The sequence below is a fragment of the Nycticebus coucang genome, chromosome Y (assembly GCF_027406575.1).
Source record: "Nycticebus coucang isolate mNycCou1 chromosome Y, mNycCou1.pri, whole genome shotgun sequence".
Classification (NCBI taxonomy): Eukaryota; Metazoa; Chordata; class Mammalia; order Primates; family Lorisidae; genus Nycticebus; species Nycticebus coucang.
This window is the reverse complement of record NC_069805.1, coordinates 1,117,370-1,189,458: the sequence shown is the minus strand read 5'-3', so window position 1 is coordinate 1,189,458 and position 72,089 is coordinate 1,117,370. Positions and strand designations below refer to the sequence as shown.

General features: G+C 39.0%; 1 protein-coding gene and 1 long non-coding RNA gene across 4 annotated transcripts; one reads left to right on the top strand and one right to left on the bottom strand.

The window, feature by feature from the left end:
• Positions 1–29,810: 29,810 nt before the first annotated feature.
• On the bottom strand, positions 29,811–61,295 carry LOC128579139 (eukaryotic translation initiation factor 1A, X-chromosomal-like). Of its 2 annotated transcripts, XM_053581387.1 has the most exons (8): positions 61,140–61,295; positions 56,228–56,311; positions 54,243–54,346; positions 51,474–51,524; positions 35,853–35,934; positions 34,287–34,378; positions 30,958–32,924; positions 29,811–30,915 (listed from the first exon to the last, which is right to left on the bottom strand). In XM_053581387.1, the coding sequence occupies exons 1-7, from the start codon at positions 61,153–61,155 to the stop codon at positions 32,919–32,921; spliced, it is 435 nt and encodes a 144-aa protein (XP_053437362.1). In that variant the 5' UTR covers positions 61,156–61,295; the 3' UTR covers positions 29,811–30,915; positions 30,958–32,918. The 2 variants fall into 2 exon arrangements, with proteins under 2 accessions (XP_053437362.1, XP_053437363.1); XM_053581388.1 differs by lacking the exon at positions 56,228–56,311.
• A 57-nt stretch (positions 61,296–61,352) lies between these two features.
• On the top strand, positions 61,353–69,015 carry LOC128579140 (uncharacterized). 2 transcript variants are annotated; one of them, XR_008378058.1, is made up of 4 exons: positions 61,353–61,442; positions 64,649–64,777; positions 65,666–68,671; positions 68,783–69,015. It is a non-coding gene; the product is annotated as an uncharacterized LOC128579140 (long non-coding RNA). The 2 variants fall into 2 exon arrangements; XR_008378057.1 differs by having other exon boundaries at positions 61,370–61,433.
• Positions 69,016–72,089: the final 3,074 nt, after the last annotated feature.

Sequence of the window (72,089 nt, the reverse complement as noted above, 5' to 3'; positions counted from 1 at the left end):
TCAAATTTCTGGGCATAGAGTTTCTGGTATAGTCAGAGATGATCTCTTGTATCTCTGTGGGATCAGGTGTTATTTCCCCTTTATCATTTCTGATTGAGGTTACTAGAGATTTTACTTTTCTATTTCTAGTTAGTCTGGCCAAAGGTTTATCTATTGTATTTATTTTTTTAAAAAAACAACTCCTTTTTTCATTAATTTTCTGAATGATTCTTTTGTTTTCAATTTCATTGACGTCTGGTTTAATTTTGGATATCTGTTTTCATCCACTGGATTTAGACTTATATTGTTCTTTTTCCAATTCCTTAAGATGGCTTGTAAGTTTGTTGATATGCTCTCTTTCTGTTTTTCTAATGTAGGTATCTAAAGCAATAAATTTTCCTCTCAAAACTGCTTTTACAGTATCCCATAGGTTTTGGTAACTTGTGTCTTCATTGTTCTTGTGCTCAAGGAAGTTAATGTTTTATTTCTTCCTGCACCCATCTGTCATTCAACAGAAGGTTGTTTAATTTCCATGCCTTTGTGTGGGGTCGAATGTTTTTGTTAGAGTTGAGCTCTACCTTTAGTGCCTTATGGTCTGAGAAGATACAAGGTAAAATTTCAATTCTTTGGATTCTGTTGATATTTGTTTTGTGTCCCAGGATATGATCAATTTTGGAGAATGTTCCATGGGGTGATGAGAAGAATGTATATTCTTTATCTTTGGGATGGAGTGTTCATATGTGTCTATCAAGCACTGTTGTTCTAGGGTCTTCTTTAAATCTCTTATGCCTTTGTTTAATTTCTGTTTAGAAGATCTGTCCAGCTCTACAAGAGGAGTGTTAAGTCCCCTGTTATGATGGTATCATCGGATATCATATTGCTCAGAGTGAGTACGGTCCTCAAGAGTCTAGGATCATTTAAATTGAGTGCATAAATATTTAGAATTGAAACATCTTCTTGGGAGGTGGAAACAAGATGGCTGACTGAAGCCAGCTTTTCACAGAGACTCCTGCCCAGAAAAAGAGTTAAAGAACAGAAATTTACCAAGTAACCTGGTGTATTTGAGCTACACCAAGACAGAAGGTTGAAGAATGCACATCAACCCTGCTGAGGTGAGCTGCAACCCCAAGGATAAAACAAAAGGTACAAAATCCATCACCAAGTGGGCAGGAGTCCCCTCCCCCATGAGAACAGCTCCGAGTGCCCAACAAACAAATGAGCAGAATTCAAAGGCCCTCCCACTACACTCCATGGGAGAGACCCTCAAAAACCTGGACCAACCTGCCACACTAGGGTGCAATGGCATTCTCCTGCCAGGCATAAAACTGTATATATCCTCTACCTGCAATTCTGAGCTCCCAGAACTACCCTCCACTCTCACTCTGAGGTCTGGAGGCCTGTCCCCCAGGAGTCCAGATTCTTGGGTGATTTCTTGAGGGCTGTGGACAGGGCCTAGACTGCTGCTGTTCAGGGCTGACTCTGGGGCATGGGAGCAAGGAGAGAACTGTGGGCTAAGAGGGAACCACAATGGAGCAGGAGTGCCCTGAGGTGCAGAGAGGTGCAGAGCAGCAGCTGTCTTTTAGCAATAATACAGCTCACTCCCAGATATTCTGAAGCAACACCCCCTGTCTCCCTGGGCAATCAGAGGAGGCCAGGCATCTACTCAGGTGGCAACCACCATGGGAACAGATCTGAGATGGAAACGCAGGCCCCATGAGAAAAGAGTTTGCCTGAGGCAGTACCAACCTGGGTGGAGCACAGGGACTAGAAACACACTTGCAGGATGGGAAGTTCCTAGTGCAGGGCTGAACCAGAGGACCACTTTACTGAGCTTAAGATGCACCCAGCCCTCAGGGGATCATCAGCCTATAGACAAAGGAAGACAGCAAGCTTGAACTGACAGGTAAACAAATACAAACCTGCAGGAGCAAGAAGACAGGGCCTGAGGCAAAGGCTCTGGGAACTCAAAACAGCTTCTCTTCTGCAGGTGAATTTAGCAGGGACAGAAACAAAGTCCCGCAAAATTGTTCTGTTCTGTTCTGTCAATAACATCAATCGGGGCAGGACTGGAACTGAATGAACACACCCTAGACTCCATCAAGCACCCAAGGTTGTCAGGCCTCAACTCTTCCTGCTATATAGAGGCAGAGTGTAGTGGCCTGGCTGAGCAGAAATAGATTTCCTTGTGATTCAGGCAAGTGCAAACCCCTGGAGTATCTGTTCACTACAGGCAACTGGGTCAGCCACCTACCACACTATCAGTGACTGGGTGTGACAGAGGTATAAGGTGGGGAAGAAGGCATCAACCTTCACAGACTGATCTATTTTCCTGGGTTGCTCCTCCTGACTCCATGCAGCACTGGAGCAAGCCATATTAGAATAGTCAACAGACCCCTGTGATCCAGTTGCCAGAGACCTTTTAAACTCTCCCACCTCAGACAGGTGCTGACTGAGAAAATTGATTTGGACCTTTTGAACTGAGCCAATTGCCCAAGGACTATTCAGGTGGTGCCCTGGGTGTGTGGTTGTAGGAAGGTTTGATTATCCTTTTCCAATTATTGCCTGTGAGGTGCAGGGTAACTTAATTGCTGGTATTTCTCCATAGCTGAGACTTCAACCCAGAGTAACTGTTTCACTAGGGTCAAAAAGAAACCAGCTGCAAAGAAGATAGAACCACTTACCCCACCACACGAAACAGGGCCCGAGTTTCTCAGGCCATAGCACTGTATAGGTCCTTGACAAATCTCCAGGGGGAAAATTCAAATGGTGTAAAACAGTCATGGGGAGGACTCAGCGGAAAAACTCTGGTAACATGAATAACCAGAATAGATCAACCCCTCCAAGGAAAGATATGACAGATGTAACTAAAAATTCCATTCAAAACAGCTGGCCAAGATGTAAGAAATCAAATTCAGAATTTGGATTGCAAACAAGATTAATGGAATGGAGAAAAATTTGGAATTAGAAATTCGAGCAGCAGTTCTAAAGTTGGGATTAGAAATTTGAGGAGAAACTCAAAAGTTGTCTCAAGAATTTAACGAATTTAAAGACAAAATAAACAAAGATATTGAAACACACAAACAAGAATTTGCAGCTCTCAAAGATCTGGAAAATACAGCAGAATCCCTCAGTAACAGTGGAGCAAACAGAAGAAAGGATTTCTGACATGAAGACAAAGCCTTTGAATGCTCCCAAACTCTCAAGGAGGAAGAGAAATGGAGAGCAAAAATGGACCATTCTCTCAGAGAGCTCTGGGATAATCTGAAGAAAAATAATATCTGCCTCATTGGAATCCCTGAAACTGATGAAGTGGCCTCGCTAGGCACAGAATCCCTTCTTCATGAAATTATGAAAGAGAATTTTCCAGATATGCCTAGAGATTCTGAAATTCAGATAGCAGACACCTTCAGAACCCCAGCACGACTCAACCACAATAAGACATCCCCCAGGCATATCATAATTAACTTCACTAAAGTTAATATGAAGGAGAAAATTCTCAAAGCAGCCAGATGTAAGAAATCCATTACCTACAAAGGAAAGAATATTAGAATGACTGCAGATTTCTCTGCTGAACCTTTTCAAGCCAGAAGAAATTGGTCATCGACTTTTAATTTCCTAAAGCAAAATAACTTTCAACCCCAGATCCTGTATCCAGCTAATCTGAGTTTCATTTATGATGGAGAAATTAAATACTTTAATGACATTCATATGTTGAAGAAATTTGCCGGAGGGGGGAGACAAGATGGCGGACTGAAGCCAGCTTTCAACAAATGCTCCCGTCCAGAAGGAGAGTTAAGGGACAGGAATTTAGTAAGTATCCTGGTGGACTTGAGCCTCACCAAGAGAGAAGGCTGAAGAACGCACATCAACACCGCTGAGGCAAGTTGTGATCACAAGGACGCAAACAAAAGGTACAAAATCCACCACCAAGCAGACGGGAGTCCCCCTCCCCCATGAGACCGGCTCTAGAGCCCCATAATTGAACAAGCGGGCAGAAATTGAACAAGCGGGCAGAAATTAGAGCCCTTTAATTTCCACGGTCTCTCCACGGGAGAGACCTTCTAAAAACTGGACCTACCTCCCCTACTGGGGTGCCGTGGCGTTCTCCTGCCGGACATAGGGCTGAATAAAACTTTGGGAATCCTCTGCCGGCAACCCTGAATCCCCGGCGCTCCCCTCCCGCCCACTGAGGTCTGGAGGCCTGTCCCCCAGGACTTCGGATCCTTGGGTGATTTCTCAAGGGGAGTGGACAGTCCCCTTGAGTGCGACTGGTCAGCATTGACTCTGAGGCGCGCCGAGTGAGGAGAGGGCACCGGGCTGAGGGGGAGTCACGCCTGGCAGCACTTCCCTGCGGTGCAGTGCACCAACCCTCCCCGGGCATATGGGGCCCAAGACTGAATCAGACTCTGGCCTCCCCGCTGAGAGCTGAGAGCCCCTACTCTCACTCGGGGTCTGAGGGCCTATCCCCCAGGAGTTCGGATCCTTGGGTGATTTCTCAAGGGGAGTGGACAGTCCCCGAGTTGCGACTGGTCAGCATTGACTCTGAGGAGCGCAAGTGAGGAGAGGGCACCGGGCTGAGTCACGACTCGCGGCACTTCCCTGCGGTGCAGTGCAGCAACCCTCCCCAGGCATACGGGGCCCAAGACTGAATCAGACTCTGGCCTCCCCACTGAGAGCTGAGAACCCCTACTCTCACTCGGGGTCTGAGGGCCTATCCCCCAGGAGTTCGGCTCCTTGGGTGATTTCTCGAGGGGAGAGCACAGTGCCTGATCTGCGTCAGGTCAGCGCTGACTCTGGGTCACGTGAGTGAGGAGAGGGCACTCTGCTGAGGGGAAATCAAGCCTTGGCGGCACTTCCCTGCGGTGCAGTGCAGGAGCCCTCCCCAGACCGTAGTATTGCGTGAAACTGAATGAAACTCTAGCTTCCCCCCGACCCACTCCCAATCGGGGTCTGGGGGCCCATCCCCCAAGAGTTCTGATTCTTGGGGGATCTCTTAAGGGGTGTGGACCCAGCACAAACTGCGGCCGCTCAGTGCTGACTCTGGGGCGTGGGACAGAGGAGAAAAGGGTCGCCTGAGTGCCCACACCAGAGCAGCAGTTCCCTGGAGGTAGATCAACAGCCGTTTTTTCTTTAACGGCAGAACGCTCACTTCTGGATATTCTGAGGCCACACCCCCTGTCTCCCTGGGCAACCAGAGGAGGCCACCGGTGACACGGCTCACAAACCAGGAAGCCTCCAGGGCGAGGCCGACCCAGAGAGGTGTTCAGACGCAATTCTCCAGCAGCAAAGACGTTTGAACTCAAAACAGCCCGTCTCCTGTAGGCGACGACAAGAACAGAGACAGAACCTCACAAAGTTGTCTGTTCTGTTCTGTTCTGTTAGCAGCATGCATCAGGGACGGGGCTAAGCCTGAGTGAACACCTCCTTCCCATCACCTGCATCAAACACTCAAAGATGTCAGGCCCCATCTCCTCCTGCTAGATAGCGGCAGTCTGCGGGGGCCTGGCAGACTTCCTTGTGATTCAGGCAGGTGCAAACCCCTGGAGTGTCTGTTCACTGCAGGCAACTGGGTTAGCCATCTGCAGAGATACCAGTGACTGGGTCCGACGGAGGGGCAAAGTGGGGAAGGAGACGTCAACCTTCCCAGACTGCTCTGTTTGCTGGGTGGCTCCTCCTGACTCCACGCTGCACTGGGGTGAGCCGTGTCAAAGGAGTCACCAGGCCCCTGTGATCCAGTTCCCAGAGACCTCTTGAACCCTTCCACCCGAGACAAGTGCCGATTGAGACAGTTGATTCGGACCTTTTGAACTGGGCTAATAGACTGAGGACTCTTCAGGCGGTGCCCTGGGTGTGCGATTGTAGGAAGGTTTGATTCTCCTTTTCCAATTGGGGCCAGAGGTGGGCAGGCGGGGTGACTTAATTGCTGATTTTTCCACACAGCTGAGACTTCAAGCCAGAGTAGAAGTTGCAATAGGATCAAACAGAAACCAGCTGAAAACAAGACAGAACCACATTGCTCCACCACACCAGACAGGGCCCCAGTTTCTCAGGCCACAACACTGTACGGGCCCTTGATAAAACCCCAGGGGAAAAACCAAAGGGAGTAAACCATGGGGCGGAATCAGCGGAAAAACTCTGGTAACATGAATAACCAGAATAGATCAACCCCCCCAAGAAAAGATACGGCAGATGTGATTGAAGATCCCATTCATAAACAACTGGCTGAGATGTCAGAAGTCGAATTCAGAATTTCGTTTGCAGACAAGATTAATAAAATGGAATTAGGAATTCGAGGAGAAATTCAAAAATTGTCTCAAGAATTTAAAGAATTTAAAGACAAAACCACCAAAGACTTAGACACACTGAAACAAGAACTTACAGCCCTCAAAGATATGAAAAATACAGTAGAATCCCTCAGTAACAGAATGGAGCAAGCAGAAGAAAGGATTTCTGACATTGAAGATAAAGTCTTCGAACGCTCCCAATCTCTCAAAGAGGAAGAGAAATGGAGAGCAAAAACGGATCACTCACTCAGAGAGCTCTCAGATAATTCGAAAAAAAACAACATAAGGGTTATAGGAATTTCGGAGACTGATGAAGTAGCTGCCAAGGGCACAGAGGCCCTTCTACATGAAATTATGAAAGAAAATTTTCCAGACATGCCTAGAGAATCTGAAATTCAGATAGCAGACAGCTTCAGAACCCCAGCACGATTCAACCCCAATAAGCCATCTCCCAGACATATCATAATTAGCTTACTAAAGTTAACATGAAAGAGAAGATTCTCAAAGCAGCCCGGCGAAAGAAAACTACAACGTACAAAGGTAAGAATATTAGAATAACTGCAGATCTCTCTGCTGAAACTTTTCAAGCAAGAAGAGGCTGGTCATCAACTTTTAATCTCCTAAAGCAAAAAAACGTTCAACCCAGGATCTTGTATCCAGCTAAACTGAGTTTCATCTATGATGGAGAAATTAAATACTTCAATGACATTCATATGTTGAAAAAATTTGCCATAAGTAAACCAGCTCTTCAGGATGTTCTCAGACCTATCCTCCACAATGACCAACCCAATCCTATACCACAAAAGTAAACTCACTCAGAATCTTCGGATCAAACTCCAACTTCCACACTGGCGAAAGGATTAAAAATGTCCACTGGACCTTTGAAAAACTCGATACCCAAAATTCCACCAGACTTATCAATACTCTCCATCAATGTGAATGGCTTAAACTGTGCTCTAAAGAGGCATAGGTTAGCTGACTGGATACAAAAACTCAAGCCAGATATTTGTTGCATACAAGAGTCACATCTCAACTTAAAAGACAAATACAGACTCAGGGTGAAAGGATGGTCATCCATATTTCAGGCAAATGGTAATCAGAAAAAAGCAGGTGTTGCAATTTTATTTGCAGATACAGTAGGCTTTAAACCATCAAAAGTAAGGAAGGACAAGAATGGTCACTTCATATTTGTTAAGGGTAATACTCAATATGACGAGATCTCAATTATTAATATCTATGCACCCAACCAGAATGCACCTCAATTTATAAGAGAAACTCTAACAGACATGAGTAACTTGATTTCCTCCAGCTCCATAATCGTTGGAGATTTCAACACTCCCTTGGCAGTGTTGGATCGATCCTCCAGAAAGAAGCTGAGCAAAGAAATCTTAGATTTAAACCTAACCATCCAATATTTAAATTTAGCAGACATCTACAGAACATTTCATCCCAACAAAACTGAATACACATACTTCTCATCAGCCCACGGAACTTACTCCAAAATTGATCACATTTTAGGTCACAAGTCTAACCTCAGTAAATTTAAAGGAATAGAAATTATTCCATGCATCTTCTCGGACCATCATGGAATAAAACTTGAATTGAGTAACAACAGCAATCTGCATACCCATACAAAAACATGGAAGTTAAATAACCTTATGCTGAATGATAGCTGGGTGAGAGATGAGATTAAGAAAGAAATCACCAATTTTTTGGAACAAAATGACAATGAAGACACAAACTATCAGAACCTCTGGGACACTGCAAAGGCAGTTCTAAGAGGGAAATTTATAGCACTGCAAGCCTTCCTCAAGAGAACGGAAAGAGAGGAAGTTAACAACTTAATGGGACATCTCACGCAACTGGAAAAGGAAGAACATTCCAACCCCAAACCCAGTAGAAGAAAAGAAATAACCAAAATTAGAGCAGAATTAAATGAAATTGAAAACAAAAGAATAATACAACAGATCAATAAATCAAAAAGCTGGTTTTTTGAAAAGGTCAATAAAATAGATAAACCTCTGGCCAACCTAATCAGGAAAAAAAGAGTAAAATCTCTAATATCATCAATCAGAAACAACAAAGACGAAATAACCACAGACTCATCAGAAATCCAAAAAATCCTTAATGAATATTACAAGAAACTTTATTCTCAGAAATATGAAAATCTGAAGGAAATAGACCAATACTTGGAAGCACGCCACCTTCCAAGACTTAACCAGAATCAAGTGGAAATGTTGAACAGACCCATATCAAGTTCAGAAATAGCATCAACTATACAAAACCTCCCTAAAAAGAAAAGCCCGGGACCAGATGGTTTCACGTCAGAATTCTACCAAACCTTTAAAGAGGAATTAGTACCTATATTACTCAACCTGTTCCAAAATGTAGAAAAAGAAGGAAGACTACCCAACACGTTCTATGAAGCAAACATCACCCTGATCCCCAAACCAGGAAAAGACCCAACAAGAAAAGAAAATTATAGACCAATATCACTAATGAATATAGATGCAAAAATATTCAACAAGATCCTAACAAACAGAATCCAACAACACATCAAACAAATTATACATCATGACCAAGTTGGTTTTATCCCAGGGTCTCAAGGCTGGTTCAATATACGTAAATCTATAAATGTAATTCAGCACATAAACAAATTAAAAAAAAAAGACCATATGATTCTCTCAATTGATGCAGAAAAAGCTTTTGATAATATCCAGCATCCCTTCATGATCAGAACACTCAAGAAAATTGGTCTAGAAGGGACTTTTCTTAAACTGATAGAGGCTATCTACAGCAAACCCACAGCCAATATCATATTGAATGGAGTTAAATTGGAATTATTTCCACTCAGATCAGGAACCAGACAAGGCTGCCCATTGTCTCCATTGCTTTTCAACATTGTAATGGAAGTTTTAGCCACCGCAATTAGGGAAGAAAAGGCGATCAAGGGTATCCATATAGGGTCAGAAGAGATCAAACTCTCGCTCTTCGCAGATGATATGATTGTGTATCTGGAAAACACTAGGGACTCTACTACAAAACTCCTAGAAGTGATCAAGGAATACAGCAGCGTCTCAGGTTACAAAATCAACATTCATAAATCGGTAGCCTTTATATACACCAACAACAGTCAAATTGAAAAAGCAGTTAAGGACTCTATCCCATTCACAGTAGTGCCAAAGAAGATGAAATATTTGGGAATTTACCTAACAAAAGACGTGAAAGATCTCTATAAAGAGAACTATGAAACTCTAAGAAAAGAAATAGCTGAAAATGTTAACAAATGGAAAAACATACCATGCTCATGGCTAGGAAGAATCAACATTATCAAAATGTCCATACTACCCAAAGCAATATATAATTTCAATGCACTCCCTATTAAAGCTCCACTGTCATATTTTAAAGATCTTGAAAAAACATTACTTCGTTTTATATGGAATCAGAAAAAACCTCGAATAGCCAAGACATTACTCAGAAATAAAAACAAAACAGGAGGAATCACACTACCAGACCTCAGACTTTACTACAAATCGATAGTGATCAAAACAGCATGGTATTGGCACAAAAACAGAGAAGTAGATATCTGGAACAGAATAGAGAACCAAGAGATGAATCCAGCTACTTACCGCTATTTGATTTTTGACAAGCCAATTAAAAACATTCAGTGGGGAAAAGATACCCTATTTAACAAATGGTGCTGGGTGAACTGGCTGGCAACCTGCAGAAGACTGAAATTGGACCCACACCATTCACCATTAACTAAGATAGACTCTCATTGGATTAAAGATTTAAACTTAAGACATGAAACTATAAAAATACTAGAGGAGAATGCAGGGAAAACCCTTGAAGAAATTGGTCTGGGTGAGTATTTCATGAGTAGAACCCCCCGGGCAATTGAAGCAGCTTCAAAAATACACTACTGGGACTTGATCAAACTAAAAAGCTTCTGCACAGCTAAGAACACAGTAAGCAGAGCAAGCAGACACCCCTCAGAATGGGAGAAGATATTTGCAGGGTATAACTCTGACAAAGGTTTAATAACCAGAATCCACAGAGAACTCAAACGCATCAGCAAGAAAAAACAAGGGATCCCATCGCAGGCTGGGCAAGGGATTTGAAGAAAAACTTCTCTGAAGAAGACAGGCGCAAGGCCTTCAGACATATGAAAAAATGCTCATCATCTTTAATCATCAGAGAAATGCAAATCAAAACTACTTTGAGATATCATCTAACTCCAATGAGACTAGCCTATATCACAAAATCTCAAGACCAGAGATGCTGGCGTGGACGCGGAGAAAAGGGAACACTTCTGCACTGCTGGTGGGAATGCAAATTAATACATTCCTTTTGGAAAGATATATGGAGAACACTCAGAGATCTAAAAATAGATCTGCCATTCAATCCTGTAATTCCTCTGCTGGGCATATACCCAGAAGACCAAAAATCACAACATAACAAAGATATTTGTACCAGAATGTTTATTGCAGCCCAATTCATAATAGCTAAGTCATGGAAAAAGCCCAAGTGCCCATCGATCCACGAATGGATTAATAAATTGTGGTATATGTATACCATGGAATACTATGCAGCCTTAAAGAAAGAAGGAGACTTTACCTCTTTCATGTTTACATGGATGGAGCTGGAACATATTCTTCTTAGTAAAGTATCCCAAGAATGGAAGAAAAAGTACCCAATGTACACAGCCCTACTATGAAACTAATTTGGGACTCTCACATGAAAGCTATAACCCAGCTACAACTTAACAATAGGGGGAAGTGGGAAAGGGGGTGGGGTGGGGTAGAGGGAGGGGAATCGGTGGGATCACACCTGTGGTGCATATTATAGAGGTATTTGCGAAACTTGGTAAATGTAGAATGTAAATGTTTTGGCACAGTAACTGAGATAACGCCGGAAAGGCTATGTTAACCACTGTGATAAAAATGTGTCAAATGGTTTATGAAGTGAGTGTATGATGCCCCATAATCATATCATTGTATACAGTTATGATTTAATAAAAAAAATTAAAAAAAAAAAAAAAAAGAAATTTGCCATAACCAAAGCAGCTCTTCAGGATATTCTCAGACCTATTCTCCATAATGACCAGCCCAATCCTCTACCACAATAGTAAACTCACTCAGAAACTTTTGATCAAACTCCAACTTCCACAGTAGGGAAAAGAGTTAAAAATGTCCGCTGTACTTTCAAAAAACTCGATACCCGGTCAGCGCCTGTGGCTCAGTCAGTAAGGCGCCAGCCCCATATACCGATGATAGCGGGTTCAAACCCAGCCCTGGCTGAACTGCAACCAAAAAATAGCTGGGCATTGTAGCAGGCACCTGTAGTCCCAGGTACTCGGGAGGCTGAGGCAAGAGAATAGCTTCAGCCCAGGAGTTGGAGGTTTCTGTAAGCCGTGTGATGCCGTAGCTCTACTGAGGGCCATAAAGTGAGACTCTGTCTCTACATAAAAAAAAAAAAAAAACTCGATACCCAAAATTTTACCACACTTAACAATTTTTTTCATTAATGTGAACAGCTTAAAGTGTCCTCTAAAGAGGCACAGGTTCATTGACTAAATACACAAACTCAGGCCAGATATTTTCTGCATACAAGAGTCACATCTTATCTTTAAAGATAAATATAGATTCAGGGTGAAAGGATGGTAGTCCATATTTCAGGTAAATGGTAATCAGAAAAACCAGGTGTTGCTATTCTATTTGCTGTCACAATAGGCTTTAAACCAACAAAATTAAGGAAGGATAAGAATGGTCACTTCATATTTGTTAAGGGTAATACTCAATATGATGAGATTTCAATTATGAATATCTATGCACCCAACCAGAATGCACCTCATTTCGTAACAGGAACTATTAACAGACATGAACAACTTCATTTCCTCCAGCTCCATAATAGTTGGAGAAGTGCTAAATTGACCCTCCAATAAAAACCTGAGCAACGAAATTTTAGATTTAAACCTAACCATCCAACATTTGGATTTAACAGACATCTATAGAACATTTCATCCAAACAAAACTGAATAAACAGGTGGTGCCTGTGGCTCAGTCGGTAAGGCTCCGGCCCCATATACCGAGGGTGGTGGGTTCAAGCCCGGCCCTGGCCAAACTGCAACCAAAAAATAGCCGGGTGTTATGGCAGGTGCCTGTAGTCCCAGCTACTTGGGAGGCTGAGGCAACGGAATTGCTTAAGCCCAGGAGTTGGAGGTTGCTGTGAGCTGTGTGAGGCCATGGCATTATACCGAAGGCCGTAGAGTGAGACTCTGTCTCTACAAAAAAAAAAGAAAACAATTTTAATGTAATCCCTATTAAAGCTCCACTGTCATACTTTAAACATCTTGAAAAAACAATCCTTAGTTTTATATGGAATCAGAAAAAACCTCGAACACCCAAGACATTACTCAGAAATAAAAAACAAAGCAGGAGGAATCACGCTACAAGACCTCAGACTATACTACAAATCGATAGTGATCAAAACAACATGGTGGCACAAAAACAGAGAAGTAGATGTCTGGAACAGAATAGAGAACCAAGAGATGAATCCACCTACTTAACATTATTTAATCTTTGACAAGCCAATTAAAAACATTCAGTGAGAAAAAGATTCCCTATTTAACAAATGGTGCTGGGTGAACTGGCTGGCAACCTGCAGAAGGCTGAAACTGGACCCACACCTCTCACCATTAACTAAGATGGACTTTAACTGGATTAAAGATTTAAACTTAAGACATGAAACTATAAACTGAGTAAAGTGAAGGGAAAACACTTGAAGAAATGGGCCTGGGCTAGTATTTTATGAGGAGGACACCCTGGGCAATTGAAGCAGCTTCAAAAATACACTACTGGGACTTGATCAAACTAAAAAGCTTCTGCACAGCCAAGAACACAGTAAGTAAAGGAAGCAAGCAGCCCTCAGAATGGGAGAAGATATTTGCAGGTTATGTCTCCGACAAAGGTTTAATAACCAGAATCCACAGAGATTTCAAACGCATTAGCAAGAAAAGAACAAGGGATCCCATCACAGGCTGGGCAAGGGATTTGAAGAGAAACTTCTTTGAAGAAGTAGGCATACGGCCTTCAGACATATGAAAAAAATGCTCATCATCTTTAATCATCAGAGAAATGCAAATCAAAACTACTTTGAGATATCATCTACCTCCAGTGAGACTAGCCTATATCACAAAATCCCAAGACCAGAGATGTTGGCGCAGATGTGGAGAAAAGGGAACATTTTTGCACTGCTGGTGGGAATGCAAATTAATACATTCCTTTTAGAAAGAGATATGGAGAACACTTAGAGATCAGACCAAAAATCACATTATAATAAATATATTTGTATCAGAATGTTTATTGCAGCCCAATTTATAATTGCTAAGTCATCGAAAAAACCCAAGTGCCCATCCATCCACGAATGGATTAATAAATTGTGGTATATGTACACCATGGAATATTATGCAGCCTTAAAGAAAGATGGAGACTTTAACTCTTTCATGTTTACATGCATGGAGCTGTAACATATTCTTCCTAGTAAAGTATCTCAAGAATGGAAGAAAAAGTACCCAATGTACTCATTCCTACTACAAAACTAATTTAGGGCTTTCACATGAAAGCCATAACCCAGTTACAACCTAAGAATAGGGGGAAGGGGGAAAGGGAGGGTAGGGAGGGGGGACGTGGGTAGAGGGAGGGGGATTGGTGGTATTACCCCTCTGGTGCATCTTACAAGGGTATATGTCAATCTTGGTAAATGTGGAATATAAATGTCTTTGCGTAGTAACTGACAGAATGCCAGGAAGGCTATGTGAACCAATGTGATGAAAGTGTGTCAAATGGTCTGTGAAGCTAGTGTATGATGCCCCATGATTATATCAATGTACACAGCTATGATTTAATAAAAAATAATGATAATAATAGATAAAATAAATAATTTCCAAGAAAAGGAAAATAAAATAAAAAGGGAAAGACCAAGGCAGTTGGGGAGCGCTGCCATTTGGAATTCTTCTATGCTGTAAGCTCTCTTGCTGGTAAATAAAGCCTTTCCTCTTATAAACGTGGTGTTTGGGTGCTCTTTCTCTCCACTGGGCCTTGTGGGGAACACAATTAGGTATTTGTGATTTTTATGTTAAATTCCCAGATATTTCATCTACTTGGGCACTACTGTAAAAGGAATAGCATTGTTGACTATATTTTTTTAATTTTATTTTTTATTGTTAATTCATAGTGGTGAACATCAGTGCAATCGCCTGTACCCATTCTAAGATGCACCATAGATGTGGCCCCACCCATTACCCTCCCTCCACCAAAACCTCCCCCCTCCCTTCACCTTCCTTGGCCCTTTCCCCATAGTCTTGTGCTATAGTTGGGTTATAGTCTTCATGTGAAAGCTATAATTTAGCTTCATAGTAGGGCTGAGTATATTGGATACTTTTTCTACCATTCCTGAGATACTTTGCTAAGAAGAATATGTTCCAGCTCCATCCATGTAAACATGAAAGAGATAAAGTCTCCATCTTTCTTTAAGGCTGCATAGTATTCCATGGTATACATGTACAATTTGCTAGTCCATTTGTGGGTCGATGGGCACTTGGGCTTCTTCCATGACTTAGCAATTATGAATTGGGCTGCAATAAACATTCTGGTACAGATGTCTTTGTTATATTGTGACTTTTGGTCTTCTGGGTATAAACCTGGTAAAGGAATTATAGGATCAAATGGCAGGTCTATTTTTAGGTGTCTAAGTATTCTCCAAACATCCTTCCGGAAGGAACGTATCAGTGGGCATTCCCACCAGCAGTGTAGAAGTGTGCCTTTTCCTCCACATCCACGCCAAAATTTCTGGTTGTGAAATTTTCTTATGTGGGCTATTCTTACTGGGGTTAGGTGATATCTCAGAGCAGTTTTGATTTGCATTTCTCTGATGATTAAAGATGATGAGCTTTTTTTCATGTGTTTGTAGATTTTGTATAGGTCTTCCTTAGAGAAGTTTCCCTTTAAGTCCCGTGCCCACCCTGAAATGCGGTCCCGTGTTCTTTTCCTGCTAATAAATTTGAGTTCTCTGTGGATTCTGGTTATTAGACCTTTATTGGAGGTATAACTTGCAAATATTTTCTCCCATTTTGAGGGCTGTCTGCTTGCATTACTCACTATGTTCTTGGCTGTGCAGAAGATTTTTAGTTTGATCAGGTCCCAGTAGTATATTCTTGATACTGCTTCAATTGCCTGGGGAGTCCTCCTTATAAAATATTCACCCAGGCCGATTCCTTCATGAGTTTTCCCTGCACTTTCTTCAAGTATTTTTAGTTTCATGTCTTAATGTTAAATATTTTATCCAGTGAGAGTCTATCTTAGTTAATGGTGAAAGGTGTGGATCCACTTTCAATCTTCTGCAGCTTGCCAGCCAGTTGATCCAGCACCATTTGTTAAATAGGGAATCTTTTCCCATTGAATTTTTTTTTGTTGTTTGTTTGTTTGTTTTTTATTGTTGGGGATTCACTGAGGGTACAATAAGCCAGGTTACACTGATTGCAATTGTTAGGTAAAGTCCCTCTTACAATCATGTCTTGCCCCCATGAAGTGTGACACACACCAAGGCCCCAACCCCTCCCTCTGTCCCTCTTTTTACTTCCCCCCATAACCTTAATTGTCATTAATTGTCCTCATATCAAAATTGAGTACATAGGAATCATGCTTCTCCATTCTTGTGATGCTTTACTAAGAATAATGTCTTCCATGTCCATCCAGGTTAATACAAAGGATGTAAAGTCTCCATTTTTTTTAATGGCTGAATAGTATTCCATGGTATACGTATACCACACCTAGTTAATCCATTCTTGGGTTGGTGGGCATTTAGGCTGTTTCCACATTTTGGCGATTGTAAATTGAGCTGCAATAAACAGTCTAGTACAAGTGTCCTTATGATAAAAGGATTTTTTTTTCTTCTGGGTAGATACCAAGTAATGGGATTGCAGGATCAAATGGGAGGTCCAGCTTGAGTGCTTTGAGGTTTCTCCAGACTTCCTTCCAAAAAGGTTGTACTAGTTTGCAGTCCCACCAGCAGTGTAAAAGTGTTCCCTTCTCTCCACATCCACTCCAGCATCTGTAGTTTTGAGATTTTGTCATGTGGGCCATTCTCACCGGGGTTAGATGATATCTCAGGGTTGTTTTGATTTGCATATCTCTAATATATAGAGATGATGAACATTTTTTCATGTGTTTGTTAGCCATTCATCTGTCATCTTTAGAGAAAGTTCTATTCATATCTCTTGCCCATTGATATATGGGATTGCTGGATTTTTCATGTGGATTAATTTGAGTTCTCTATAGATCCTAGATATCAAGCTTTTCTCTGATTGAAAATATGCAAATATCCTTTCCCATTGTGTAGGTTGTCTCTTTGCTTTGGTTATTGTCTCCTTAGCTGTACAGAAGCTTTTCAGTTTAATGAAGTCCCATTTGTTTATTTTTGTTGTTGTTGCAATTGCCATGGCAGTCTTCTGCATGAAGTCTTTCCCCAGGCCAATATCTTCCAGGGTTTTTCCTATGCTTTCTTGGAGGATTTTCAATGTTTCATGCCTTAAATTTAAGTCCTTTATCAATCTTGAATCAATTTTTGTGAGTGGGGAAAGGTGTGGGTCCAGTTTCAGTCTTTTACATGTAGACATCCTGTACTCCCAACACCATTTATTGGATAGGGAGTCTTTCCCCCAAGGTATGTTCTTGTTTGGTTTATCAAAGATTAGGTGGTTGTAAAATGTTAGTTTCATTTCTTGGTTTTCAATTCGATTCCAAGTGTCTATGTCTCTGTTTTTGTGCCAGTACCATGCTGTCTTGAGCACTACGGCTTTGTAGTACAGACCAAAATCTGGTATGCTGACGCCCCCAGCTTTATTTTTGTTACTAAGAAGTGACTTAGCTATACGGGGTTTTTCCAGTTCCATACAAAATGCAGAATCATTTTTTTCAAATCTGGAAAGTATGATGCTGGTGTGAGGCGGAGCAAGATGCCAGACGAGTAACAGCTTCCTTGCATCTGGGCACCGTGATTCTGGGGATATAGGACTCCAGGCATCTCTGGCTGGTGGGATCTGCCTATCATCACCCCTGAGAGGATACAGGGAGTCAGCGAGAGACTTCTGGACCCCAAGAGGAGGACTAAAACAGTGGAAAACCGGCAAGTGGTCGCATGTGTTCAATCCGTCTAAACCCGCCCGCAACTGTAAGTTCAGTAGCAGCGAGACTGCAAACCAGAAAGGCCTTACCTGTGAACTGTTTTGGTGTCTTTGGACTTGGCACTCTGCTGAACTGCCTTGGGAAGAGCCTGAGCAGGAGTGCAGAGAACGTTGGCCTTTGTCTAGGGCCCCAGTCTGAGCCGCTGAGAAAGACGGAGCTAATAGTGTTTGGCTCTGGGTCACAGACAACCATTGTGAGCGATCTTCCCCGGCAAGCTCCGCCCTCAGGGTCGCAGAGCTGGAATTGGGTGGGAGCTGGTAACCCAGCGACCAAGTAGCCTAACGGCGGGGTCTGAGCCACCTTGCAGCCCTAACCCTCAGAGGCAGAGTGAGACAGGTATTGGCACACAGGTTAAGTGGATAGCCACTTCAGCAGTGATTCCAGCGACAAGCACTTCCCTGAGAAAGCTTCTGCTCAGTAAGTAAACAAGTTCAAAGTGCCATTTAAGTGGGCTGAAGAGAGATTTAGGGTGTCTACCTGCTGGGGTTTGAGAAACTAACAGCATCCAGTCGTATCAGAACTGTGATTAACATCTCATACCGAAGAAGACCACGTGTTCCCCAGACAATATTCAATAACATATACATACTGCTTTGTTTGTTTGTTTGTTTGTTTGTTTGTTTTGGTTTGGTTGTTTTTTTTGTTTATTTTGATGTTGTGGATTGTTGTTTTGTTTTTTAAGTTCAACCTCTCCCATACAGATCCTTTTTCTTTCTCAATTTTTCTAGTTTAATTATAATTTCCCATTGCTGCCTATTTCAATAATTAGAACTTCAGTTTTGTTAGTGTTTCTACCACTATTATTTGGTTTTTCCAGCCAATTTTATCCCATAAAGTTTTCTGTTTGCTTGTTTTGGTTTGATATATAGCATTTTTGTCTTCCCTCTCTACTTGGTGGAGGTGGGGTACTGTGTCTGCTCAGGTTAGCAAAGAGCTGCTGACCTCAAGGGAACCACCGAACTGGGCACTCCCAGAAGGTGTTTTTTTTTTTTTAAGGTTGTATCAAAGTACCCTATTGTACACCTATATTGCTCTGTTTCCCGCTTTCTGTGCCTCTCTTCCTTTTGTCAATATTCCTTTTACCCACCCCCTCTCCTTTCTCTACTTTTCTTTTTTTTTCCTTATCACTCGGTCCTCCTTTCTTTCATCCCTTTTTTGCTCTTAAACTTTCTCACCTTTCTGATCCTGCAACCCTTAGTCCACAGGCAGGAGAACTTAAAGAGCAAGAGGAAGTGAAAGGAAAATTAGGGCAAGGAAACAGATAAAAGAAATCACCCATGAGGAAGAATCAGCAGAAAACTCCAGGCAACATGAGAACCACTCCAGAACAACAAACCCAAGGGACCATGAGGTAGCTACTGCAGAGGATTCCACCAAAAAGAAATGTTAGGAATGACAGAAAGGGAATTTAGAATACACATGTTGAAAACAATGAAAGAAATGATGGAAACAAGGAAGAAAACTGCCAATAAAGTGGAAAGTAACCAAAAGGAAATCCAAAAACAGAATCAAGTCAGAGATGAATGATATGAAGAATATAAAAAGGATATAGCAGAGCTGAAGGAAATGAAACAGTCAATCAGGGAACTTAAAGATGCAATGGAAAGTATCAGCAACAGGTTAGACCATGCAGAAGAAAGAATTTCAGAGGTAGAAGACAAAGTTCTTGAGATAACTCAGATAGTAAAAGAGGCAGAAAAGAAGAGAGAGAAAGCAGAACATTCACTGTTCTGGGAATTATGGGACTTTGTCAAGCGTTCCAACATACAAGTTATAGGAATTACAGAAGGGGAAGAAGAATGCCCCAGAGGAATGGAAGACATACTAGAGAATATTCTAAAAGAAAATTTCCCAAATATCTCCAAAGATTCTGACACACTGCTTTCAGAGGGCTATCGGAACCCAGGTCGCCTCAACTCTAACCGAGCTTTTCCAAGACACATTGTGATGAACCTGTCCAAAGTCAAGACAAAAGAAAAGATTCTGCAAACTGCCAGGAGTAGGTGACAGTTGACCTACAGGGGCAAATCCATCAGATTGACCGCAGACTTCTCTAATGAAACTTTTCCAGCAAGAAGACAATGGTCATCTACCTTTAATCTACTTAAACAGAACAATTTCCAGCCCAGAATTCTGTACCCTGCTAAGCTAACCTTCAAAATTGATGGAGAAATCAAATCATTTATGGATATACAAACATTGAGGAAATTTGCCACAACAAGACCAGCTCTACAGGAAATACTTCAACCTGTTCTGCACACTGACCACCACAATGGATCAGCAGCAAAGTAAGAACTCAGAAATTAAAGGACAGAACCTAACCTCCACACTGATGCAAAAGACAAAACTAAGCAACGGACTCTCTCAAAATAAGAGATATAGAATACTACCACACTTATCAATTATGTCAATAAATGTTAATGGCTTGAATTCCCCACTGAAGAGACATAGATTGGTTGACTGGATTAAAAAACACAATCCATCCATTTGCTGTCTGCAAGAAACACTCCTGGCTTCAAAAGACAAATTAAAGCTACGAGTCAAGGGTTGGAAGACAATTTTTCAGGCAAATGGAATTCAGAAGAAAAGAGGAGTTGCAATCTTATGTTCAGATACATGTGGATTTAAAGCAACTGAAGTCAAAAAAGACAAAGATGGTCACTTTATATTGGTCAAGGGAAAAACACAACAGGAAGACATTTCAATTCTAAATATCTATGCACCCAATTTAAATGCTCCCAGATTCTTCAAACAGACCTTACTCAGTCTGAGCAATATGATATCTGATAATACCATAATAACAGGGGACCTTAACACTCCTCTTACAGAGCTGGACAGATCCTCTAAACAGAAATTAAACAAGGATATAAGAGACTTAAATGAGACCCTAGAACAACTGTGCTTGATAGACACAAATAGAACACTCCATCCCAAAAATAAAGAATATATATTCTTCTCATCACCCCATGGAACATTCTCCAAAATTTATCATATCCTGGGACACAAAACAAATATCAACAGAATCAAAAGAATTGAAATTTTACCTTGTATCTTCTCACACCATAAGGCACTAAAAGTGGAACTCTAACAAAAATGCTCGACCGAACCAGAAAGCATGGAAACTAAACAATCTTCTGTTGAATAACTGATGGGTGAAGGAAGAAATAAAACAGGAAATCATTAACTTCCTTGAACATAACAACAATGAAGACACAAGCTACCAAAACCTGTGGGATACTGCAAAAGCAGTTTTGAGAGGAAAATTCATCGCTTTACATGCCTACATTCAAAAAACAGAAAGAGAGCGCATCAACAATCTCACAAGAGACATTATGGAATTGGAAAAAGAAGAACAATCAAAGCCTAAACTCAGTAGAAGAAAAGAAATATCCAAAATCAAATCAGAGATCAGCAAAATTGAAAACAAAAGAATCATTCAGAAAATTAATGAAACAAGGAGTAGGTATTTAAAAAAATAAAAAAAATAGATAAACCATTGGCCAGACTAACGAGGAATAGAAAAGTAAAATCTCTAGTAACCTCAATCAGAAATGATAAAGGGGAAATAACAACTGATCCCACAGAGATACAAGAGATCATCTCTGAATACTACCAGAAACTCTATTCCCAGAAATTTGACAATGTGAAAGAAATTTATCGATATTTGGAATCACACCTTCTCCCTAGACTCAGGCAGGAAGAAATAGAGCTCCTGAACAGACCAATTTCAAGCACTAAGATCAAAGAAACAATAAAAAATCTTCCAACCAAAAAATGCCCTGGTCCAGATGGCTTCAGTCCAGAATTCTATCAAACCTTCAAGGAAGAGCTTATTCCTGTACTGCAGAAATTATTGCAAAAAATTGAGGAAGAAGGAATCTTCCCCAACACATTCTATGAAGCGCACATCACCCTGATACCAAAACCAGGAAAAGACCCAAACAAAAAGGAGAATTTCAGACCAATCTCACTCATGAATATTGATGCAAAAATTCTCAAGAAAATCCTAGCCCATAGATTACAGCTTATCATCAAAAAAGTCATTCATCATGATCAAGTAGGCTTCATCCCAGGGATGCAAGGCTGGTTTAACATACGCAAGTCTATAAACGTTATCCACCATATTAACAGAGGCAAAAATAAAGATCACATGATCCTCTCAATAGATGCAGAAAAAGCATTTGATAAAATCCAGCATCCTTTTCCAATTGGAACACTGAAGAGTATAGCATAGGTGGCACATTTCTAAAACTGATTGAAGCTATCTCTGACAAACCCACAGCCAATATTTTACTGAATGGAGTAAAACTGAAAGCTTTTCCTCTTAGAACTGGAACCAGACAAGGTTGTCCTCTGTCACCTTTACTATTCAACGTAGTGCTGGAAGTTCTAGCCAATACAATTATGCAAGACAAGGAAATGAAGGGAATCCAAATGGGAGCAGAGGAGGGCAAAATCTCCCTCTTTGCTGACGACATGATCTTATACTTAGAGAACCCCAAAGACTCAACTACAAGACTCCTAGAAGTCATCAAAAAATACAGTAATGTTTCAGGATATAAAATCAATGTCCACAAGTCAGTAGCCTTTGTGTACACCAATAACAGTCGAGATGAGAAGCTAATTAAGGACACAACTCCCTTCACCATAGTTTCAAAGAAAATGAAATACCTAGGAGTATACCTAACGAAGGAGGTGAAGGACCTCTATAAGGAAAACTATGAAATCCTCACAAAGGAAATAGCAGAGGATATTAACAAATGGAAGAACATACCATGCTCATGGATGGGAAGAACCAACATTGTTAAAATGTCTATACTTCCCAAAGCAATCTACCTATTCAATGCCATTCCTATCAAAATACCAACATCGTACTTTCAAGATTTGCAAAAAATGATTCTGCATTTTGTATGGAACCGGAAAAAAACCCGTATAGCTAAGGCAGTTCTCTGTAACAAAAATAAAGCTGGGGGCATCGGCATACCAGATTTTAGTCTGTACTACAAAGCCATAGTGCTCAAGACAGCATGGTACTGGCACAACAACAGAGACACAGACACTTGGAATCGAATTGAAAACCAAGAAATGAAACTAACATCTTACAACCACCTAATCTTTGATAAACCAAACAAGAACATACCTTGGGGGAAAGACTCCCTATTCAATAAATGGTGTTGGGAGTACAGGATGTCTACATGTAAAAGACTAAAACTGGACCCACACCGTCCCACTCACAAAAATTGATTGAAGATGGATAAAGGACTTAAATTTAAGGCATGAAACAATGAAAATCCTCCAAGAAAGCATAGGGAAAACACTGGAAGATATTGGCCTGGGGAAAGACTTCATGAAGAAGACTGCCATGGCAATTGCAACAACAAAAATCAACAAATGGGACTTCATTAAACTGAAAAGCTTCTGTACAGCTAAGGAGATAATAACCAAAGCAAAGAGACAAACTACACAATGGGAAAGGATATTTGCATATTTTCAATCAGACAAAAGCTTGATAACTAGGATCTATAGAGAACTCAAATTAATCCACATGAAAAACGCCAACAATCCCATGTATCAATGGGCAAGAGGCATGAATAGAACTTTCTCTAAAGACGACAGACGAATGGCTAACAAACACATGAAAAAATGTTCATCATCTCTATATATTAAAGAAATGCAAATCAAAACCACCCTGAGATATCACCTAACCCCAATGAGAATGGCCCACATCACAAAATCTCAAAACTGCAGATGCTGGCGTGGATGTGGAGAGAAGGGAACACTTTTACACTGCTGGTGGGACTGCAAACTAGTACAACCTTTCTGGAAGGAAGTATGGAGAAACCTCAAAGCACTCAAGCTAGACCATCCATTTGATCCTGCAATCCCATTACTGAGCTATCTACCCAGAAGGAAAGAAATCCTTTTATCATAAGGACACTTGTACTAGACTGTTTATTGCAGTACAATTTACAATCGCCAAAATGTGGACACAGCCTAAATGCCCACCAACCCAGGAATGGATTAAAAAGCTGTGGTATATGTATACCATGAAATACTATTCAGCCATTAAAAAAAATGGAGACTTTACATCCTTTGTATTAACCTGGATGGACGTGGAAGACATTATTCTTAGTAAAGCATCACAAGAATGGAAAAGCATGAATCCTATGTACTCAATTGTGACATGAGGACAATTAATGACAATTATGGTTATGGGGGGGAACAGAAAGAGGGAAGAAGGGAGGGGGGTGGGGCCTTAGTGTGTGTCACACTTTATGGGGGCAAGACATGATTGCAAGAGGGACTTTACCTAACAGTGTAACCTGGCTTATTGTACCCTCAATGAATCCCCAACAATAAAAAAAAAAAAAAAGTCTATTCTTCCCAAAGCAATCTACCTATTCAATGCCATTCCTATCAAAATACCAACATCGTACTTTCAAAATTTGCAAAAAATGATTCTGCATTTTGTATGGAACCGGAAAAAAACCCCGTATAGCTAAGGCAGTACTCTGTAACAAAAATAAAGCTGGGGGCATCAGCATACCAGATTTTAGTCTGTACTACAAAGCCATAGTGCTCAAGACAGCATGGTACTGGCACAAAAACAGAGACATAGACACTTGGAATCGAATTGAAAACCAAGAAATGAAACTAACATTTTACAACCACCTAATCTTTGATAAACCAAACAAGAACATACCTTGAGGGAAAGACTCCCTATTCAATAAATGGTGTTGGCAGAACTGGATGTCTACATGTAAAAGACTGAAACTGGACCCACACCTTTCCCCACTCACAAAAATTGATTCAAGATGGAAAAAGGACTTAAACTTAAGGCATGAAACAATAAAAATCCTTAAGAAAGCATAGAAAAACACTGGAAGATATTGGCCTGCGGAAAGACTTCATGAAGAAGACTGCCATGGCAATTGCAACAACAACAAAAATAAACAAATGGGAGTTCATTAAACTGAAAAGCTTCTGTACAGCTAAGGAGATAATAACCAAAGCAAAGAGACAAACTACACAATGGGAAAGGATATTTGCATATTTTCAATCAGACAAAAGCTTGATAACTAGGATCTATAGAGAACTCAAATTAATCCACATGAAAAAAGCCAACAATCCCTTATATCAATGGGCAAGAGACATGAATAGAACTTTCTCTAAAGACGACAAACGAATGGCTAACAAACACATGAAAAAATGTTCATCTCTATACATTAAAGAAATGCAAATCAAAACAACCCTGAGATATCATCTAACCCCAGTGAGAATGGCCCACATCACAAAATCTCAAAACTGCAGGTGCTGGCGTGGATGTGGAGAGAAAGGAACACTTTTACACTGCTGGTGGGACTGCAAACTAGTACAACCTTTCTGGAAGGAAGTATGGAGAAACCTCAAAGCACTCAAGCTTGACCTCCCATTTGATCCTGCAATCCCATTACTGGGCATCTACCCAGAAGGAAAGAAATCCTTTTATCATAAGGACACTTGTACTAGACTGTTTATTGCAGCTCAATTTACAATCGCCAAAATGTGGAAACAGCCTAAATGCCCACCAACCCAGGAATGGATTAAAAAGCTGTGGTATATGTATACCACGGAATACTATTCAGCCATTAAAAAAAATGGAGACTTTACATCCTTCATATTCACCTGGATGGAAGTGGAAGACCTTATTCTTAGTAAAGCCTCACAAGAATGGAGAAGCATGAATCCTATGTACTCAATTTTGATATGACGACAATTAATGACAATTATGGTTATGGGGGGGGAACAGAAAGAGGGAAGGAGGGAGGTGGGTGGGGCCTTGGTGTGTGTCACACTTTATGGGGGCAAGACATGATTGCAAGAGGGACTTTACCTAACAATTGCAATCAGTGTAATCTGGCTTATTGTACCCTCAATGAATCCCCAACAATAAAAAAAAAAAAAAGAAAACCCTAATCCACATCACTATTATGACATATAAACATGTCATGCACCAAGAAACGCTTACATTTTGTTTTCAATGGGACATATTTTTATTTACTACAAAAAGGAATAACAAATGTGTATAAGAAGACAATTCAAAATAAAAAAATCAATAAAGATGCTATTTTACAATAAAAAAAAAAAACAAATATAAGAATCATACGTATCCCTAAAAGAGAAGAAAAACCAAAAATCATAGGAAAGTTCTTTGAAGGAATAATGGAGAAAAATTTTCTGGTCTTGCTAGAGATTTAATCATCCAGAAACAAGAAGCTGAACAAACTTCTGGGAGACTCATTGCAAAATGAAAGCACACAGTCATGAAATTGACCAAAGTGCTTCCCTCTTCTGCGCTGAGATGAAAACATCAAGTAATTTACAAAGAAAAACACAGGCAACTAATGTAAGACTTCTGTTAGTCTTGCCAGCCAGAAGCAATTGAGATCCTATTTTTAGACTACTTACAAAGAATTATACTGTCAGCCAAGAATTGTGTACCTGTAAAAGTAAGTTTCGTAAATGAAAGAGAAATAGTCTTTCCCAGAGAAGCAATCACTAAGAAAATGTGCTGCCATTAAACTATAGAAAAATTGCCTACAAGTATTCTAAACACAGAATACTTGATACAAGTATAAAAATATAAAGTATATTTGTTTTTATTTTAAAATAAAATATACTTTACCAAAAGTAAAACTGTTTTTACTTTTTAAAGTAAAAACTCACAACTTATATTAAAAAGTAATATAAGTAACTCACAACTTATATTAAAAAGTAAAGGAGGACAGAAAGCAAGTAGGTAATAATTAACGTAATTACTGAAGTATTAACCTTAAGATACAGGCTGGGCACCTGTAGCTGAGCAGCTAAGGCGCCAGCCACACAGACCAAAAGCTAACAGATTCGGACCTAGCCCGGGCTGCCAAACACCAATAACAACTGCAACAAAAAAAAAAAAAAAAGCCGGGGGTTGTGGTCAGTGCCTGTAATCCCAGCTACTTGGGAGGCTGAGACAAGAGAATCGCTAAAACACAAGACTTGGAGTTTCTGTGAGCTGTGATGCCATGGCACTCTACCCAGGGCAACATCGCCTGTGGCTCAGTGAGTAGGGCACCGGCCCCATATGCCGAAGGTGGCGGGTTCAAACCCAGCCCCGGCCAAACTGCAACAAAAAAATAGCCGGGCGTTGTGGCGGGCGCCTGTAGTCCCAGCTGCTTGGGAGGCTGAGGCAGGAGAATCACGTAAGCCCAAGAGTTAGAGGTTGCTGTGAGCCGTGTGACGCCATGGCACTCTACCCGAGGGCGGTACAGTGAGACTCTGTCTCTACAAAAAAAAAAAAAGATACAAATTGTCAGAAAGCATTTAAAAAAACAAAACAGAATTATATGTTGTCTCTGAGAAACCTAAATCACATATTAGGGTACAAAAACAAATCAAGAAAATTAAAAAGAAATCAAATCCTATCATGTACTACCCCATCTCATAAAATTAGAAATCAATCCCAGATTTACCAGACCACTTAAGAAGATAGGAAGCTGGAGGCATCCCAGTTAGGGGAACTTCAAAATCAAATGACCATCCCTGCAGAGGGGATCAGCAGAACAGGCTGGGTTAAGACCTTTAGACTCCAGATCATTTTTTAGATTAGGAAAGTTAAGGTATCTGCCTTGCAGGGATGAAACTTGCTTTCTTCCTCGCCTTTTCTAAATAAATATTATCAGACCACTCCAGACATTCCTTTACCCTGTGTTCCAGATTACCTCACCTTTCTAGCAGCCTAGCTTTCCCTATAATCCTATTGTGAGTACAATAAAAGACCCTGGAGAAACCGGATTAGAGCAGCACTGGGTGATGAGGTGTGTACAGTTCTCCAGGCTTCTCAGACTTTATGCATTAAAAAAAATAATAAATCCCAGAAGAATTCTCAAAAAATGTCCTAATACAGAAATTAAACTATCTCCTGCTGAAAGATCACTGAATCAACAACAAAATCAAATAGAAATCAAAAAATTTTTAATTAAATGGCAACACAACCTGCCAAAATCTCGGAGATAAAGCAAAAGCAATAGTTCTAAATGAACAGCACTAAAAGAATTAACCATTTAATATCACACCTCTACAAACTATTAAAGATCAAACCAAACCAAAAGAGAGAAGACATGAAATAACAATGGTCAAAACAGACCTAAAAGAAACTGAAATAAAAATAATACAAAGGGTTAATGACATGAAAACTAGGTTCTTTGAATAGAAAGACAAAAAAATCAATAAATCACTGGCTACATTAGCATTGGAAAAGGTGAAATTTAAATAAGGCCAATTAGAAATGAAAACTTATGAACAATATAGTTAGGTTTTTATTTAAAACAATATATACTTATGTATGAATACTGATAGCTAATGGCTAATTAAATATTTATTTATTTTTTGTTTATAGCATTTTATTAAAATTAGCTTTACCATTAATAATACACTAATACAAAGGTAAGATTTGATATTCTCTTTTAAACAAGATTGTTATATGATATTAATAGAAATAAAGTATTTTTTTATTATTAAATCATAGCTGTGTACATTAATGTGATCATGGGGCACCATACACTAGTTTCATAGACCGTTTGATACAATTCCATCACACTGGTTAACATAGCCTTCCTGGCGTTTTCCTAGTTATTGTGCTAAGACATTTACATTCCACATTTACTAAGTTTCACATATACCCTAGTAAGATGCACCCCAGGTGTAATCTCACTAATCCCCCTCCCTCTGCCTACGTTACCCCTTCCTCCCCTCCCTTTACCCCTCCCCCTATTCTTAGGTTGTAACTAGATTATAGCTTTCATGTGAAAGCCATAAATTAGTTTCATAGTAGGGCTGAGTACATTGGATACTTTTTCTTCCATTCTTGAGATACTTTACTTAGAAGACTATGTTCCAGCTCCATTCACGTAAACATGAAAGAGGTAAAGTTTCCATCTTTCTTTAAGGCTGCATAATATTCCATGGTGTACATATACCACAATTTATTAATCCATTTGTGGATATATGGGCACTAGGGCTTTTTCTATGATTTAGCAATTATGAATAGGGCTGCAATAAACATTCTGGTACAAATATCTTTGTTATGATGTGATTTTTGGTCTTCTGGGTATATGCCTAGTAGAGGAATTACAGGATTGAATGGCAGATCTATTTTTAGATCTCTAAGTGTTCTCCGTATATCTTTCCAAAAGTAATGTATTAATTTGCATTCCCACCAGCAGTGTAGAAGTGTTCCCCTTTCTCCACATCCATGTCAACATCTCTGGTCTTGGGATTTTGTGATATGGGCTAATCTCACTGGAGTTAGATGATATCTCAAAGTAGTTTTGATTTGCATTTCTCTGATGATTAAAGATGATGAGCATTTTTTCATGTCTGTACGCCACATGCCTGTCTTCTTCAGAGAAGTTTCTCTTCAAATCCCTTGCCTCGCCTGCAATGAGATCACTTGTTCTTTTCTTGCTTATACATTTGAGTTCTCTGTGGATTCTGGTTATTAAGCCTTTGTCGGAGACATAACCTGCAAGTATCTTCTCCCACTCTGAGGGCTGTCTGCTTGCTTTACTTACTGTGTTCTTGGCTGTGCAGAAGCTTTTTAGTATGATCAGATCCCAGTAATGTATTTTTGAAGCTGCTTCAACTGCCCGGGGGTTCTTCCTCATAAAATACTCACCCAGACAGATTTCTTTAAGGGTTTTCCCTACACTCTCTTCTAGTATTTTTATAGTTTCATGTCTTAAATTTAAATCTTTAATCCAGTGAGAGCCTATCTTAGTTAATGGTGAAAGGTGTGGGTCCAATTTCAGTCTTCTGCAGGTTGCCAGCCAGTTCACCCAGCACCATTTGTTAAATAGGGAATCTTTTCCCCACTGAATGTTTTTAATTGGCTTGTCAAAGATTAACTAACGTAAGTAGCTGGATTCATCTCTTGGTTCTCTATTCTGTTCCAGACATCTACTTCTCTGTTTTTGTCCCAGTACCATGCTTTTTTGATTACTATCGATTTGTAGTATAGTCTGAGGTCTGGTAGCATGATTCCTCCTGCTTTGTTTTTATTTCTGAGTAATGTCTTGGCTATTCGAGGTTTTTTTCTGATTCCATATAAAACGAAGTATTGTTTTTCAAGATCTTTAAAATATGACAATGGAGCTTTAATAGGGATTGCGTTAAAATTATATATTGCTTTGGGTAGTATGGACATTTTAACGATGTTGATTCTTCCCAGCCATGAGCATGGTATGTTTTTCCATTTGTTAATATTTTCAGCTATTTCTTTTCTTAGAGTTTCATAGTTCTCTTTATAGAGATCTTTCACATCCATTGTTAGATAAACTCCCAAATATTTCATCTTCTTTGGCACTACTGTGAATGGGGCTAATTAAATATTTATTCATCATAGTTGGGATTAAACTACTAAATGCATGTTATGTAAGCATGTATATTTATGACCATGAGCCCAAAGATCTGGCAAGAAATCCAATGGCCATTCCTTAATAAAGTAAAAAATGTTATTCTATTTAAACCATCTCTCCCCACATACCCCCAAAATCAAGGCCTGTCTTGCATTGTCAGTATCAACTTACAAATGAAAGAACTAACTCAGACAAGCTCAAGAACTTAATCATGGTCACCCTGCCAGCTGCAGGTGAAGTTATACAACACTCTACATACCTATACTCTACCTGCAATGAGAATAAACACTGAACAAAAAATGCAATCTTAGCAAACTGTGTACAACAACAGCAGTAATAATCTTCAAACATTTCATTATGAGCAAACCTTTTAACATTGCATTGGAGAAAACAACATAAATCCTTTCTTCCTAACAACTTTCATCTCATATTTGAAATATAATCAAATTAGTGAATCTCTTTAATTTCTAAATTAAATGTTAACAAAATAATTCTCCCAAATAATGTGGCATATGAGATAAAACTTCAGTTAACCTTAATTATGATTCCAGATTTTGTACTTCTAGAAGACTTTTTAGACAATCTAATAGAGGAAAGTAATAGGAAAAAAAAGTATTTGAGTGGCTTTATACCTATCATGAACTGTTTATTACATATGCAGAGTTCCCACATTCTTAGCGAAATGTAGAAAAGAGCATTATGTACCATAAATACAGCAACATACTTCTATGTGCATTAGGCTAAATGTGTCAGAAAATTTTACATGTTATGTAAGCATGTATATTTACAAACACAAACAATAATTCAATCCTTAAAAGCTATTTTAAGAGTATTCAAGCACAGTTTTTGATTTTTTTTCTTTTTTGAGACAGAGTCTTAAGCTGTCACCTTAGGTAGAGTGCTGTAGCATCATAGGTCATAGCAACCTCCAACTCTAGGGCTTAAGTGATTCTCTTGCCTCAGCCTCCCAAGTACCTGGGACTACAAGCACTGTACCTGGGACTACAGGCACTGTACCTGGGACTACAGGCACTCGCCACAACGCCCGGCTGTTTTTCTTTTGGTTGCAGTTGTCATTGTTGCTCAGCAGATCCAGGCCAGGTTTAAACCCGCTACCCTAGGTGTATGTGGCTGGCACCCTTGCCAACTGAGCTATAGGCATCACCCCAGTTTTTGATCTTAGGCATATTTCATCTAAACAAGTGTTCAAGAACATCAAAGAAAGCGATTATTAAGAATAATTATTTCTCATTATTAAAGATACATATTTTCTGGCTTCAGATTCGCGTTTTCTCACTTAACTGAAATTATAGCTAAGTAAGTTCAAGCCATACAAAGTTTATTCTTCCTTATATTTGTATTATTGAATTCTGATGAAGGCATATTCCCTTAACATTAAATTTAATTATGAGGCTGGGTGTAGTGGTGCACACTTGTAATCCCAGTACTTTGGGAAGCTGAGGCCAGAGTTCAAGACCAGCCTGGGCCATACTGTGATGTGATGATGATGACGACGACGACAATGACAACAACAAATTAACGGGGCAGAAGGATCAGTTGAGCCCAGGAGTTTGAGGTTGTACTATGCTCTGATTATGCCACTGCACTCCTGCCTAGGTGACAGATGAAGACTACCTCTTAAAACAAAAGAGATTTTCATTACTAAAAAATATTGAAGAGAACATAAACTAATTCATGAATCTCTTCTACCATAGTTACATAAGATTTAACTATGCCTAGTTAAGTGTAACTAGTCCAGATGTTATCTTTTTATCTTCTAGCTGCTTACCTTAAGAAGAAAAAAAACTAAAAAGATTAGGGTCTAAATTCCTATTAATATGTACACAAAACACAACAGATTAGTAACATAAAGCAAACAAACTATACTCAACATAACACTTTATTATATTGCTTTGCTGAGTCTTTTCCACTTGGAAAACAGAATCCATCTTTCAGTGTTGTTCCTTTCCTTTATTCCAAATTAGGGATAAGTTGACAAAGTAGAATTTATCATAAAATTAGCTTTTCAATAAAACATTCCAATTTAATTTTTTATACAGTTTGAAACTTAGGGTTACAATGCATACATTTGAAAATAAAATGACATCTTATTTTGAACAGTAAAAAATAACCTTATGTATCTTACCATCAATTTCCGTGCAAATTAAGTAGCAACACTGTCAATTAATACATCAATTGACAGAATACATCATTAATACATTAATACATTAATACATCAATTAATACATCAATTGACCAGAATTCCCAATTCTGGTTATTATCAAGGGTTCAATTTCTGGCTATTTTTCTTACAAATTTAAACTTTGTTCTCAAAATTATGTTTTTAAAAAACTGCCTTTTAGAAGTGCTTTTTTTCTTCTTCAAAATGATGACAACATAAAATGTTGAAAAAATGTCTAAGGTATCAAAGATAGTATAAAAATACATATAGCTACATAAATATGAAAAATATCCTATTTGTTTTCTGATTCCAAATGCAGGTATCTAGCAATCTTTCTTAAAGTGTATCAAAAATCTCAAAAAAGAACATCTAGCTAACTGGAATATTAAGAACCTCTCTATAACAAACAGATAAATTGGAATTAGGGCTTTTGTCACAGTCCATGATGACTGTAAAGAAATAATCTATTAAACCGTCCATATACTGGAAGTGGTCATGGTCACAGAAATAAAGGTATTTTTTTTTGTTGTTTGAACAACAGGTATTATGATTTTTAACCCCCAATTCTAATCCATCGAAACAAAACATATCAATATTTCACTTAAGATAGTTCAGCATCCTCAGCTTTTAAAGAAATACAGTAAATACTTTAAAACAATGAAAATAGTTTCAACAAGCTATACTCTAAAATACTATGTGCCAAAAAATTTTTAGTCTTCTTAACAGGTGATGGGCCAATATCCCAACCGTAGAACAAATCCTCAGAAAAGGTGGAATGTAAAATATTGAGTTCACTTTAAATCTGTAAATGAAAATAGTATCAGATCCATAGAAAAATAACTCTTATTATAACATTTTACAGTACATGAATACTCCCTTAAAGTTATCTGGGAAGTAAATCATTTTGACTTGAGTATTCTATATACCAGATTTTTCTCAATTTCTCTGCTTTACCAATTTTTTTTTCTCTTTCAGAATGTTATATAGATATACATTATATGGACATCCTTAATAACATGTAGGATCTCTTTCCTTCCTTTTGTACTAGTGACTCAGAGATCTCATTTTTTAGGGGAAGACACAGAGAATAGGAAAAGTATGATCCTAACCACATTCCTTTCTGAGTCAATTTAGTCCCAAGAGTAAAAGTAGGGTATCTGTAAATCTTCCATAGGGTTTAGGTAAAAACAAAAGAAACCCTTACAAAATAGTCCAAATAACTGTAATTAATCCTTTATATTGGGTCTAGCCTACCTTTCCCCTCCCAGGCAACTGGGCCCCATTTCAAAGTAAACGTTGGCATAGACTAATCAAAGTCTATTTCTGGCATTTTTCTGAACCTTGCCGTGAATGAAATTTGTATAAGTTCCTTAATTTTCTAAAGAGCATTTCATCTTCACCTGAGTAGTTCACATGTTCAGATCTATAGCACCATAGTTCTTTTAGGTTCTTGGCACAGAAAATGATTGCCAATACAATTCAATCACAAAAATCTTGTGTGAGGATCCCCTATATGAAGATGTACATAAAAATAATATTGGAACAATTATTAAATTCTCTTTCTTTTCTTCTTTTTTCTTTGAGACACAGTCTCACTACGTTGTGCTTAGTAGAGTGCCATGGTGTCACAGCTCACAACAATCTCAAACTCTTTTGGGTTTAAGTGATTCTCTTAAATGGTCCAAGTAGCTGGGACCATAGCCCACCACAATGCCCAGCTATTTTTTTGTTGTAGTTGTCATTACTGTTTCACAGACCTGAGCTGGGTTCGAACCTGCCAGTCCTAGTATATGTGGCCGGTACCCTAGCTGCTGAACTGGGTGCTGAGCCTATTGTAGTATTTCTTAATAGATATTTCTTCTCTTTAGATACTCAGATACTTTAGATACTTTACACAAGTTATGATTATGGATTATCTCATACCAAAGTTAACACTAACTTATTGAAAATATAAGTATTTTATTATAAGTCTCTCAAAATAGTATATACAGTTTAACTAGCTAGTTGGTTTGTAAATAATACTGAATATTCAAAGTCACAACCACTCTCAAAACATGCCCTTAATTTAAGTATTCAACATTCATAAATTAAAGAAAGTTTTCAAAGGAAATAATTGTTTTATAGGTAATTCAAAACAAAACACCTATAAGGGTCATCTACTTACCTCATCAATGTCTTCATCATCATCTCCAATATCATCAAACTGTATTTCATCATCATCTCCAGGACCAAATGTATCTGTTTCATTAATTTTAGCTAAAGACACAATAACAAATATGCTTATAAATCAAGATGTTATTAAAATAAACTGCCTACTAAAAGAAATGATATAAAATACAAATATATAAAAACTGTTAAAGAAATATACTTCAATTAAAAAAAAAAAGAAATATACTTCAATTTAACCAATGTGTCATTACAAGGAAAGTCTTCCCAATAACTCTATATTATACAGAGAATATTAATAATGAAATCTCCTAGAAGTGCATACATTACTCAGTCATTCTAACAAGGAAGAAAATATGTGTCACATTTTTCTTTTGTTCAAAAGGTAGTTCGTGCTCACTTTTACACACATATAAGGTATTTTTAGTAAGGCAAGTATAGTTTAACTCTATACTAACTCAAGTTAACTCTATACTAACTCAGGTCAGAAGTTAAACTCTACTAATTGGCTATCTTTTTTCCAAATATGTTTGAAAAAGCGTTTGGTTTGGGGGCAGTTTAAGCAATTTATCTTCAAATGTATAAAAGTTCTTAACAGATTAGAAAAGCTAGTTTATAAAATCAGTGAGAAAAACTTGATCACATTAGCATATTCATAAACAATAAAAATGGCATAGCAGGTATTAATCCAAATCCTAATTTCTTGGCTCAGCACCTGTGGCTCAAGCAGCTAAGGCACCAGCCACATACACCATAGGTGGGAGGTTCGAATCCAGCCCAGGCCTTGCCAAACAACAATGACAACTACAACCAAAAAATAGCCAGGCATTGTGGCGGGTGCCTGTAGTCCCAGCTACTTGGGAGGCTAAGGCAAGAGAATCACTTGAGCCTATGACTTTGAGGTTTCTGTGAGCTGTGATGCCATAGCACTCCACCAAGGGCAATATAGTGAGACTCTGGAAAACAAACAAACTATTATTTTCATTATAGAATGCAATATAATAAAAAAAATAATAAATCAGGTAAGAAGTAAAATATTTAGGCTTAGAAATTAGTACAAATCTTCGTTGGTGATATAATAAGGGACTTTAATTAATCTTTTCAAGTTTTCTACAGTGAGAATGCATTATATTTACCTTTTATGAAAACAAATTATGTGTTAAGAAGAATCCTATAGAGACACCTATGCTAGCACTAAAATATCAACACTAGTATTATAAATTATAAATTTATAAATTCTCACCAAAAACATTTACTACAGATATCCATTACTTTTTGCCAAGTATTAGTATTACAACATATAGGTAAGCATACTTAAAACTAAGTAAATGTTTAAATAATATACAAGTAATTCTTTTAAAATTCCTTCACCTAAACATCAACAAGAAGTAACACTATGTAAGAAGAGGGTGATATAATAATTTCAACTCCTGTGGCTCAAGGAGTAGGGCACTGGCCCCATATACCGGGTGTGGCAGGTTCAAGCCCAGCCCCGGCCAAAACCTGCAATAAAATAAAATGAAATAAAATAAAACAAAACATAAGAAAATAATTTCAACATTACCATGTTCGGGAAGCTCGCCATATGCCTTCAGACTTCTAGCTTCATCGGCATTGTACTTTAAAATGACATCAGCTTTGTTATCCTTAGAAATAAAGCAATAGCTTTAATAATTACTTACAATAAAATATCAAAAGTTGTTTCGTAAGTTACTCTAATCAAATTAAACACATTAAGAAAAAGCATGCTTACTATTCAAATAGAAACACTTCTCCTTTTTTTCACTTACTCAACTACCCTCTAATAAACCTGCTTTAGGGGCGGCGCCTGTGGCTCAGAGGAGTAGGGCGCCAGCCCCCTATACCAGAGGTGTTGGGTTCAAACTCGACCCTGGCCAAAAACTGCAAAATATAAAAAAAAAAAAACCCTTCTTGAATTTAAGAAGGAAGGTAGGAAGAGCTTTATATGCATGAGTAACACTGATTAAAAGCCTAGAAAATTATAGATTTCACTTTAATAAAAGCAGAACAGGCAAACCTGATCTTTTACTTAGCATTACTTTTTGTTTATAAGTCTCTTGACATTTTTTTTGAGATAGAGTCTCACTATGTTACCTTCAGTAGAAGGCAGTAGCATCACAGCTCACAGCAACCTCAAATTCTAGGGTTTAAGTGATTCTCTTGCCTCCGTCTCCTAAATAGTTGGGACTACAGGCGACCACCACAATGCCGGGCTACTTTTTGTTTGTAGTTGTCGTTGTTTGGCAGGGCTGGGCTGGGTTGGAAGCTGCCAGCTCTGGTGTATGTGGCTGGTGCCTTAGACATTGAGGTATAGGTGCAGAGCCAACCTCTTGACATTTTATTTATTTTACTTTTTTTTTTGGTAGAGACAGAGTCTCACTTTATCACCCTCGGTAGAGTGCTGCAGCATCACACAGTTCACTGCAACCTCCAGTTCCTGGGCTTAGGCAATTCTCTTGCCTCAGCCTCCCATATAGCTGGGACTACAGGCGCCGCCACAACACCCGGCTAGTCTCTTGACATTTTAAATAAATAAATAAGTAAATAAATGTATTTGCATTTTTGTGAACTTGTTTAGATCACACATTGGAATTCAAAACTTAACATTGTATAATGACTGCAAAAATGTTATATGCTTTGAGGCGGCACCTGTGGCTCAGTCGGTAGGGTGCCAGCCCCATATACCAAGGGTGGCGGGTTCAAACCCGGCCCTGGCCAAACTGTAACAAAAAAATAGCCGGGTGTTGTGGCGAGCGCCTGTAGTCCCAGCTACTTGGGAGGCTGAGGCAAGAGAATCGCTTAAGCCCAGGAGCTGGAGGTTGCTGTGAGCTGTGTGATGCCATGGCACTCTACCTAGAACCATAAAATGAAACTCTGTCTCTACAAAAAAAAAAAAAAAAAATGTTATATGCTTTCTATGTTATCCGTGATTCTTAAAAGAGATCAGCTGTCAGGAACTGTGGTTTCTTTTAAAAATAACTAATTCTTGAAGACTGACAGTTGACATGGGGCAAAGTACAACAAAATGAATTTATGAAAGCTCTTTAATGTGCATGTTCCCAAAGCAACCACTGCAAACTGTCCCAAAATATCCATGCTTCTCCATTTTAAGAAATTAGACTCAGCTGGAGGTGAAGGAAATTTAAACTGTCAGCTTACAATTAATCTAAAAAAGATCCAAATAAAGAGAAGTTATTCAAATCATCAGTGATACAATACTGTGAAATAAACCAACACTGCGTCCAATTGTAAGGTGTAAACAGGGATTTTGTTAAAAGGAAGATTCCAATTTAAATAACATAATGGATATAAAAGATTATATTTTTAAAGTGTCATAACTTTATTTAGGGATATAAAAAATGAAAAGAAAATCAATATATAACTAAATATGTTTAAATAGATAGAAACAGTGGTGACAACAAGAATGGTAGAATAAGAACCTCTTAAAAACTGGTCCTTCATAAACACAATTAAAACACTGGCAAAAATAGTCAAAATTAATTTAGTCAGAATTCTGAAATAATAAAATAGATGTAATATGGTGAAGAGTGCTTATTCAAGAAAAATAAGTCAATCACAGTATGAAAAAGCTTAGTGGCAATTCTTTAATGAACCCACTGTAAAAGATAACTGGGCTTCTATAATTTCTTGATTCATCCAGATTCAGTAGCTAATACATTCTTAAGACACACCAAAAGTACCTTTCTAGAAATAGAAACATATTATTTTAAGCCATTAATCATGCCAGAAGGTCAAACTACATTAAACACGTAGCCATGAAAAAACTGCAGATAGCAGCTGGAGGGCACAGAACAAGTCTGAAACTCCTTCAAATTTGATTAAAATCATTCTCTCTTTACAGAACTATCTTACAGTTCCAGGAAACTCACATTTGTGAAGCTTTTCTTTAACTGTTTCAGAGTTTATTCACTGGTAATACCTATCCCCAAGGGTTTTTATAGAAAAATAACCTAATGCAATGTTTTAACATTGCAGTATGTACAAATGGTATTAACACCAGATACAAACAAGAAAGTAACCAAAAATCTTTAAAAAATAAATAAATAAAAGCTTTGGAATGAAAGTTCTACAGGAGATTTGAAAAATTCAGTAACTTCTGTAAATATATTCATGTACATGTTTAGGGTAGTGAACATGTTTAAGAATGATCTCGGAAAGACCTAATCTTTCAGCTCTGACTGCACATCAATCATGAAATGAAGACTGAGGAAGAGCTGCCATGCACAGTTCATCTTCAAATGTTTGGACTGCTTACTGTTTGTTTTTTTTGCAATTTTTTTTTTTCGGCCGGGGCTGGGTTTGAACCCGCCACCTCCAGCATATGGGGCCGGTGCCTAACTCCTTTGAGTCACAGGTGCCACCCTTACTGTTTGTTTTTAATGAAATCTCAGTTGAAACATGAGTTGTCTCTATCAGCTGACCAAATATTCTACAGTCACAGAATTAGCTCAGAAAAATCACTAAATAAGCAGCAACAAACGCCATGTTCAGAATATGTTAGGTTTTCAGTTTTCAACCAAAAAATTATGAGACACAATAGTAAAATGTGGCTCACATATTGGGGGGGAGTTTGAGAGGGAGGGGAAAGCAGTCAGTACAAACTATTTCTAAAGAAGCCCAGAAACTGGACTTTGCAACCAAGGACTTTACATCATCTACTATGATTATGTTTAAAAAATGAAAGAAAAATAATTTTTTTTATTTTATAACTTGTATATTCTAAGCAATACTTTCACTCTACCATTCTTGCTGTCACCACTATTTCTATCTATTGAATGACTACAATATGCAGATCTGTCCCTTCCCTCCCATCACTACTCCTTTCCATTCTCTCTCTTTTTTTTTTTTTTGAGAGAAGTCTCACTTTGTCTCCCTTGGTAGAGTTACAATGCATCATAGCTCACTGCAAACTCAAACTCCTGGCCTCAGCCTCCCCTTCCCGAGTAGCTGGACTACCGGCACCCACCACAACACTCAACTATTCTTAGAGACAAAGTCTTGCTCTGGCTTAAGCCGGTCTTGACCTCCTGAGCTAGGCGATCCACCTGCTTCACCCCCAGAAGTCTAGAATTGTAGGCATGAGCCTCTCTGCCCCGCCCCCAATATGGAACTTTCAATAACAAAATGAAACAAAGCATCCTGCAGGCCTGGGGAATTTGCAGACTTAAGGCCATCTAAGGTTTTCAAGTTTTCTTACTTGTGGCCTTTTGACTGAATCCAAATTTTACCAAACAAATTCTAATATCAAAAGGGGGTACAGAAAGGATCACACAAAAAAGCATAACTGAACTCAAGTGGTGTGGGAGGGGAAGGAGGAGGACTCAAAAAGAGAGGAGAGAAGGGGATTGGTGTGTTCTCACCTAATAAGCACAAGGTAAAGGTATATGGCACATCCCTTGGGTAAGGGACACGACTGCAACTTGTAGTCTAGGTAACAAACCCAAACAATGTATCTTAATCAACTATATCCTCATATTAATTTAAAATAAAGTAAAATAAAATAATTTTTTAAAAAAGATCTAACAGAAAGATGAAGCTTTTTTCTTTTTTTTTAGAGACAGTCTCACTTTATTGCCCATAGTAGAGTGCTGTGCTGTCACAGCTCACAGCAACCACCAGCTCTTGGGCTTAGGCGATTCTCTTGCTTCAGCCTCCTGAGTAGCTGAGACTATAGGCACCCACAATGCCCGGCTTTTTTTTTGTTGCAGTTTGGCCAGGGCCGTGTTTCAACCCTCCACCCTCAGTATATGGGGCCTACGCCCTACTCACTGAGCCACAGGTGCCGTCCAAGATAAAGCTTTTCTTGGCTGCGGGCTCCCCAACTCCACTAGACCTAACAGATATCTACAGAATTTCACATAGTAACTAGAGAATAAAAACACAAACACAGAAATACTTTCATAATATAGTTAAATAATGAGTTCCAATAGGTAAAAATCAAATAGATTTCCTACAAAATGAGCAGTTTCAAGGCTGAAATTACAGAAGACAATTACTATTGTCTTTTCATATTCTTCAATTTAAATTTTATAGCACACATTTTTACAATAGTCTGTACTTGTGCATGATTTCGCTTTCCACTACTAAAATTTAAACCTAAGAATAGAAGGGGTCACTTCATATTGGTCAAGGAAACAATATAAGAGGATATTCCAATTTTAAATATTTACACACCCAATTTAAAAGCTCCCAGATTTATGAAACAGACCTTGATTGGTCAAACCTCAACAAATTTAAACAAATAGAAATTATAACTTGCATATTCTCAGACCACAAGACAATAAAGGTAGAACTCAACAAAAATATTCATCCACACAGAAAGGCATGGAAATTAAATAACCTTATGCAGAATGATAGTTGGGTCTGGAAGAAATAAAGGAGGAAATTATCAAATTCTTCAAACATAACAAAAATGAAACTGTAAGTTACCAAAACCTGTGAGATACAGCAAAAGCAGTGTTAAGAGGGAAATTTATAACACTAAATGCCTACATCCAAAAAGCAGAAAGGGAGCACATCCACAAACTCATGAACCATCTTACAGAAGCGGAAAAAGAAGTAAAATCTAATCTCAAACCCAGCAGAAGAAAAGAAATAATCAAAATTAAATCAGAGACTAATGAAATTGAAAGCAAAAGAATAATTCAGAAAATCAATACAAAAAGGTTGTTCTTCAAAAAATAAATAAAATCAATAAACCTTTTGCCAGGTTAACTAGACACGGAAAAGTGAAATCTCTAATAACCTCAATCAGTGGCTCAGCACTTATAGCTCAAGCGGCTAAGGCGCCAGACACATCATACATCAGAGCTGGCAGGTTCAAATCCAGCCTGGGCCTGCCAAACAACAATAACAATTACAACCAAAAAATAGCTAGGCATGTGGCAGGTGCCTGTAGTCCCAGCTACTTGGGAGGCTGAGGTAAGAGAATAGCTTAAGAGTTGGAGGTTGCTGTGAGCCATGATGCCACAACACTATCCAGGGCGACAGGTTGATGTTCTGTTTCAAAAAAAAAAAACAACACTTCAATCAGAAATAAAAAGGGGAAATAACAACAGATGTCACTGAGGTACAAGAATTATCTCTGACTACTATCAAAAACTCAAAAACTCTATACTCAGAAATTTGACAACATGGATGAAATGGATCAATACCTGCAATCATACCCTCTCCTTAGACTTAACCAAGAATAAATAGATTTCTTGAACAGACCAATTTCAAGCACTGAGGTTGAAGAAACCATAAAAAATCTCCCAACAAAAAATGCCCTGGTTTAGATGGCTTCACACCAGAATTCTATCAAACCTTTAAAGAAGAGCTTATACCTATACTGTAGAAATTATTCCAAAAAATTGAGAAGAAATTTTCCTCAATAGCTGATGTCTTATGAAGCAAACATCACCTGGATACCAAATCAGGAAAAGACCAACTAAAAAGGAGAATTTTAGACCAATTTCACTAATTAATATAGAGGCAAAAATTCTCAGTAAAATCCTACCCAATAGGCTCAATGCCTGTGTCTCAAGCAGCTAAGGTGTCAGCCACATACATCTGAGCTGGCAGGTTCAAATCCAGCCTGGGCTCGCCTAACAACAATGATGGCTGCAACAAAAAATAGCCGGGCATTGTGGTGGGCACCTGTAATCCCAGCTACTTGGGAGAATTGCTTGAGCCCAGGAGTTGGAGGTTGCTGTGAGCTGTGATGCCATGGCATTCTACCCAGGGCAACAGTCTGAGGCACTGTCTCAGAAAACAAACAAACAAAAAAAAATCTAGCCAATAGATTATAGGTGCATAGTAAAAAAATTATATATCACAATCAAGTTAAGTTTCATCCCAGTGATGCAAGATTGGTTGAACATACAAAGTCCATAAACGTAATTCACTATTATCAACAGAAGCAAAAACAAGACCATATGATCCTCTAAACAGATGCAGAAAAAGCATTTGATAAAATTAAGCATCCTTTTCTAGTAAGAACACTTAAGAAAATAGGCAAAAGTGGCACATTTCTTAAGCTGACTGAGGCCATTTATGACAAACCCACAGCTAACATCATACTGAATGGAGTAAAACTGAAAGCTTTTCCACTGGAACCAGACAAGGATGTCCTCAATCACTATTATTCAACATAGTGTTGGAAGTTCTAGCCAATTTACAATCAGGCAAGAGACAGAAATCAAAGGCATCCAAATGGGGGAAGAGGAGGTCAAACTCTCACTCTTTGCGAATGATCAAATCATCTTATACCTAGAGAACCACAAAGACTCAACCACAAGACTGCTGGAAATGATCAAAAAATACAGTAATGTCTCAGGATATAAAAGCAATCAATAACCTTTGCATTATGCCAACAAAAGGGAAGTTGAGAAGCTAATCAAGGATACAATGCCCTTCATAATAGCTTTAAAAAAAAAAAAGGAGTACCTAGGAATATACCTAATTAAAGAGGTGAAAGACCTCTACAAAGAGGATTATATAACCTAAGAGAAGAAATAGCAAAAGATAATTAAAAAATGGAAGAACAGCCAAACTGCAACAAAAAACAGCAAGGCGTTGTGGCAGGCGCCTGTAGTCCCAGCTACTCTGGAGGCTGAGGCAAGAGAATCGCCTAAGCCCAAGAGCTGTAGGTTGCTGTGAGTTGTGACACCACAGCACTCTACCAAGGGTGACAAAGTGAGATTCTGTCTCTAAAACAACAACAACAACAAAAAAAAAAAAACAGAAAAATATACCATGTTCATGGCTGGGAAGAATGAACATTGTTAAAATGTCTATACTTCCCAAAGCAATCTATAGATTCAATGCAATCCCCATTAAAATAATAACATCATACTTTCAAGATCTGGACCAAAATAATTCTTCATCTTGTATGGAATCAGAAAAAAAAACCCATATAGCCAAGACAATTCTTAGTATTAAAAACAGAGCAGAAGGCATCAGCCTACCAGACTTTAGACTATCTTACAGGTCCACAGAGATCAAACACCATGGTATTGGCACAAAAATAGAGGCACAGACATCTGTACCCAAACAGAAAACCATGAGATCAAACTAATATCATGCTAGTCAAGGTGGCTTAAGTCTATTATCCCAGCACTTGGGAGGCCCAGGCAGGCAGACTGCCTGAGCTCACAGGTTGAAGACCAGCTTGAGCCAGAGCAAGACTTATCTCTAAAAATAGTTGGGTGTTGTGATGGGCATCTGTGATCCCAGCTACTTGGGAGGCTGAGGCAAGAGAATCACTTAAGACCAAGAGTTTGAAGTTGCTGTGAGCTGTGATGCTACAGCACTCTACTGAGGGCAACATAGTGAGACTGTCTCAAAAAAAAAATGGCGACTTCACATTTTTTGTAATGTCCTGGATGGAGTTGAAACACATTCTTCTTCTTCTTTTTTTTTTAGAGACAGAGTCTCATTTTGTCGCCCTTGGTAGAGTGCCGAGGCATCACAGTTCACGGCAACCTCCAGCTCTTGGGCTTAGGCGATTCTCTTACCTCAGCCTTCCAAGTAGGTGGGACTATATGCACCCACCAGGGCTGGGTTTGAACCCACCACCCTTGGTATATGGGGCCAGCGCTCTACTCAGTGAACCACAGGCGCTGCCCGAAACACATTCTTCTTAGTACAGTATTACAAGAGTGGAAAAGCAAATATCCAATGTACTCAATACTAACATGAAGTCAGTACATGATCTGACGCCGATCCAACTAGGAAAAACTCATTTCAATTCAAGTTGGGGGGAGGGGCAATGAGGGAAGAAGAGAGGAAGGGGGTTAAGGTGCTCTCACAGAATGGGCATGGGGTAGGGTTTGACATAGCTATTGGGTGTGGAACATAACCACAAGAGGACTCTACCTTACAAAATCGAATTTTCTGACCCTCACATTAACCTGAAATAAATTTAATTAAAAAAGAAAAAATAAATAAAAGATTTGACTTATTCAACTATGTACCCTAGATAATGGCTTCCTAGATTGTAAGAAAGACTTTTAAATTTTCTTACGAAATAACTGATGTCAATAAGGTTAATTAAATTTTGTTTTGCCAAATCAGACCACTAATACAAACAACTATCATTCTCACTTTAAGGTAATTTAAGAAACATTTCAAAAGGAAAACCATTTAGCCCCTCCCAAAACAGCACACCTACATGTATTCTCATTTCACTATAGCAGTGAAAACAGAAGCCTGCACCAGTAATACTTCACAAACTGATATTTTGGAACCATAATCCCTGAAATATTTAGCTCAATGTCTAAAACACAGACCACCTTCAAATGACTGGGAACAGAATGGTCTACAGTATTCATCCAAAACTAACATAAGAGAACATTAACTGCATATTATTTTTAAAATAAAACAAAAGAATAAGAAACAATGTTGAAAAAAAAAAAACTTTCAAAAAAGAAACAATGTTGAACCAGTCTTCCCACAAAATAATTGTACCATTAACTAATTGTGAGAATTTCTCTAAAGATGAAAATACTACAGTGTCAAACACAACTGTCTTTTAATAAATGCTGATGGTTTTTCATTCCAAGGTAGCTAACTAAAGATATTCTTTTTTTTTTTTTTTTTTTGTAGAGACAGAGTCTCACTTTATGGCCCTCGGTAGAGTGCCATGGCATCACACAGCTCACAGCAACCTCCAACTCCTGGGTTTAAGTGATTCTCTTGTCTCAGCCTCCCGAGTAGCTGGGACTACAGGTGCCCGCCACAACGCCCAGCTATTTTTTGGTTGCAGTTCAGCCGGGGCAGGGTATGAACCCGCCACCCTCGGTATATGGGGCCGGTACCCTACCGACTGAGCCACAGGCGCCTCCCCTAAAGATATTCTTTATCTACTTAGAAGAACCAGTAATAGTGGGCAGTCATCTCATGGGAGTTCAACAGAGAAATGAAAGGAAACTTGAGATTCTAAGAAGGAGGAAGTTCACAAGACACTCACATGCAGAGCTGGATGAAAACCAAACGTGAATTCTCAATATAGGAGACAGTGACTGTCTTCTGTGGTCTACTTTCCCACTGGAGAATTGAAAAATCCAGGCCATGGGAGACCTCCTTGACCCTTCCAAGGCCTGGATCTACCCTGACGAGGGGCCAGAAGACTATAAGAAGGAACTGCTCTGGGAAGTATCCTTAATTCTTCCCCTGACCTAGACACCTACAGTAAGATTATTATCTTAGCCAGATCTCAGCTTTTAGCAAGCTGTGCAAGGTCCAGAGAGCTAGAGACATGACAGTCTATGGTACTGGACTCAGGATAAAGGTTAGGGAACAGGAAATTGAGTGGGGGAGCAGCTCTTGCAGCCAAAATTGTGAAAAGAAAGTGGTATGGGCTCCAGTTGTTAGAGCTGGAACCAATTAGCCCCCTTTTCAGTCCTCCCCAACCTGGTGAGAGGAAGAATAGACCTAAAGCCTTAGTATTGAGCTGGGCTGTGGTGTGGACCATAAGCAAATTGTAGTAACTGAATGAATACCACGGTTGTAATGGGGCAGGGAGCCCAGCTGGAAGTAAGCAAAGTGGGAACAAAGCAGGTCCCACTCCTGCTAGCAAGGCCTATAGCCACTGGGTCTGTCCCTTCCTCCTCAGGCTGACAACTTGGTCCAGTGTTTGTGGTCACCCCTCACCAAGGCATTTCACCAGCTCTCTGAGAATGCCCCACCACATGCATCATGGCTAATGTATGTTCCCACTATTGGTGAGGTCCTGAATGCAAACTTTCCTAGACCAACTACAACCAATCATTCTAGCCCTCCACCCCGCTACCTCTGCCCCTGAGCCAGAGCACAGAATCCAGATCCTGGGTGTTCCACTGCTAAACCAACACTTGGCATATGGAGCACATCTATGGAGAACAAAGGTTAAGCTCAAATCCTATCACCAACATCTTAATAGTTGGCTCTTACCCATAGGTACCACTTACTTGTCTGAAGCTGACCAAAATGCCTATTCGAACAAAAAGTAACAAAAGAGAAGAGTACAAAAAAGTGAAAAGAGCATCTCACCACCATTCCTGTCCCCAGTGCCCATGGCACCCTAGCTGCCCAGGTGGTCAAAAGCCTGCTCACCTACCCTGTACACTGCTACTATCACCGGCATTTTAAAAAGCCCATCAGAGGACCCAATGTTGGACTGACTAGAATTGCCAATTCAGGTGGCTATAAAAGATGCTCCATACCACAAAAATAGACACACTTAGCCCACTGCTACTACCACTAAAACTTGAAGGACTAATAAGGCATTCTAGTCTCCAGCATAACATTAGCATACACTCCACCGATAACCACAGACTCAAAGGAATCCACAGAGAACACTAAGATTGTTTAAAGCAAAGATATCATACAGAATAGTTAGCCACCGCACATACAAGAAAAGCCAAATAGCTTAATCCAACCAACTTCATAGTCACATGTTTAAGAATAAAAGTACTTCTCATGGAGGGGGGGAAGTAAACAAATAAAAACAAGTTGAAGTTAGACAACCATTTCTTCTACCTGAAATATGGTAGAAGAGAAAAAAAATAGCATGTAACTTGCTTCAGATACGAAGAAACCAATAAAGTTACAAGAAGCATATAAAAGCAAGGTATTCTGAGACTCTCAGGTATATAATTCTCTAGTAATCAATCTTAATGAAAAAGAAATCCTGGAAATTCCACGTTAACAAATTCAAAACACTAGGGGCAGCACCTGTGGCTCAGTGGGTAGGGCCCCGGCCCCATAAGTGGCAGGTTCAAACCCAGCCCTGGCCAAACTGCAACAAAAAAAATAGCCGGGCATGGTGGCGGGTGCCTGTAGTCCCAGGTATTCAGGAAGAGATACCACCTAAGACCAGGAGTTGGAGGTTGCTGTGAGCTGTGATGGGACAGGACTCTACCAAGGGCACAAAGTAAGACTATGTTTCTATTAAAAAAAAAAAAAAAGAAAGAAAGAAAAAAGAAATTCAAAACACTGATTTTAAAGAAGTCAATGAAAGGCAAGTAAAATGAGAAAACAAATATAAAAACAATTACAAACTCAACTCAGGATATGCAAGAGATATTTTAAAAGGACACAGATATCTTTTTAAAAAAATAAAATTTAGAAACCAAAAAATAAATTAAGGAATTAGAAAATACATTTGAAAGCTTCCAGAACAGACTAGACCAAGCAGCAGGAAGAAACCCAGAACTTGAAGACAAATGTTGTGAAACCATCCAGTCAGATAAAAACAGGAAAAAAAGGAATGAATAAAGCCTTTGTGAGTTTGAGACTACATAGGCAACTGAACCAAAGAGCAGAAAGTTTAGAGAACCCTTTTAAAAAAATAACTAATGAGGCTCAGCACCTGTAGCTCAGTGGCTAGGGCACTGGAGTTGGCAGGTTCGAGCCCAGCCAGGGCTGCCAAACAACAATGACAACTGCAACCAAAAAATAGCCAGGCGTTGTAGTAGGAGCCTGTAGTCCCAACTAGTTGGGAGGCTGAGGAAAGAGAATTGCTTAAGCCCAAGAGTTTGAAGTTACTGTGACCTATGACACCACGGCACTCTACTGAGGGCAACATAGTGAGACTCTGTCTCAAAAAAAGAAAATAACAAATGAGAACTTCCCAAGCCTGGCAAGAGATTTAGACTACAAAAGAAGGACCAGCAATCTCCAGTCAGTACACTATAAAAATAACTAACACAGTATATTATAATCACATGGTCTAAAACCAAACTGAAAGGAAGAATTTTAAAATCACCAAGTCTAGTCACTTTTTTTTTATTGTTGGGGATTCATTGAGGGTACAATAAGCCAGTTTACACTGATTGCAATTGTTAGGTAAAGTCCCTCTTGCAATCATGTCTTGCCCCCATAAAGTGTGACACACACCAAGGCCCCACCCACCTCCCTCCTTCCCTCTTTCTGCTTCCCCCCCCCATAACCATAATTGTCATTAATTGTCCTCATATCAAAATTGACTACATAGGATTCATGCTTCTCCATTCTTGTGATGCTTTACTAAGAATAATGTCTTCCACGTCCATCCAGGTGAATACGAAGGATGTAAAGTCTCCATTTTTTTTAATGGCTGAATAGTATTCCATGGTATACATATACCACAGCTTGTTAATCCATTCCTGGGTTGGTGGGCATTTAGGCTGTTTCCACATTTTGGCAATTGTAAATTGAGCTGCAATAAACAGTCTAGTACAAGTGTCCTTATGATAAAAGGATTTCTTTCCTTCTGGGTAGATGCCCAGTAATGGGATTGCAGGATCAAATGGGAGGTCTAGCTTGAGTGCTTTGAGGTTTCTCCATACTTCCTTCCAGAAAGGTTGTACTAGTTTGCAGTCCCACCAGCAGTGTAAAAGTGTTCCCTTCCCTCCACATCCACGCCAGCATCTGTAGTTTTGAGATTTTGTGATATAGGCCATTCTCACTGGGGTTAGATGATATCTCAGGGTTGTTTTGATTTGCATTTCTCTAATATAGAGAGATGATGAACATTTTTTCATGTGTTTGTTAGCCATTCGTCTGTCATCTTTAGAGAAAGTTCTATTCATGTCTCTTGCCCATTCATATATGGGATTGTTGGCTTTTTTCATGTGGATTAATTTGAGTTCTCTATAGATCCTAGTTATCAAGCTTTTGTCTGATTGAAAATATGCAAATATCCTTTCCCATTGTGTAGTTTGTCTCTTTGCTTTGGTTATTGTCTCCTTAGCTGTACAGAAGCTCTTCAGTTTAATGTACTCCCATTTGTTTATTTTTGTTGTTGTTGCAATTGCCATGGCAGTCTTCTTCATGAAGTCTTTCCCCAGGCCAATATCTTCCAGTGTTTTCCCTATGCTTTCTTGGAGGATTTTCATTGTTTCATGCCTTAAATTTAAGTCCTTTATCCATCTTCAATCAATTTTTGTGAGTGGGGAAAGGTGTGGGTCCAGTTTCAGTCTTTTACATCCAGTTCTCCCAACACCATTTATTGAATAGGGAGTCTTTCCCCCAAGGTATGTTCTTGTTTGGTTTATCAAAGATTAGGTGGTTGTAAGATGTTAGTTTCATTTCTTGGTTTTCAATTCGATTCCAAGTGTCTATGTCTCTGTTTTTGTGCCAGTACCATGCTGTCTTGAGCACTATGGCTTTGTAGTACAGACTAAAATCTGGTATGATGATGCCCCCAGCTTTATTTTTGTTACAGAGAACTGCCTTAGCTATACAGGGAAGTCTAGTCACTTTTAATAGAAATCTCATCTGATTAACATCAGACTTCCCAGCAGAACAATGGTGTGGCATTTTCAAAGTGATGAAAGACAAAAGAAAAAAAATACTGGCTGTATAAGAAATAAACAAGGCATTCTTAAAACTGATTATATACCAACTGAAAGTTCAAAGATCTTATAAAATGTTCATATAAAGAAAAATGAGAAAGGAATCAAATGACAAGCCGACAAATTTCATCAATCACAAAGACAAGAGAATGAGGTAAAGAATTTTGTAAAATTTTCTATTTGTAAAAATAGAAAAAAATGACAGGAATAAAACTTCATATATTAATGTAAACTTTTTTTAAATGGATTAAATCCTGCACTTAAAAGATACAACTGGCTAAATGGCTTAAACGATATGATCTAACTATGTGCTCACACATAAAGACACAGACTGAAAGTAAAAGGCTAGGAAAGACACATCTACATGAAAAGCAAATAAGAGTAGTTATGCAAATTTTAAATCAAAACCAGTTGAAAAAATAACGGCAAAGAAAGTCATTATATAATGATAAAGGAATGAATTCAGCAGATATAACAATTCTAAACACATAGGCTTAAACAGTGGGTAGGGCACTGGCCCCATATACCAAGGGTGGCAGTTTCAAACCTGCCCCAGCCAAACTGCACAAAAAATAGCCGGGCGTTGTGGCGGGGGCCTGTAGTGCCAGCTGCTCAGGAGACTGAGGGAAAAGAATCGCCTAAGCCCAGGAGCTGGAGGTTGCTGTGAGCTATGACACCACAGCATTCTAACGAGGGCAACAAAGTGAGACTCTGTCTCCAAAAAAAAAGTAAACCTAGATTTATAAAACAAATATTACAAGATCTAAACAAAGAGAAAGATACCAATACATTACAAGAGTACTTCAACACCCCACGAACAGCATTAGATAAGTCATAAGAAAATGAACAAAAGAAATCATACTTAGACTTTACATGAAATAAAACATATGTTTATAAAACTTTCTACCCAATAATTCACTGACAGAAGCTAAATAATGTGTACAAAGATACATAATGTATGGAGTTATAGACTATGGACACAAAAAAGATGATGGTTCAGTGCCCACAGCACAGTAGTTAGGACATCAGCCATATACACGGAGGGTGGTGGTTTCAAACCCAGCCCGGACTAGTTAAACAACAATGACAACTGCAACAAAAAATAGCCAGGCATCCTGGCAGGTGCCTGTAGTCCAAGCTACTTGGAAGGCTCAGGCAAGAGAATTGCTTAAGCCCAGGAGTTTGAATTTGCTGTGAGTTGTGATGCCATAGCACTCTACCAAGGGAGACACAGTGAGACTCTGTCTCAAAAAAGAAAAACAAAGAAAGAAGAAGAGGTGGGAGGGGAGAGGATATTGAGAAATTACTTTGTAAGTACAATATATACATATACACTATTTGGGTGATGGATATAGTACAAAGCTCTGACTTCATCATTATGCAACCCACATACATAACAAAATTGCACTTGGACCCCGTAAGTTTATGCATATAAGTAAGTAAATGATGGCAGCACAATGGTGAGAAAACACACTGGACTAAAATTACTCAAATATTTTAATACTGTAACTTCCAAAAAATGACTTATTAAGTAAAAAAACACAATACAGGGGCGGCGCCTGTGGCTCAGTGAGCAGGGCGCCGGCCCCATATGCCGAGGGTGGCGGGTTCAAACCCAGCCCGGCCAAACTGCAACAAAAAAAAAAAAATAGCCGGGCGTTGCGGCGGGCGCCTGTAGTCCCAGCTACTTGGGAGGCTGAGGCAGGAGAATTGCCTAAGCCCAGGAGTTGGAGGTTGCTGTGAGCTGTGTGACGCCACGGCACTCTACTGAGGGCAATAAAGTGAAACTCTGTCTCTACAAAAAAAAAAAAAAAAAACAATACAAATTAAAAAGTAACTTTTACCTGATAGTCTCGTAGACCAACCAATATAATATCTGAGGTATTTATCCAAACCTATGAAAGAAAATTTAGTGAACATTATTAACTTTAAAATGAAAATTAAACCTCATGATTGCATTATTGTACACAGCTATGATTTAATAAAAATAAAAAATTAAAAAATTAAAATTAAAAGTAGCAAAGTTAAATGAGTCTTCCAACAAAACATTGTATTCATCTACCACAGAAAAAGTATTAAGTATTAGAGAAAAACTATTTACACATAAGTACACATACACAGTAGTAGTTTGTAATTTATGGGACTTAAGCTATATTAAGAAAAAAACTACATTACACACTTGAATTTGTTCAATTTTTAAATTTTTTTAGGATATTAAAAATAATAGTTTTATTTCAACTATTCAAGAGTTTAAAATTCTAGATAAATGATCACTGTCATGAAAATTAAAGACAATCACAAAATACTACATGACATGTAGTTATCCAAAATATGCAGTCAAACACTCTACCGCTAAGCTATACCTCCTAACCATCCAAAATATGAAAAAATTACCTATGTAGACAGTCACACAGCAACCAATCTTCATAAATACAGTCCCTGCTACAGTTTAAATTATTTTGTATTCCCCCCACTTAGGTTGAAATCCTTACTCCTGTTATTAGAAAGCAGGGTCTTGGGTCGGAGTCCATAGCTCACATACAATGACCACACACACTGAGGCTGGTGGGTTTGAGCTCAGGATGGGCCTGCCCAACAACAATGACAACTGCAACCAAAAAATAGCTGGGCACAGTGGTGGGAACCTGCAGTCCCAGCTACCCTGGAGGCTGAGCCAAGAGAATCACTTGAGCCCAAGAGTTTGAGCTGTGACGCCACGGCACTCTACCAAGGGCGACAAAGTGAGACTCTGTCTCATAAAAAAAGAAAAAGAAAAGAAAGTAGTGTCATGGGGGCACTGGCCACATACACCTGGGATGGAGTGTTCAAACCTGGCCCAGGCCAGCTAAACAATGACAAAAGCAACAACAAAAAAAAAATAGCTGGGCGTGTGGTGGGCTCTTGTAGTCCCAGCTACTTGGGAGTCTGAGGCAAGAGAATCGCTTACCAAGAGTTTGATATTGCTGTGAGCTTTGATGCTACAGCATTCTACTGACAGCAACAACAAAAAAAGGAAGTAGGACCTTGGGGTGTAATTAGGTCAACAAGGCAGAGCTTGAAGAAACTTATAAGAGGCTTGATGGGGCTTAGCATGCTCATCTGTTTTCACACGACATTAAGATTTAACAAGGTGGCTTGGTGCCTGTAGCACAGTGGTTATGGCACCAGCCACATACAGCTAGGCTGGTGGATTCAAACCCTGCCTGGGCCAGCTAAACAATAATGAACAACTGCAACAAAAAACATCTGGGTGTTGTGGTGAGCGCCTATAGTCCCAGCAACTTGGGAGGCTGAGGCAAGAGAACGCATGAGTCCAAGGGTTAGAGGTTGCTGTGAGCAGTGACACCACAGCAATCTATGGAGGGCGACATAGTGAGACTGTCTAACCAAAAAATAAAAAAATAAAAAAATTTAACAAGGAGACCACACCATCAGAATGTATGCCATCACTAGAAACTGAATCTAACTTGATCTTGCATTTTCCTTTCTCCAAAATAAGAATTAAGACCAGTCCTAGAAGTGCCATTACTTCGCAAGACACCAAAAGTTTTTTTAACATAAAATTAGAGTTGAAGAAGCTTTTAAACAATCTGATCTATATAAATCTGTCTTATGTTCTATGGTAGGCAATCTATTCCATATGTGAATTTTCCTAATATCAATATTGAACTAATTCCCCCAATCCAAAATATAATGGATATGCATTGTTCTGTTAAGTTCTTTCAGTATCTTTTAATCTAAAACAACTCCTAGCTTTTTTTTTCCCTTTCATAGCACTGACAGTTAACTTAGTCCAATTTGTAACAGATTGAATTTATCTGTTTATCTTTTTTTTTTTTTGAGACAGAGTCTTATTACATCATCCTCGGTAGAGTGCCGTGGTGTCCCAGTTCACAGCAACCTCAGTGGGTTAAGTGATTCTCTGGCCTCAGCCCTAAGGAGCTGAGACTACAGGCACCTACCACAAGGCCCAAATATTTTTTGGTTGTAGTTGTCATTGTTGTTTGGCAGGCCCAACCTGGGTTCGAACCTGCCACCCTTGGTGTATGTGGCTGGCAGCCTAGCTGCTGAGCTACAGGCACTGAGCCTCTTTATCATTCTTTTCTTTTTTTTTTTTTTTTAAGATAGTCTCATTATGTCACCCTTGGTAGAGTGCCATTGTGTCACAGCTCACAGCAACCTCCTACTCTTGGGCTTAAGTCTCCCAAGTAGCTGGGACTACAGGTGCCTGCTACAACTATTTTTTGTTGTAGTTGTCATTGTTGTTTAGCTATTCTAGCCCAGGTTCAAACCTGACAGCCCCTGTGGTTAGCAGTATGTGGTTAGCACCCTAACTACTTCTGAGCTATGGGCGCTGAGCCTTTATTATTATTTTCAAAGTAAGCATTTCTGGTAAAAATACAATGTAAATGAAGAAAATGATTAATTGCTCTTACTAAAGTTATCATCAGCAATCTTCTTATTTTTCTTAATTGCACTGTCATATGAATCACTCTGTTCTAGGTAAGGATTTTGGGAACTTAGAAAAATAAACTGCCTGACCCATGTATTTAACAGAGACTCGCTTTTTACAGCAAATTTTTATTGAAGTAAAAAATACCCTACAAACATACCTTCTTTCTCAGTTTTCCTCTGATATGGCATAACCTCTTTACACCATCAAAGCACATTGCTTCTAATCGTCCATTTCCCAACATTTTTATTACCTGAGCATACTCTGAAAAAGAAAAAATAAAAGAAAATCAGATACTGTTCAACATTTATTAAAATGTCATAATTGGAAGTTTATACTATTGTAAAAACTTCATTTTTACTGGAAAATTTACAGCTATTTCTTTTTTTTTAGGCTTCAATGACAAAGTGCCTATGTTTTCTACAAGGTAATACATATTCTAATTTAATTCAGGTAAACCAGAGAATTCTTTATCTGTCCATTTCTAAAATATCTTCCAGCTACACTTCTATACTTTATCTCTCCTTATTTTTTAGGGTAAATATTTTTTTTTTTTGCAGTTTTTTGCTGGGGCTGGGTTTGAACCTGCCACCTCTGGCATATGGGGCCAGCGCCCTATTCTTTTGAGCCACAGGCACCACCCAGGTAAATAATATTTTAAGTCTATAATTTATGCAGGAACATAAATGTTATTTACATGGAAAGCTGTCTCCATTACTAGAAATATTTTAATTATCCACTAATTTTCAATGAATCAATTAGTCTCTATGAGTGTATGTTCTATTATTAATCACTAAGGTAGCTTTGAATATAGACAATTAGCTTACTACTATTCAAGAGAGCTTCTCTTTGTTGTTAGGAACATTATATTCATCTCAATTAAAAAATATGGTTATTACTACCTATAAATTTTAATTCATTTAAATAGCCACATGTGGCCAGTGGATACTTATTTGCATTATATATGATATGTAAATAAAATATAGAACTAGATAACAGTAGTCTATTAAAGTTAAATTTCATATAATGATTCTACCATAGTTGGGAAAAGTGTTTTATCTTAGGTGATAAATGCTTAAGTACTCAAGGAAGAAGTTCATAACTCCATGTTATATATATCTGTACAAAAATTTTAAATGGGTAGAAAAACATGTACACAGATACACAGAAAGAAGAAAAATGTTTTAAAAAGGCGAATCTATGTGAAGAATATATGGGACTTTGTTTTACTAATATTCAAGTTTTCCTTAAGTTCAGCATTATTTAAACAAACAAACAAAAAAAGAATAAAAGGAATTGGTCCATCCCCTATGCCGGAGGTGGTGGGTTCAAACCCAGCCCCGGCCAAAAACCACAAAAAAAAAAAAAAAAAAAGGAAGTGGTCCAATTTATGCTATTAGTCTTTTTATATGTTACTTCATCTACCAATAAGGTTGATCAGTTTTTCAGAATTTATTCCTCTTTTATTATGTATTAGTGGCAATGAAGAATGAGGTCCCCAAAAAGATCTTGCGATTTAATGCTCATCAATATCCACGGTCTACCAAACGGTATAATATTAATTTCTACTAACACAGGTGATAAAAATGACAGCATCCTATGCTTAATTTCCTCCGAATTCTAAAATTAACTCTCAGATATGAGACATTTTCCCAATAAACAATGAGCCTATGTTTACAAAAATCTCACCAATCTCACCTCCGTTCAGTTTCAAAATTATTTCAGAGAAATAATTTTTTAATGTACAATTTTTGCAGATACACAGACAAAGAGAAATAGAGAAATGACTCACACCTGCAATCTTAGCACTCTGGGAGGCCAGAGGCGGGTAGACTGCTTGAGTTCAGTTTGAGACCAGCCTGAGCAACAGAGAGACCCTATCTCTACTAAAAACAGAAAAAATGAGGCAGGAAGATTGCTTGAGCTTGAGTTGGAGGTTGCTGTGAGCTATGACGTAACAGCACTCTACCTACGGTGACAACTTGAGACTCTGTCTCAAATAAATAAATAAAAGTAGGGAAAGGAAAAATGAAACCATGAGACAACTCCTCAGGGTATGACTAAGATCTCTTTTATGCAAAATATTGAAACTTCCATGATCAACAACAAATGTTAATAAAAGCAATGTAACTTAAAAAGTTTTACCTTGCCCATCCTCTTTAAATACCAATTCTCTTTTTTCAGATTCATTCTCATTCTTACCCCTGCGTCTGTTTTTACCTCCTTTACCTAATTAGAAAAAAAAAAATTAACTGTAATAAATTTTATAATATCTTAAAAACTAAACTGTACAAATTAAAATAACCCTTTCAAAGCATGGTTTTGAAACTGCATGCAGAAAATTTAAAAATATGTAATAAGACATTAACAGACATAAAGGTTTATTTTAAGTCCTTGACAACCACAGTCCCCAACCATTAGGAGGAATACCCAGGAGGAATACCCATCTGTGGCCTGTTAGGAATCAGGTTGTACAGCATCACTGCTGACCTCCGCCTCCTGATTTCTCCGTGTTAAACTGCTTCCCATAAAACTGGTCCCTGGTGACAAAAATCAAAAAAGTTCTAGTCTATGGGCTACTGGGAACCAAACAGGAAGAGAGGGGCAAGGACAAAAGGGAAGCTTCATTTGTTTTTACCCCATTACTCATTACTCATCAACTCCATCATTGCCTGAGCTCTGTTCCACCTCCTGTCTTATCCTATCCCCTCCGAGTCTGTGTAAAAACTGTCTTCCATAAACTCTATCCCTGATGCAAAAAAGGTTGGGCATCGCCACTTTACAAGACAAGTCTATGAACAATACCCTAACCCTCTTGGATATACATGTATAATCATTTCTGAAATAAAAATATCTGTCATAAAATATATGGAAGAAAAATTTTATTACTCAGAGATATTTTTAACATTCTGTTCATGCTTTCCGTTAAAAACAGACTCCAACCTTTCTCTTCTAAAGCATACTTCACACCTTCACTCAACATTATGTCCTAAATATTTTTTTATGTGAATAGCTACAATCCTAGACTAACATCCTATCACCAGTACATTTATTTTGTTTTTTTTTCCTAATGTTTCACCTGTTATTAGACTATATTTCTGCCCTAAAGATTACTCAACAAACAACTTCCATAGAAATGAAATGATAAATGAAACCATGAGACAACTCCTCAGGGTATGATTAAGATCTCTTATGCAAAATATCGAAACTTTCATGATCATGATACTTAACTTAGAACAATTTCTAAGTTAAAGAGTATCTATGCACTTCTTCAAGCTTTTAATCAGCTACACTACATTTGAATTGCCATCCTGGATGGAGTTGAAACACATTCTTTTTAGTAAAGTGAAGTATCACAAGAATGGAAAAGCTATTATCCAACGCACTCAATACTAATTAGAAGCCAGCAGACAATCTGATCCATGCCCATATAGGAGAAAAATTCATTTCCATTCAAGTTGGGGGGAGATGTAATAAGGAACGGGGTTGGTTGGAGTATTCTCACTGAATGGGCATGAGGTGGAGTGTTTGGGCACACCTTTTTGTGTGGGACAGAACCACAAGAGGGACTTTATCTAACAAAATCAAATTTTTTGACCTGGTTGTTGTAGCCTCACATTAACCTGAAATAAATTTACTTTAAAAAAAAGTAAAACAAACCAGGCACGGTGGCTGTGGGAGGCTGAGGAGGGAGAATTGCACTGTGGGAGGCTGAGGAGGGAGAATTGCTTGAGCTCAGGAGTATGAGACTCGCCTGAACAATAGTGAGACACCAACTCACGAAAAAAATGGAAAAACCCAACCGGGAGCCCGGGGCAAGCGCCTGTAATACCAGCGGCTTCCAGAGGCTGAGGCAGTGGGATGCCCACAGCCCGAGTCTGACGTTGCAGTGAACTACCACGCCCACTGCACTCTGCTCAGGGGCATAGGGTAGGACTCTGTCTCAACAACAAAAGCTACAAAAATAAAATAAAAATTGCCATCAGCAAAAAGTATTACATTGAGTAATATTCAGAGTATTACTCTACCACCTTATCAGTTTCACTATAAGCTCATCCTGCTAAAGTTTAAAATCATGTTTCACTCTATTTTTGAATTCTTGTTTATTGCTGAAGTTGAATACATTTGTTATTTATTTACCTTTTTTCTTCTGTGAGTTTTTCTATTAAGTAATTAATGAACGGAGTACTTCTCCATAACATTTTTCCTATTCAGTAATCTAAACCAAAATAGTAGTCACTTCCAAAAGGAAGGAAAGGCTACAAATGGTATTAATAATAGAGATGAATGGAAAGAACTTGGAAAAAAAATGTTTCACTCTGAATAGAAGAAAATATGTGCATCTGGCCACTGTAAACACATTTAGCTTCCTTGGAGAGCCTTACATTTCTCTGTATTACTGCAAAAGATAACTAGCGCCTACAATGTCTTGATTCATCCAGATTCAGTATCTGATACCATTTTAAGACACATACCTCCATTAATACTGCTATAAGGCTGGCACTCTGGCTCACACCTGTAATCCTAGCACTTGGGAGGCCAAGGTGGGGTGGATTGCTTGAGCTCGCAGGTTGGAGACGAGCCTGAGCAAGAGCACCCTCTTAAAAAAGACAAAAAAAAAATAAAACACAAAAAAACCTAGCCATTATGGTGGGCACCTGTAGTCCAGTGAGGCAAAAGAATCTCTTGAGCCCAAGAGTTTGAAGTTGCTGTGAGCTATGATGCCACAGGACTCTACTAAGGGCAAGGAAGTGAGACTCCGTCTTAAAAAAATAAATAAATAAATAAATATACTGTAAGAACTTCAAACAACACTATAACCCTCATTAGGACAAGAATCAGACTTGCTTTGCTTGCTAAGTAATATACCACAGTGTGGAAGTTTTCAAATCACTAAGCTAAGATTAGTTTATACAGTTCTAAGAGAAAGTTTAAAAATTCTATGAGTAACCCTTAAGTAATCCTTAAGTTTAAGTGCACCTTACTTTAGTTCTTTATGAGTTGTCCAGAGGATGACTCTTTCCTGATGTGAAACGGATTTCTTAGATTTCCAAAGGAAACAAGCTCAATGAGCTCAAAACAAAAGTTATTCAACCTATGGCCCACTAATTTACATCCTTTACCAGTAACTCTAACCAAGACAAAGACAATATTGACGAGACTTCAGGGATCCGAAAAAACCCAGAAAGTTGTACTTCTACATGAATAAGCCTCATCTTTGACTAATTAACCTAGAAAGAAACAGACCGCTTTTACAAACAATGAAAATATCAAATTTAGGATGGTGATTATATTAAGAAACAGAGGTGAAGAGAAGATATGAAACGGGTAATAGATGACTTAAATTAAATCAGTGGTTAACTCTTACTTTCAGAGATACAGAGTCGAAGAATACTTTTTCATGTGCCTCAAATATATAAAAAAAAGTTGTCGATTTACCAGAACTCACCATACACTGATTATTTCTGTACCGCAATGTCACGTTACAGAAACAACCTTAAGTTCTCTTAACAAAGACTAGAAATGAGCAATACAACAATCAAAGTACAGTTTAACATTTGTCTTGCTTTCTATCTAAAATTAAATCAAAATTCACATACCTATTCCTTAACTGGATATACTCTCTAATGAGAATTTATTTCAGCATCATTTTATTTAAAAAGTCTTACCCCAGAACAACCAAAGGGGAATCTACTACTTAACCTTAAAGATGAAGTCATGCATAGAGGAAACATCAACAAGTATCTACTGGACAACTACTAAGTTCATAAGAGCAATAGTATGATCTTCAGATTTCAGAGCTCAAAAAGGAATTGAAAAATCTCATCACTAGATATAAAAGTGAGAAAAAGATACCTATTGAAATAGTCCACTACCATCTCAGAAATAATCAAGAATTGTATAAATTACATAATAAAATGATTTAGTGTATAATTACACATGAAAAGTTATAATTATTAGCAAAAATTATACAACTTTTCTAACATAGGGGTACAAAACCAAACCCCCACACTCCCTCTTGTCCCCAAATTTAACAACAAAACCCTTGCTACAAAAACAACATGTGAACTGATTTGGGAGACAGCAAGCTGGAGTGCCCAGAAAACATCCCCCTGCACAGGTGAAGCATAGAACTGCCAACAACCATCCCAGAGTGTGGTGACAACTACAAAATGAAAATGGAATGGAATCCCTGCTCCCAGCTGTTAAATAGGTGAACACAAGATATCTGAGTCCCAAGAATGAATATAGTAAAAAACAAACAAACAACAAAAACCTGTAGATTGTAAAATATGGTCCTCTTTTGTGAGAAATAAAACGTTTGTCTGTTTCCTCGAGCAATTATACGGACATTAAAAATGACAGCACGTTAGACGTACAGAAAGAACTGTTTTCGAAATGGATCTTAAGGGTTCTACATTTACCTAGATCAGGCCTCCCAATTTAAAAGCAGCATCTCAAGTCAAATTTCTGAGTGTCTTCCCTCAGAATGAAGTGAATGTAGATTATTTACTTCCATAATATGTACTATTGGTAACGTTACCTTAAAAACTTGCCTAAGCACGTAACAAATCTTCTGGAAAAGAAAGTTAAACTCTATGAATGGCCAGGATAGAGTACACCATAAGAGAACTATTTAAAAATGTAGTTTTAACTTCTGTTTTTAAAAACGATATCCCCAACAAGAAGCCACTAAACAAGTAAAAACCTTGAAAAGTTAAGAACTGCCAGGATAGTTGAAGAAAGAACAGAATGGGCTCATCTACGAAGCGCGGGCCGCCCCTAAGAAAGATCTCTCCCACCAGCCCAGGTCAGTATGGAGGCACGAACAAAAGCTTAAAAAAACCACATTCTGCCGCATTAGTCCCCACAAAATGGCGTCGGCTCCATCCCACTCAACAAACTGAGAAACAAAAGGTAACTTCCCAGATCCTTTCCACAACCCACAGTCGCAGGCGAGAACCGTGGAAAAGACTAACGGTCACTGTAGCAGGGAACAGCGATCTAGGGGTTACCAGAACAGCAAAGCCATGGTGCCGATGTCCTGCAGCATTACCTTTATTCTTGGGCATGGCGGTGCTAGAGGCCCTGTAACACCTGTGATTCCTTTCGTTGCTATTAACGCAGCAGAGAGCTGTTATCTAAGCAGTCGCACGTCGGGTAGACACGAGATTCCGACGAATCTCGCTTTTGCGTAGACTGACAGCGCCAACTCTCTGTCGTCAGCAAGTGGCGCCTGGGCTACCTGCACTACTTTTCTCCGCCTTCTGTCGGTAGTTTTTACCTCCCACACTTCCGGCCTTACGGTGCTAGCGAAGACCGCAGATGTACTCCTACCCAGCAAATGGAGGTAAACTGGGTAAGATAAACAGCAGGATGAAAGGACGAATAAATTGGGTTCATGCAAGCCAGATAGCAGTGAGGGGGCGGAGTCAACGTTAGAATATACAGGACCCTTGAGACTTACGTTGATTTAACAAAGCCATCTCAGAAATACTGTTAACTCTTATGGTATTTAGTAGAGATGGCCCCACGAAGGATTTGTTTTGTTCATTTCTTTAAGGAGAACCATACAACAAGCGAGAATAAAAAAGCCGCAGGTGGTGTCAGGCGTCGGTGTGCCTGACCCCACTCCCATTGAGATACTGCTGTTTAGGGCCCTTTCTCCTAAGTTAGGTTGAAGAACTGGTCAATAAGGCCTCATGTTCTTAAAGGTTATTACTATTTTATGTATCTGTCTTTACCTCACTGTACACCTAATCAGAACTATGTCTTTTGCTTACCATTACCGCCAGTACTGATAAAATTCTGAGAAATAGTTAAGTACACACAGGAACCAAGACATGAAAGAAGGAACCCTTGCGCTTAGCCTCTGTAAATCTTAAAGTATTAATCCGGACTTTTAACCAAATGCCTCAAATGGATCGACTATGCTGGGCTAATTATCCCAGGATAAATTCCATTTGGTTATGGCACATAATGCTTTAATAAATGTCTGGATTTAGTTTCCTAATATTTTGTTTAGGATGTTTGGTTCTGGTGTAATAAGGAACATTACTTTTAGTTTTCCTTTTCTAGTCATGTCTTTGGCCTTGGAGTCAGGATAATTCTAACTTCATATAATGACCTTGCAGTGTTCTTATTTATTTCTCTCTCTGTCTCTTTTTTCTTCTCAGATTCGAGGGTAACAATAGGTGGGGTTTCGCATACCCCCACACCCACCCCCATTCATGGGGTGAAATTAATGTGTGAGTGTGCCCTTCTTCCCTGCTCCAACTTTGCCCCCTGGCTATTCTGAGAGAAACTGAAAGTTCCAGGTTTTCTGCTGTCTGTCTTTGGTGGCAGCCACGTGGCCATGTGAGACTTGGGAGAAAATGAAAAGACGTTAGAAAGAATGTTGTAGTTTTGTTAATGGAATTTCTTCAGTGAGTGTTTGGTCTCAAGAATTTGAGAATTGAGCACGGGCCACAGATCAGTGATAGAGTGGCATTTTTTTGGACTGAGAGGCATGCAGAGAGAGTGGCAGAGCTATTGGCAGAGGGGTCGTTGAAAAGTGTTGCCATTCAGACCGTCCAGTGAGCTCTGGATGGCCCTTGAAAATCTGGGAAGGGAGTGTAAATCTTGTGTTGGATGAGGCTGTATCCATATAAGAAACAGGTCTCCAAGGTGAACAGCCTCTGGAAGGGGGAAGGAAACCCAGATTGGAGGTTTCCTGCATAAGTCCTTTTTCTAGGGGTAAATAACTGGCCCTGAGAGATATTTTGGCCAGGACTAGGTAGATGGAAAAATACCTTTACAAACTGAAGGGGTGTTCTAGCAAATGAATGAATGCAGTGCCTCACCTTGGACAAGGATTATTAGGTCTTTGCTGCAGTTTTTGTCTGGGGAGGAGATAGGGGGTGTGCTCCTTAGGGTGGAGCCATCCAAAAGGTTTCCGGCTGCTTTGTCCATGACCTTGCTGGGGCTCAGAGGGTTTGTGCCTGGAGATGGGAGTCTGATGTCTAAGGTCACCTGAGCCTGAAAAATGGGGGTTGCCTGTCCAGCCCTGAGTGGGAAAATCCTGTATCAATGTTACATCTCATAAAATGTCTCATTTGTACAATGTAATAATTTGGTTGTTTAAATTGTTGGGGAAACTGTATCTTTGTCAAAGGATAAGATTCTTGCTTTTTAAACCTTCTAGTTGTCTGGCTGAGTGAATGAGTGACTTCATGGTAAACTGGGATCCTGTTTTGTGGGAAGTGAGTTTTTGAGAGTAAGAGATATTAGACAGAAAGGAGAATGGCATTGTGTAAAGAAAGAATCTTGTGTAATAAATTTTGTCCTAAGATAAAATGGTTGTGTATAAATTTTGTCCTAAGATAAAATGGTATGGTAAGAAAGTGGAAGGCAGGGCAAAGGTTAAAGAAAATTTCGAATGTTTGTAGATGGTCTGTGGAAGTTAAATGAAGCTCATAAAAGAGAATTTGTGAAAGAATTTACATGTAATCCAGTTGACTATGTATCTCCTTTAAAATCTTTTGGCTTGTGGGCGGCGCCTGTGGCTCAGTCAGTAAGGTGCCGACCCCATATACCGAGGGTGGCAGGTTCAAACCCAGCCCCGGCTGAACTGCAACCAAAAAATAGCCGGGCCTTGTGGCGGGCGCCTGTAGTCCCAGCTACTCGGGAGGCTGAGGCAGGAGAATCGCTTAAGCCCAGGAGTTGGAGGTTGCTGTGAGCTGTGTGAGGCCAAGGCACTCTACCGAGGGCCATAAAGTGAGACTCTGTCTCTACAAAAAAAATAAACAAACAAAAAAAATATATAAAATCTTTTGGCTTGTAATTTTGTTTAAACAAATGTTTTAGGCCTTTGATATTTGACAAACCTTCCAAAATAAAAACTCTAAATCTGGGGCTTGGTGCCCGTAGGACAGTGGTTGCAGTGCTGGCCACATGTACTGAGACTGGCGGGTTCAAACTTGGCCCAGGCCAAAAACAACAACAACAACAAAAAAAAAAAAAAAAAAAGCTCTAAATTTGGTCTTCTTGAAATATTAAGACCTCTGAAAATCATGGGAAAACAAATTAAACTTATTTGGTTTATTCAAAATATACAGGAAACTTTGTCAAATAAGAAATGGTGATTAATTTTATGTAGGTTATGGTTATATATATGTTCCAATATTATAAAGCATTTGTCTGTCCTAATGTATAAAGCATTGGTCTGTCCTAACGTATAAGACATTGGTCTGTCCTAACATATATTGTTGGTAATAATTTTAATGCATCTAAAAAAAGAAAGTATTTTGTATGTAACTGGCTGAGTCCAAAGTTTATCCTAAAAAGAAAAAGAAATATTAAGAGAGGCTGATGAATTCTTTTGAATTCAAATTCTTGATGTCTTTGGAAATTGAATACCTTCGAAATAAAAGCAGATTTTTACAACTTTCATTGGAAAGTTAACATGCCTATGAGTATTGCTAACCTAACTTCAATAGAACAGAAATCAGTTACGTGGAACTGGGCTAGTTTGTAATGGCTTTTTGTTCTAAATATTGTTGATTCTTTCTGTGTTCTGTTTTCCAGAAGTCAAGAAAATAATTTGCTGTCTTTTGAGCTATTTGTAGCTTTTCAAGCAATGTATGTACTTATGAGCAGAATTTGAAACATGAATTTTTCTCTTTCCTTGATTTCTCCAGAATTTGAAAGCCATTTGTAAGTATTCTTAATTTCTGACAATACAGTTATTTGCATAAGTTCGATAAGAATCTGTTTTTATTCTATAGGACATGATGAAGGCACTGGTTATTTTCCCAAGGTTTTGGCTAGAATAGCATTTCCAAAGGTATCCAGACTGCGTTAAGGAATTAAGGTTGACTTTATAAGGCCAATAAAAAAGCCCTTTGGAAAACTGGCCAGATACCCATCAGTAACAATTCCTGATCTGTGGTAAGTAATGAAGGTCGCTTGCTGACAGGTCCGGGATTCAAAATGTGCTTGGGGACCTCAAGAGAAGAGGGATTTACCCAATGCATACAGGTACTTAATGGCACAGATGAAACCTGGGCTCTGAAAGGCTTTCAAAAAGTCCAGCCTGAGATTCCTTATAAAAGGTTCCAGCAAAGCCAATTTTAAAGGAAAGAAGAGCCTAGATGGCTAAAACTTAATTATCCTTACTGCACTTAATGCAAATAATCAGACCCTGTATATTAAAGGTACAGTTTATTTTGGCAAATAAGTTAGTTCTACTATAATTTGCCTTTAGTAAAGAGAGAAATTGGAGAGAAAAAAATAGTTTAAAAGGAGGAAAAAGAGGCTGGGGGTCCACCTGTATTTAGATCCCAGCCTTGTCTGTACTGTCAACTCATAAAATGAGATGTAACTGTTTTACTAAATTGATCTGTTAAATGGGACTAAGAGACTGGCCAAAAGTATGGAATTATATACAGTAATTATATTTACTCTGAAGCCTTAAGACTCAACAAAGGTCACCTGTTGGCTACACTGGAAAAACTTGTGCAGTATTAAATGTTATCTAGAATTTCCCAGTAAATGGTGTAACTGTAACACTGCATCCTACCCTGCTGAATCTGCCTTTTTCAGTATAAGGCTGGTTTCCTGTGGGAGAGACCAGACATGGAAACAGTACACATGGACCAGTTTGCCACAGGGGTTCAAAACACCCACGATTTTTGGAGAAAGGCTGACTCATGACCTTCAGAAATTCCCGGCTAAGGAATCAGAATGTGTGCTGTTCCAATATGTCAATGACCTCCTTTCAGGACACCCTACCTAGAAGGGCTGCGCCCAGGGCATGGACTGTCTTTTATGACATCTAGAGGTATGTGGCTATAAAGTGTCTAAGCAGAAGGCCCAAGTATGTTATCTAGGATTTACTATTCAGCAAGGGGAAAAGAATCTAGGCATGGAACGGAGGCAGGTCATTAATCGACTCTCCACCTCCAAGAGCCAAAAGCAGGTTTGGAAATTCTTAGGCAGTCAGCTTCTGTCACCTTTGGATTCCCAACTTTGCCATCTTTGCTAAGCCTTTGTATGAGGCAACTAAAGGAGAGGGGAAGAGAATAGGAATGTGCCTTCTCCCAGCTAAAGATGAGGCTGATGGCTGCACCTGCATTGGGACTGCCAGACTTGACCAAGCCCTTTACTCTGTATGTCTCAGACAGAGATAAAATGGCTGTGGGTGTGTTAACCCAGCTGGTTGTGTCCTGGCCAAGGCCTGTAGCCTCCCTCTCTAAGCAGTTGGATGGAGTGGCAAGAGGATAGCCTCCCTGCTTACCGGCTCTAGCTGCTACTGCTCTCCTTGTGCAAGAAGCCGATAAGCTGACTCTAGGGCAGGATCTCAGAGTGAAAGTACCCCACTCTGTGGTCAATTTAATGGACACTAAGGGATATTTTTGGCTCTTTAATGCAACACTCTGAACTAAGCCATGCTCCTTTCAGTCAGTGGAAGAGAGACTGAGCATGACTGTACAGAAGTTATAGATAATGTGTACTCTAGCAGACCCGACTTGCGTGACCAGCCCTGGACAGATGCAGACTGGGACTTGTATGTAGATGGAAGCAGTTACATGACGGTGCAAGGTGAGCAGCGGGCTGGGTATGCAGTGGTCACTTTAACAGAGACTGTGGAGACTAAGCCCCTACCTCAAGGCACATCTGCTCAGAAGGCTGAGTTAATTGCCTTGACCCAAGCCTTAGAATTAAGCCAAGGAAAAAGTGTAAATATTTACACTGACTCTAAGTATGCTTTTCTGACTCTCCAAGTGTGCAGGGCATTATACAAGGAAAAGGGACTTTTAAACTCTGGAAGAAAGGACATTAAGTTTCAGCAGGAGATACTTGAGTTACTAGAAGCAGTATGGAAACTCTGGAAGATAGCAGTAATGCACTGTTGTGGACATCAAGGAAATGCTTCCACCATCACTAAAGAGAACACTAGGGTTGGTACTGAAGCAAAAAGGGCTGCATCCCAACCATACCAGGTGTTGTGAGTGGCTCCCCTCATCCCATGGGTTCTGGAGCTCCCCCCTATCTACTCCCAGGAGGAGAAGGAATGGTTGGCAGCAGAGGGAAGCCAGGAAGCAGAGGGAGGATGAACAAAGATGCCAGATGGACTAGTAGCAGTCCCCCAGAGTCTAGGAGCCACCATGGTGACAGGAGTATTTGATGTAGTTGCTGGGCCAGTACTTCTACATCTCCCTCCTGGAAGCCTTAGCCAAAACTGTCAGTCTACAGTGTGTCATCGGCAGCCAGTTCAATGTGTTCCAAGGACCAGCGGTAGGTACCCCTAGGAATCTAGTTATATGGAGCAATGCCCTTCAAGGACTTCCAGGTAGACTTTACTAAAATGCCCAGGTTTAGAGGGAACAAGTACTGACTGATGATGGTCTATCAGACTTGGAATAGGTAAAAGCCTTCCCCACTGGGATAAAAAGGACTCCTAAAATAGTTAGTAAAAATATTGCCCAGAGAAATCATCCCATGATTTAGGCTGCCACTCTATTTTGAATTGGACAATGGGCTAGCCTTTATAGCAAATCTAGTGCAAATAATAAGCTAAAGCTTTGAATAATTTATAGGCCTCAAAGCTCAGACAGGGTAAAGTGCATAAACAGGACCATAAGAGCAGAAATTGGTAAACTCTGCCAGGAATCAAACCTTAACTGGATGCAGGCCTTGCCACTAGTGTTGTTCAAAGAGGCCTCTGTCAATTCTTTGCAATTTAGCAGGAACTCCTAAAAGAACTGGGAAAGACTGAACTGAATAGACAAAAACCCTAGAAAGAGTAACAAGGAAAATCTCCATGGGGGTAATTAACTGTGTTCTGTTTAGTCTTTTGTGTCTGTACATCTTTTCTCTCTGGAAGATCAAGGGGACCAAGTCTAGGTCTGGAATCAAAACCTGGTCCCCCTGAAACCAGGTAGAAAGGACTTTATACCATCATCTTGACCACATGCACAGCAGTGAAGGTGAAAGGAATCCTCACCTGGAGTCATCACAGCTGGCTGAATAGGGCTTCACTGCCCCTTGGAAAGTAAAGGTAACTTTTAAGACAATCAGCATGCCCTGCTCCAGCCACATACTGGGAGCTGGCTGGTCAATGCACGGCTGAAGCCTGAGGAAACTCCTCAAGGGACTTGTCTTAATTAGACTTTGAACTTTGGGAAAAGGGGGGAAATGTCACAGGGAAAAGTAAAAACTCATATGCATATTAGCCCACCACCATGGTACTATTAAGGCCTCAAAGAGTCACAGTCCCTAAAACCTCAGTGCTGAAAAGTAATTAATATTGGCAACTGCAGAAACAAGCTGATATTGAGACCCCAGATTAAAATATATTTGGAGTCTCAAAAGGGGGAAATGAGAGAGGATAGCCGAGAAGGGTGAGGTCTAGGAGAACAGGTCTTCTCAAGGAGACCTCAAGGATACACATGCAGGGTCCTCTCCACGGTGCCTCAGCTCTTGGGAATTTCCTTAACTTCCTGAAACTTGGAAATTTCCAAGTTCTGTGAAATTCTATAGTTCCGTGGGGGTGGGAATAGGATCTCCCACTTGATTCAAACTGGCCAATGAGAAGGATACCTGTGGGTTGGGCGGCGCCTATGGCTCAAGGAGTAGGGCGCTGGTCCCATATGCCAGAGGTGGCGGGTTCAAACCTAGCCCCGGCCAAAAAAAAAAAAAAGACAAGGATACCTGTAGGGTGGAACTTTTTGACTGTCAATAAAAAGGGAAGGACCAAGGCAGTTGGGGAGCACGGCCATTTGGAATTCTTCTATGCCATAAGCTTCTAGCTGGTGAATAAAGCCCTTCCTCTTATAAACAATGGTGTTTGGGTGCTCTTTCTCTCCATTGGGCCTTGTCTTCCTGCAACAGTTACCCGGTTAAACTTAACAACACTCAAACAAAGCTTTATTTGCATAAAAAACCCTCTGTTCTTATACCAGTCTATTTTCTATTATATTGATATTATCAAAAATTACATCCTTATATATGAAAAAAAACATCAAAGCCTCAGAGCCAGCCCCAGGTCATGCAAAGCAGAAGGTAAGGGCCTCAGGCACCAGAGAAGAACAGGCACGCAGAACATTAAGGAGATTCCTTTCTCTCCTTACACAAATTGTCCCTTTGTCAAGTACCTAAAAGTTCAGCCTATTCTATTCTACACTAGTCATGAATTACAAGTTTATTTTACAGATATTGAAATTTAAGACAAGACAGAATCAGTCATTTTATCATCTACCAAGGACTTCTACATAATTGATTCTCCCTTCACTTCCTTTTCCCTTTGTAACATTCACTTTCTTTCTTTTTCCCCTTTTTTTTTATTAAATCGTAGCTGTGTACATTGATATGATCATGGGGCACCATACACTTGGTTCATAGATTGACACATTTTCATCACACTAGTTAACAATGCTTTCATAGCATTTTCTTAGTTATTTTGCTGAGACTTTTACATTCCACATTTACTAGGATTCACAAATACCCTTGTAAGATGGACGGCAGGTGTAATCCCATTAATCCCCCTCCCTCTACCTACCTCCCCCCTCCCTCCCCTCCCTTTCCCCCTTCTCCCTATTCTTAGGTTGTAACTGGGTTATAGCTTTCATGTGAAGGTCCTACATTAGTTTCATAATAAGGGTGAGTACATTGGGTACTTTTTCTTCCATTCTTGAGACACTTTACTAAGAAGAATATGTTCCAGCTCCATCCATGTAAACATGAAAGAGATAAAGTCTCCATCTTTATTTAAGGCTGCATAATATTCCATGGTGTACATAGACCACAATTTATTAATCCATTCGTGGATCGATGGGCACTCAGGCTTTTTCTGTGACTTAGCAATTATGAATTGGGCTGCAATAAACATTCTGGTACAAATATATTTGTTATGGTGTGATTTTTGGTCTTCTGGGTATATGCCCAGTAGAGGGATTACAGGATTGAATAGCAGATCTATTTTTAGATCTCTAAGTGTTCTCCATATCTCTTTCCAAAAGGAATGTATAAATTTGCATTCCCACCAGCAGTGCAAAACTGTCCCTTTTCTCCACATCCACGCCAACATCTCTGGTCTTGGGATTTTGTGATATAGGCTAGTCTCACTGGAGTTAGATGATATCTCAAAGTAGTTTTGATTTGCATTTCTCTGATGATTAAAGATGATGAGCATTTTTTCATTTGTCTGAAGGCTGTGCGCCTGTCTTCTTCAGAAAAGTTTCTCTTCAAGTCCCTTGCCCAGCCTGCGATGGGATCCCTTGTTCTTTTCTTGCCAATGCATTTGAGTTCTCTGTGGATCCTGGTTATTAAACCTTTGTTGGAGACATAACCTGCAAATATCTTCTCCCATTCTGAGGGCTGTTTGCTTGCTTTACTTACTATGTTCTTGGCTGTGCAGAGGCTTTTTAGTTTGATCAACTCCCAATAGTATATTTTTGAAGCAGCTTCAATTGCCCGGGGGTCCTTCTCATAAAAAACTCTCCCAACCCAATTTCTTCAAGGGTTTTCCCTGCACTCTCTTCTAGTATTTTTATAGTTTCATATCTTAGGTTTAAATCTTTAATCCAGTGAGAGTCTACCTTAGTTAATGGTGAGAAGTGTGGGTCCACTTTCAGTGTTCTATAGGTTGCCAGCGAGTTCACCGAGCACCATTTGTTAAATAGGGAATCTTTTCCCCACTGAATGTTTTTAATTGGCTTGTCAAAGATTAAATAACTGTAAGTAGCTGGATTCATCTCTTAGTTCTCTATTCTGTTCCAGACATCTCCTTCTCTGTTTTTGTGTCAGTACCTTGCTGTTTTGATTACTATTGATTTGTAGTATAGTCTGAGCTCTGGTAGCATGATTCCTGCTGCTTTGTTTTTATTTTTGAGTAATGTCTTGGCTATTCTAGGTTTTTTCTGATTCCATATAAAATGAAGCATTGTTTTTTCAAGATCTTTATATGACAGTGGAGCATTAATGGGGATTGCATTGAAATTATATACTGCTTTGGGTAGTATGGACATTTTAACAATGTTGATTCTTCCCAACCATGAGCATGGTATATTTTTCCATTTGTTAACATTCTCAGCTATCTCTTTTCTTAGAGTTTCATAGTTCTCTTTATATAGATCTTTCACGTCCTTTGTTAGATAAACTCCCAAGTATTTCATCTTCTTTGGCACTACTGTGAATGGGATAGAGTCCTTAATTGTTTTTTCAACTTGACTATTTTTGGTATATATAAAGGCTACCGATTTATGAATGTTGATTTTGTAACCTGAGACACTGCTGTATTTCTTGATCACTTCTAAGAGTTTTGTAGTAGAGTCCCTAGTATTTTCCAGATATACAATCATATCATCTGCGAAGAGTGAAAGTTTGATCTCTTCTGACCCTATGTGGATACCCTTCATCGCCTTTTTTTCCCTAATTGCAGTGGCTAAAACTTCCATTACAATGTTAAAGAGCAATGGAGACAATGGGCAGCCTTGTCTGGTTCCTGATCTGAGTGGAAATGATTCCAATTTAACTCCATTCAATATGATATTGGCTGTGGGTTTGGTGTAGATGGCCTCTATCAATTTAAGAAATGTCCCTTCTATACCGATTTTCTTAAGTGTTCTGATCATGAAGGGATGTTGGATGTTATCAAAAGCTTTTTCTGCATCGATTGAGAGAATCATATGGTCTTTTTTTTTAATTTGTTTATGTGCTGAATTGCATTTATAGATTTACGTATATTGAACCAGCCTTGAGATCCTGGGATAAAACCGACTTGGTCACGATGTATGATTTGTTTGATATGTTGCTGGATTCTGTTTGTTAGAATCTTGTTGAATATTTTTGCATCTATATTCATTAGTGATATTGGTCTATAATTTTCTTGTTGGGTCTTTTCCTGGTTTGGGGATCAGGGTGATGTTTGCTTCATAGAACGTGTTGGGTAGTCTTCCTTCTTTTTCTACCTTTTGGAACAGGTTGAGTAATATAGGTACTAATTTCTCTTTAAAGGTTTGGTAGA

What these genes read in the sequence shown, in the direction of transcription:
- LOC128579139 (XM_053581387.1), bottom strand. An exon ending in GAGGAAAACTGAGAAAGAAG is followed by an intron (nt 51,525 to 54,242) that starts GTATGTTTGTAG and finishes TTTCTTTCATAG; the next exon opens with GTTTGGATAAATACCTCAGA. An exon ending in TGGCGAGCTTCCCGAACATG is followed by an intron (nt 34,379 to 35,852) that starts GTAATGTTGAAA and finishes TTGTGTCTTTAG; the next exon opens with CTAAAATTAATGAAACAGAT.